This window comes from Cyprinus carpio, chromosome A19 (genome assembly GCF_018340385.1).
Source record: "Cyprinus carpio isolate SPL01 chromosome A19, ASM1834038v1, whole genome shotgun sequence".
Classification (NCBI taxonomy): domain Eukaryota; kingdom Metazoa; phylum Chordata; class Actinopteri; order Cypriniformes; family Cyprinidae; genus Cyprinus; species Cyprinus carpio.
In genome coordinates, this window is record NC_056590.1 from 1,947,136 (window position 1) to 2,019,224 (window position 72,089).

Here is a 72,089-nt window from a genome sequence, read left to right on the forward strand (position 1 = left end):
TGCTGGGATGGTACACCTTTGTACCTTATTTATCCCCAAAAGGAGCATTTTAATACCTTAAAGGTATACATTTATACATATTAGTACCTAAATGGGGTACTGCCTCAGTGACAGGGTTTGTACCTTTTCTTTCTGAGACGGTAGAGAGCACGTCAATACAAAAACAAAGCCAAAACCCAGGCATTTTAGTAAAATTAGGAAATCCCAGCCAGGACAAGTCTTAATTTAGTCTATTAACACACTAAGATTTTGTGGCCATCACTGTTGGGTTTATATGTTTCTGTAAATGCTGTGTGCAAGCCTGTAAAAACTATAATCCTGTTTTATTATTTCTTCTGCCTGTGGGCGGGCCAAAGAATCAAAGATCTAGAAGTTTGCACTGAACTGTGCTCATGTCAATTACGTCATATAAACCCAGACGAAGTTGCTCTGGCAGCTTAATAAATAAAAGCTGTTTTTGGAGGTTTGAGTTCTGAAACTTATAGACTTATGTCAAAATATGTTTTCTTGATTCATGACCCCTTGAAGTCGTTATTCAGTGAAAATCTTCCCTTCCGATGCAGCTCTCAAATATCATTAAAGTATCTTCAAATATAGCGCGATGAAATGTCATACATTTTGGACAACAGTCAGAACTTGACTTTTCAAGTAAGGGGCAATAAAAGATTTCCATGGGCATTTTAACCTTGTAATAACACTTTTTCTAATTATCTTATTAAATGTATCTGTTTTGTCTTTTATGTCAAATGTTTGAAGAATTAGCTTGCCATATTCTATCAACAAATTCAATGCTGTTTACACATGAGAAAATCAGGACTCCTGGTACTGCATCTGCATTTTGTTGTTTATGATCCGAGTATTTGTCATATTCACACTATAGTCATTATATATTTTGTTTATTGAGGGCAAAATTCAGTCGTTTTTAATCGAAACGCCTCTGATTGGCCGTTGCACTCATAAGCTCAACAGAAATATGTGATGGTTTTGATGCTCACACTATAGTCATTATATATTTTGTTTATTTGTGCAGGGGCAGTTTTAGCCCCTTATCTTGAATTTGGGGGTCATATTCACACTATAGTCATTATATATTTTGTTTATTTGTGCAGGGGCAGTTTTAGCCCCTTATCTTGAATTTGGGGGGATTTTTGTTCATTCGGCTGCATTTTGCCTATGAACATGTTGGCCAGTACCAAAAGATATTCTGCATAAAGAGCAAAACTGAACATCCTAACATGCAGATTTATAATAACTCATGTGTACATAAATAATGACAACATTTTCATTTTTGCCCGAACTTTTCCTTCAACACTTGGCATCCATGGATGTTCTGGAAGCGTCTACCAGCTGAGCTTTCTTGGGACTTCGAGAATGCTTTCTGTTGTTTCTTTGAGAGATACTCTTCCAGGTGGTCAAGGGAACACTGGGAACCTCCCTCTTTTTTGATGTGAGCTCTGCCTGAACCACTCCCCGGATCTGCTCTTTGTCTTCATCGGAGGAAGCGTCACTCTTAGAGCTCATCTCCACCACAGGGTCCGTGAACACTATCAGCTGATTTCTGCGATGAGGAACTTCACCTGCAGGACTCCCGTTGGCCCCTTTCTCCTTCGTCAGCACGGTGACGGTCATCTGGGCCACGCTGTGGTTCAGAGATGCGCTTCGGAGCAGCATATTGGAGCGTGGCTGCACCATCTGGATGCCGCCGATGGGAATGGTGAGGCTGAGGCTGGGAATCATCACCTGGGGCTGCGAGTGCAGGGGCAGGTGACTTAACACACGCTGGCCTTCCCTGGGCTGTGTGTTCCTGGAGAGACGCCCGTGTGCCGGAGACGCCCGTGTCATGCTGGTCCGTCTCTGAGGACTGTGTGTTTTCACCTTCGGAAGGAGCCAGAAAGACATTTATTTTAGTGAAATCACCAAGTTGTAGAGTGAGCATTACTGCAGTCATCTTTATTCTAGGCAAAGGACATTATTTCTAAACTGTGTGGTAAGTCTTGTTTTGCAGCTACAGCTAAAGATAGTCCTGGTTCATCCCAAATCTGTATTTCATACAGTAGATTGTAAACAGATGCCGTCATTTTTATGGGTCAGTATCTAAGCTTTGGCTTTAATTGTATGTAAAGACCTGTGGCCTGGCTTCTATTTCTAATAAAGGTGCGACTCAAAAATAACACACAGTGTGCTTTGGGAATCAGGATATTTGTTTTGGATGTTTATCTTGGATATATTTGTCTGTCTTGTTTTCAGAGTAATTACATTTTGTGCGCTATTAAAAATCATCTTTCTATAAGTGGACTTAAACAAACTCTCAAACAAAAAGCATCTACATATTTAGTTATCTAGACTAGAAACCCACAGTTTACTCACTACTGACACATGAGTGCGTGGTTGTTAAAAGAGATGGTTAGGGGTTACACGGTTCAGTCTGAGAGACTACTGTAAATATATAAATGCTTATCTTTTCTGTTCATCCCCAAAATTCTGTGGCATGTTTCTTAAAATAATGATCTGATCTTTTTGACATCAAAAACGTCTCTTGGATCACAGGATTCAGGGCTCTGTTTTTACTGCTAACTTAAACTATAACATTATTAAAATCATTTTTGCTAATTGAAATCAAATTAAAATTTTAGGTGATGTTAGATGAAAAACATTAAAAAAGAGGAATGTTGCCTTAGCAGCTAAATTAAATAAATATGTTCAATTACTAAAATTACTAAAACTAAAACTGAAATAAAATAAATTACATACACTAAAAGAACTAAAGATATTAAAAAGGAAACTGAAAATATATATATAAAAAAATACAAATTCTAAATAAATAATAAGAAAAAAAAATTAAAATTACTGCAATAAATAATACTGGTTATATATAAATAACACTATATATATATAATATATATACACACACACACACACACCGAACACACACACACACACACACACACACACACACACACCATATATATATATATATACATATATATATATATATATTTTTATATGCACTTTGTACCAACTAAAAATTACAATTTATTAAATTTATTAGTTTTTCTCACATTACATTTCTGGTTTGGTTCATTTTTTTCTGTAGCTATTGGCTTTTAATTTTGATTTAATATTAATATTTTACCAAAGACAAAAATATTTATACAAAATAAAGGATAATTTATTATAAGGACAATATATCAATATATTTTCTTTAGACTTCAGCCAAAATGTTCCTTAATGCAGGTCAATAAAATACTTTTTTTTTTAAGAATAATTTTACAATATGCTTTAATATGAAAGTAGAATTTTCACTTCAGATAAAATTAAAAACGTTTCGTTGGACAGCATTTAACTTAGTTTAATAACTGTAAATAAACCATTTAAAATGACCTTCATGCTTATTATAATGTCTTGTTAAAATATTCATCACATTTCCTGCTAAAATATAATGTACTAAAATAATAAAAACAAAAAAAAAGTGTTTTGCACAAAAACAATCCGTCATCAACAAAAAAAAACACTTACACCAAAAAAAAATACCACCCAAACAAAACTGATTATTTTTATTTTATTTTATTTATTTTTTCTGTGGGGAGTGTTATTTGCTTTTAGACAAACTGAACAAAACAGGTTTAAACTGGAAACCAGATTACCAATATAAAAATGCACTTTAAATAAATGACCCGGTCGTTTCACTTTTATATGTGCTGGTTTAAAGAGATACATGTCTCATTCAGTCTCTTATCAGTGTTTCATCATGGTTACATGGCGCAGAAACCATAAATAAGCCAGAAAAAAGAAAAATCCTGTGCCATTCAGTCAGACTCTCACCGGTTTGGTCTTGAGGTCTGGTCTGTTGGGAGAGGCTTTTGTTGAGTCTCTGGATCTTTCAGCTTGGCACTGAAGAGTCACACTGGCTCCGACGGTCAATGCAAGTGGACAGCTGGGAGACGAAGGTTGTATGGGGGACAGGGCTCTAATGGGGGACACATGTCTCTCTGGGAATGATGAGGCTGGGTGGTGTGAAGGAGACAAAGACGACAGACAGGACGATGGAGAGAGACTGAGTCTTGGAGAGGGACAGTGTAGAGGGGACAAGTCTCGTCCAGGAGACTGTGGTAAAGCGGGGGACATTTGCAGGCCAGGAGATAGGCTGCGGATGGGGGACGAGCACTTCCCGACAGCGGCTTCAAGGTGTGGAAGGGTTACGACAGACTTGGTGGTCTTAGGAGAGGAGGCTTCTCCATAGTGGCTCGGTTTCCGGGGGCTCATGCTGACAGGGGCTTTGGGATGCTGTTCCCAGCCTGGGTTTGACAGGCCTGAGACGTCACAGGAGCCAGGAACATCTCTGGAGAGAGACGGTGTCTTAGATGACGAGGAGGAGCACGAAGCTTCCTCGTCACCTTCATCATCATCATCGGGCTCGTCCACATCTGTCTCCTCTGCATCTGAGAACTGATGCTCCTCTATCGGCTCCGTCTCGAGGAAATGCTTATCACTGTCACCTACAGCACAAGACAGCATTCATTAGGCATGAATAATTATACAAAAATACATGCCCCCTGACCATATGAAAAAATACATATGCCACAGTAATCCATTGCATCCACGAATACTGCTATATGCAATTATTTGCAATTAATCTGATTCATAATATTACATATCTGACAGTGAAAGTTTTAATGCTTTCAATTAACAGAATAATGATATGATGAATAATGTGTCTGAAATCATGTACAGTACAGGTCAAAAGTTTGGAAACATTACTATTTTTAATGTTTTTGAAAGAAGTTTCTTCTGCTCATCAAGCCTGCATTTATTTGATCAAACATACAGAAAAAAAATGTAATATTGTGATATATTATTACAATTTAAAATAATTGTTTTTAAATTTATTATACTTTAAATTATCACTTATTTCTGTGAAGCAATGTGATTATAGCACAAGGATACATTCAATTGATCAAAAGTGTCATCATTTAAAATTTTACAAACAATTTCTATTTCAAATAAACGCAGCGTTTTACTTTCTATAAATTACAGCAAATCTTCTATTAAAAAAAATGTGAAAAAAATAAAATCTGCATACTACTAAGGTTTATATACATATTATTTTATATACATTTTATTTAAATTAAATGACAATTTTTAGCCTTTTTCCCAATCAAAAGTTCCTCAAAATTTTTTTTTTTTTTTTTTTTTTTCACCTCCTTCATCTGTTTCAAGCTCACACTGGACTGGTCCTGGAGCAGTTCCCTCTGGACACCTCTTCCCATGAGCCTTTGACTTCATATGTTTAGTCAGATGTTTCAACATAGGAAACAAAAAAAGAAAATTTAACTGTAGGAACAAAAAAAAAAAAATATGAACTGTATATTTATATCATATATATATCCCTATGAGATTATACAGGTGTAGACTTAACCATAATGAAATATATATATAATAAATAAATATATATATATATATATATATATATATATATATAAATTATCTGATGTCATAGATCTAGTGAATTCTAACATCTGTTATGCACCTCATAAAACCCTATTATAAACCCCTATCTTTCTTGTGTCTGACTAAAACAGAAAGGTAAAGCACATATTGATGTGTTTGTCCTTTTCGTAAACTAGTTTACCAATAATTACAAAGAACTGTGAAGAAACACATTAAATTAATTGTGAAATGTTGAAGTAAAAAGAGTGAAACAGTATTTTCTTGTCTCCAATAATCTTTGTTTTATTTAGAACTTAAATCATTTTTACAGTGTACTGCTAGTCACTAGTGGACAGTAACTAATTATGTTTACTTCGTTACTAGGGAGACTGAGGGCAATTGTAACCTTTTTTTTTCACATTTTCCATCATGACGCACAATCTACTTGAAATACACTAGTCATCTTTTGACAAGAAACAATTGCAGGTTCACCAGTTAATAATAAAATTGATATGTTTTCACTAATAAGGACAAAGACTATAATATTAAATTAAATGCACAAAGTCAGATTGTTACATGTGCCTCCTTGATGTTTGGGGGTAATTGTAAATCATATTTGTTTGCTAAAAGTAATTTTGTCATTTAGTTGTGAACTAACATATAAAGAAGGGCTTATAGATGTTTGTATTGACTTTGAATCTAATAAATAAATGTCTATTAATAATAATATTAAATATAGTATTATTATATTGGCAGATATGGACTAAAAGCCACAGATCTCCATTCCTGAGCTGTGCAGCATTCAGTACCTTTGGTTTTGAAGGCAAAGTTGCAGTGCTGGCAGACGTAGGGCCGAGCGTCCGTGTGCAGCCGTATGTGTTTGCGCAGCATGCTGGGTTTCTTACAGCGTATTCCACACTCTTCACATACATATCGCCCTCTCCCCCGGCCCCGGACATACACGTACTCCTCACTTGACCTGTACCTGGAAAACCCAACATAACAGCTGAAAGAGTAGTATGCTAGTATGTAGTTCCGAATTCAACAAATGTTTTTAATGTTTGGATGAACTAACCCTTTTTACTGGCTGAAATGAGTGCAACAAAAAAAAGTGAATCATATCAGTAATACTAGTCATATTTATTCAATGATAAACAAACAGAATGGAACAGAAAACAACACTTGTAGGTTGACATTGAAACTGGAAGTTCTCAACATCAACTCTAGGTTAATTAAAATAGCAGCGGAGCATAGCCTCTGGGCTGGAATACGTTTATAAAGAGGCCTATACATTGATCTCACAAATCTGTGTGGGAGATCTGATCTCCGATCTATAGCACCTGCACACTACACTTTTAAAGGTACTCTTAAACAGCTTGATATGTTTGGCACAGTCCCTCTTTCAGACACCACACGTGCATATATATCCATATACACCCCCTCCGCCTACCCACAGACACACACATGGGTAGTCTGGCTGGGTATCCACCCTGTTTGTGTCCAGTAAGTCCCAAAACGGGGCCTCCACTTGACCTCAAACAGAGCACCATTTATAATGTCAAGAACTAGGGCCCCCTCCCTTCACCACCACCCCCGGCTCAGACATGGGGTTCTTGCAATGCCGCTCTGTGCCCAGAGTCCACTTGTCTGTGCCAATCCAAACAGCTGAGAGTGTGGGGGGAACCCTGGACCCGACCCCATGCTCATAACCAATAACATGAGTACAAATCAAGAACTGTGTGCCAGCTTTCTTAAAAATAACAGCCATAATAGAGTTCAATTTTGGGCAGTTTAGTGTTTTAGTTTTAGGCCATGCTGCTGTTTAATTTGTGGTTGTATACAATATTTTCCCAAAGTAACAGACTACTGTTCTTCACACAGTAAAAATTTGATTAATGTGATCCAATAACAAATGTCATTCCAGACATAGACTATCTTTCATCAGGGCTGCATTTATTTGATCAAAAATGCAGTGAAAACAGTAATATTGTGAAATATTATTACAATTTACAGTAATGGTTTTCTATTTTATAGGGCTGCCCTTGACTAAAGATTTTTCTGGTCGACTAATAGTCGTTCATTTTAAGCATTAGTCGACTAATCGCACGTTCATTAATAAACCATTTAAATCATGATAATGAGCCTTTAATTGCCTACATTGCCTAATAAGCACCCAAGCTTGCCACTGCACAGTGGCAGAAGTAATGATAATATGAATGTGTCCGGGACAAACAGTAAGATTAAACTGCATTAACATTTTAATAATCTATTGATAAACTAGTGTTTTCAGCTTAAGAGATGAATTCGATGACACTGACTCGTCATCTCCTCAGCAGTGGATGTGCCTGCATGCAAGTTTCATACAGATTACATAATCTGAGAATATTTGTTTTCCATTTGAATTGGTTCATTTGAAATTAGACATTTCACTCTCTATAGATATATATTTTCATGTCTGTTAGGGAAGTATACACAGAGTTAATTTTGCGCTCAAGTTTACAGAGGCCGAGAAGGCAGAAAGCGCACCCTGTTTGCTTTCATTATTTTACAAAAGCACAATGTTTTGTTGTTATAGTGAGTGCACACAAATAAACAAAGAGGCTTTACAGATTCGAACGATGTATTACTTTTATCTGTATGACCAAAATGACAGAGTATTTTAAGAGCAAGTGACTGCACCGGCGCCTCAATCTGTCATGCTGTGAGCGCGCTAGTGTTCAGACACTTGAATAATGCACATTTTTCTAGGTCAACATTAGATTGAGCGGCCAATTTAAAGTTACTACTCCTTTTTTTAAGCCATATTTGAGGTTGATAAATTATAGGCGAGTGTTTGGATGTACTGTATTACCACAAAATCCAGCAGTTAACGATCTGTCCATGCACTTCCCATGGATTTTATTGATCTGCGACTAAGTGACTAATAGAATTTTGGTCGACCAAGCCTCTTTTTGTCGACTAAAGGTTAGTCAACTATTAGGGGCAGCCCTACTATTTTAATATATGTTCAAATGTAATTTATTGCTGTGATGCAAAGCTGAATTTTCAGCATCATTACTCCAGTCTTCAGTGTCACATGATCCTTCAGAAATCATTTTTTAATAAAACTCTGATAGTATTCGTCTGAAAGAAGAAAGTCATATACACCTAGAATGGCTTGAGGGTGAGTAAATCATTGGGTAATTTGTAATTTTTGGGTGAAATATGAGTTAAATGAGTTAAACCTCAGAGCTTCCATTTAAAGATTCACAAACCATCTTAACCACCTTCAGTCTTTTCATTCTGAAGGGACAGAATGTGTCCTAAACACTGTTTTAACGCTCCCCAGAGACCATACTTGCATGGTGGAAGAGCACAGCCAAATTATGAGTCAATTTTATGGCTGCTCTGAAGAGTATGTTGTGTGTTAAAACTGCCATAATTCCTCAGAAACACCGCAGATGGTTGTTTCTAGGAAGACGTGTGCCTGTAAACTGATCTCAGTCACGACAGACTGAGTTACAGACTACATAACCTTGAAGAATTACACTTCTTTCTTGTAGTAGTGTGTATGACTTCTTTTGTAGTTCATATAAGGCTTGAAGCAAGACTGATTCATAGTTTTAATTCACAGCTCAGATTATTTTATTATATATCCCTCTTTCATTAAAAACAACCACTTACTCTTCACATCTGAAGTCATAAGAGATACAAAATGTGCAGAGTGGTGGTAAGTGAGGACTGGAGTTGAGAACCACTGCTCTAATGAACAACTCTTAGATCCCTTTTAGCACAGAGTGTGCTTTGGTTTTTATGTGTATGCTAACGTATTTGAACTGAGCAAAATTAGTATGAACATAATCTATGCATGCAGCCAGAATTTTTCATGTGCCTTATTTTTTCTTTATTATTTTTATTTATTTTTGCAATAATTGTTCTTTCCACAAGGTGGCAACACTGTTGTTTCACAGTCGAAAAAGAATGGATGTGACGCAACAACAACAATTGACAACCATGTTGTCAAGCACTTGTGCGAGTTGGTTAAAAGATACCCGTATCTCTAGATTAAACCAGTACAAAAGCCTTTTTATCAGTCATAACTTCTATAGAGAAATAGTGCAGATATTGGTCAAGGATGAAACTTTCTAGTGTGCATGTGCTAAACACCAGTGTTTGCATACACTTTCAATTGAAGTATACTTTGAAGGGCTACAAGCCCATAGTATACATGATTTTTTACACATATGCTAGGATATGCATACAGTATGCAGATGACAAAAATTATTTAACGTGTACAGTATAGTAAAGTCATATTTTCTAACCACATGTATTCTGTAGCCTACGTGGTTTTACAAGCATCTGAACTATTCTTTGGGCTTTAGACTAGCGGTTCACAACTGGTGGCTCAACATCCGAAAATGGGTCCAAGGTCTGTTCTGACTGGATCATGAAATGCTAAATGCTATGCATCCGATTAAAATGTGAGTTTAATAGCAACAAGGGTTAAAATGGTTCAAGCCACAGTCATACTAGACTTTACCTTCAATTGTCTTTCATTCATACACACATGAGCATGGGAGAATGGATTCACAAGCTAATGCAGAGCTGCACAGTCTGCTTCAAACAAAACAATGTCATCTTTTGGTAAACTCTGACCTACAAATGGGTATGATGAGAAAAGCTGACCAAAGTAGAGTAGATGGTCTACACATTTCAAATTATCATTACATGTGAATTTTCAAGTATTAAAACCAGAAGCATAACATCATATCCTGTTCATTGCGGTGTGGTATATTCTAATGTATAATTCTAATATAATATAAATATATTTTTGATTTCTAATATTTATAAAGTCTAATATAACCATGGCTTTATACTAACCACAATTTTCTGTGCAGTGAATTATTGACATTTTACTTTTGTACTTCAAACAGTAATGGTACTGTTTGGTTACCACTTAGAATCTGGATATTGAAGTAAATCCAGTTGAAAACCACTGCCGTAAATCTCTTAGATATTGTTTTTTCATTCATATAAAAACACCTCAAAATGTGAGTTTACTGCATCTTGGCCATATCCATATGCCTGCAGCTCAATGACCAAAATCATTGATGCAGTATGGTGTAAATGGGACTCTGTGGGGTTCCACAGGAAGTGACCGCCAGGCTAGGTAGTTTCCTGGCTCGGGCTGTGTAACAGACGGTCCGTGTTGGCTCTGACAACCAACCGATCTCCTGCAGCGGGGCAAGAACAACACTGCTCAAAATACTGACAAACTGGTGACAGAAAGCCTCCATACTTACAACATGAGGAGGGTGTACAGTGCAGGAACTACGACAGAAGTAAAAGACTCTAGCTTTCAGATGGATGATGAGAACAGAAACACCACAGCTGCTGCATTTATGTCAGTATTAAAAGCCAGATTTGAATTAAAATTGACCTGGAATTGCCAGGTATCAAATTATATATATATATATATATATTCTCTAAATGAAATGGCATATCAATGGAAGCATGTTTACGCCACTGTATAAAAAACTAAATGAAATGGCATATCAATGGAAGCATGTTTACGCCACTGTATAAAAAATGTAAAAAGGATATTGCAACTTTTTATCCCATAATTCTGACTTTTTACTTGCAGTTGCGAGTTTACATTTCCCAAGTCTGCCTTAATTTCTCAGAACTGTGACTTTATTTCTCACAATTGCAAATTGGTATGTAGCAATTTCTTCTTTTTTTCTTGCAACTGGGAGTTTATATCTTGCAGTTCTGACTTTATAACTCACAATTTGCAAGAACAATTTTGCAAGAAAAAAAGGTTGCAATTCAGTGAATTGCAGGGAAATGGGTTTCCATATATATCAGTGTTGCCCTTGTTGTTTTCATGATGAATCGCAAATTAGTATGCAAATATTTCAGTGATATTATCACTTGGTTTCATTATGTATAGCCAAATTAGCCTAACTTTAGTATAAAATTTTACAAGTACAATGTTTACAAAAAGCAAAAGCAGACAGCACATAGATAGCATAAATAATAATTATCTACAAAAAAAACAAAGAATCGAATCTAGCTTAACTCAATACATAAAATAAAAAAAAAAAAAAATAAATAAAATTAAATAAACAAAATAAGTATTCTGCCTTGCAAACACTGTAGCTAAAATATACTGCAATCATATACGGCCACATCCACACGAAGCCAGAGCTTTCCCTATCCGATTGTACGGAGCCCCACACATGACATGCAGGAAAAAATAGTAGGCTAAATCGTGCGCATGATTTACTAATTCGTTCCCTCAATGTACTAAAACGTGCACATGATTACTATTGCATTACCTCGATTTACTATTTCGTTCACTCGATTTATAAATTGTGCACGCGATTTACTAATTTGTTCCCTCGATTTGCTAAACCGTGCGCACGATTTATAAAGTGAGTTATAAAGTCAGAACTAATGGGAACGAATTAGTAAATTGTGGGCACAATTTATTTATTTTTTCTTGCATGTCATGTGCGGGGCTCCGTACGATTGTTTTTTTTTCTTTGTTCTAAAAAAAACCTTCTGTAAACATGCCGTCGTCTCAAGAAATATCTGCATACCTGTACACACAAAACCATTGAAACCGACTTAAAACGATGTAGTATACATGCCAGACCAGTATGTGGTGCTGTAATTCTGCCACAGAGATACACTAAAAACGGAGAAGAAGATAAATGGAGTATACAAACATAAATGGATTTTGCTTTAGTAATTTTTGATTGTGCTTTAGTAAAGTTAATAGGCTCGGTAGCTTCTGCAGCACGGACACAATCATGTAGTCCGCCATTGTTGTTGTTGTTGCTGTTACGTGACGTAGTGGTGTCTGACTAGGGTCAAAATGTGGGGTGATGACATCATCGTTTCACAAAATATGTGGATTGGCTGTACACACAAATATGAAAGAGTGTCGTTTTCAGATTTATCCACTCTGGGACCCGGTTTTAAAAAATAGCGTCTGGAAAATAGTTCCGTCTGGAAGAAATGCAGATACGATACAAAATTTTTACATATACAGCTAAATGCATCTACGTATGGACGGGCTCTGCATCATCACACTTTTACACACTGCATTTGTACAAGTGTTATATATTAGTATGACTTACCCTCCTTCACAAATCTGAACCCGTGAGCTGTATTTGGAGGTAGATAGTTGATCCTCATTCTCCTCTGTTGTTTTCTTTTCAACCTCTTTCAACTCAGCTTGCTGGGCTTCTTTCAGTTCTGTGGGCTGGGTGGCATGTACCTACACTCGAGAGAGACATGGGCAAGTTCACCAACCCTATTCCGGGTGCCCAGGGAGATAGAGATGGGGGAAGTCTCATTCAACATTTTCCAGATAGCATTAGAACTGATTTACTTGTACTTTGTCATGTCAAGAGTAAGGTAAAAAAAAAAAGAACTACAAAAGACTAAAAGACTACTAAAAGACTACTAGTGTTTTGATTACTAAAACACTCATATACATTTTAAAATACTGAGCTAAACAAACACAAGCCCCCAAGTTAATAAAATGAATGTCATTTGAGAACATGGTAGCTGGTTGAACAACTTATGACCAGCTTTGAGCAGCTAGGAGCCTGCAATCATGTTCCAAAACACAGCTGCGAATGTAAGAATTTTCATGCACTGACTAGATAAATTCAAGAGCTGTTACATTTACCTCAGTCGTGTTAGGCTTTTGGGAGTCAGATATTTCTTGTTTCCTGTCAAGAGAGGGTGACGTGTCTGCCATGGTGTAGATGAGTGCTGCATGTCTCTGCCTGCAGTGCAACAGGCCTAGCATATCCTTGCTTGTCAGGCCAGGTGGGTATGGGTTGCGGGTACTTGTACACCATGAGGAATAGACTGAGTTTTGTTGTTCACTCTGTATGGATGGATTGGGCTTTATGTAGTTTAGATAGCACCAGCTAAAATTAACGTTAGTGTTAAGAGTAGGAAATGATGTTTCTTTGTGTTCTGTAAGGAAGATGTCACTTTGCTCACCAAGTCTTTCTTCTTTCTTGCATTCGATCAAAACTTTATCATTTCCACTTTCATATTCCTGACTGTCCATCTCCTCCTTCACTCGTTTTTGTTGTTGTTCACTTACTGGGCTGAGCTCCTCACTGCTTGTGGGGGACAGCACACGTTTGGTTGCACCAGCACTTACTGATTTAGATCCATCAGATATTGGTTGTTGGTCTATGATTTCAAACCTTGAGGCCACTGCAACTGAACTGACTCCAGAGCAGCAAGGATCCTGAGGACTTGTTTGTGAAACTGTAGTATAAATGGAGCCTGCATAATGTGGAAGATGTGAATTAAGTCGGACTGGAATTCTCTGGGTTGGTAAAGGTCTCATTAGTTCTGGGTTTGAAGTAACATCAAAACCAATATTCTGATGATGATAATGAGTGAGGTATGGTTGATTGACCCTTGTATCAGAATTCACCAATTCATTCTCCACTGGAATTTCAAGCTTGAGTCCTGTCGACATTGAAGAATAATGAGCTCTGGCAGCACCTGATGCACAAAGCAGACTTCCCAATGTTGAGGGCTGGTCAGTATGAAACTGTTGGGTATTCTCTGATAAAACATGCTGTGATTGCATGATCTGCTTCTCACCAAATGAGTGAATAGTATTGCTTAACATCACACGATGGGTGGTGTTTGGGCTGTAGGAGGTGTCTGGGCTATAGCTGGGTGATGTGTTTGTCCTTTTAGTTGGAGAACTGGTGTTGAAGACTTTAGAAGATTGGTCTTCTTCCTCGGGTTCCCTCACTGCACTATGCCTCATTAGAAGGCATTTCCGCCGTTCTCTCCATCCTGCAGGGGTTCGATCTGGAGACAAACTACTGTAGTCAAATGACTTGCTGCGAGTTTCCGTAATAAGGTTAGCATGTTGAGGAACATGGGGTGCCTGCTCAGATGCAGAGCGCCTCATTTCTCGGTGAGAATTTGTGGGAATTGTTAAAGTATGAGTGGCTCTTGATCTCCTAGTTGGTGTTGTATCTGCATCACCTTTGCAAGCCTCTTCAAATGATGTTGATCGACTGGAGGTATGAGACACACAACTGTCTTGACTTGGACTGTGAGGCAGGGACATTGATTCAAAGCTTGAGTCCCCTGATGACTGGGCAGCTTCTGCGAGACGAAGGCGTTTCTTTTTAGGCGGTAACTTCTCAATTGGAAGTTGGGCCAAAGTTGGACTTCTTTGGGGCCATTGAAACTCACTGACCTTTTCAATGTCCTTAATTTTAGGGACAGTTGGAGGGGGTGATACTGCCATGGTGTTGGTGTTTGAATCTTCAGTGACCAAGATTTCTGGCACTTGGACATTGTGTTGGCGTACAAGTTTACGGAAGGAAGGTTTAGTTGCCTGCATCTTTGATTGTGAGTAAGGAGAACAGTGAGAGACATCATGAGAGCGTGAGACCTCATCTGGTCCAGAGGTTTTTATAGCACTATCATGTTTCTCAAATGAACTAGTATGCTGTATGACAGATATTCCTTTCAAAGCAACATCTGTACCATGTTCTTGACCCAGTTCAATGGTCCCTTTAATAGGCTTCTCAAAAGATGGTGTAGATCCTTTCCGTGGTATATAAGAAACAGAGGGTAAAGAAGGATCTTCAAGTTCAATACTTTCTTCTTTCCTTCTTTTTCTAAAAGCTAAAGCACCAGGACGAGTTGTGTGTGTTCTTGTGGGCTCTTCCACTTGATAGACTTGACTTTCAATTTGTTGAGAAATGTGAACCGTGCAGCAGTGTTGTTCGTGTGTTTGATATCTCTCCCAGTCATTAAAAACTATACCACATGCATCACACTCAAATGTATCTTGTTTCTGGCTGGGATCTGGCACTGAGGGATGAAATGGTGATCTGGAATAGGATTGTTCCTCCATGGTAATTTCAGCACCAATGGGCAATTCAATGGCAGGCTGCCGTCTAAGCATACCATGACGCCGATTCTGAAGTGGCTGCTGGTCATCAAAGGATTGGCTAAGGCGAAGGCTACGAGAAGTTTCAGACACATCACTAACACCTGCATCTGAGGGCATAGAGTGACTTCTTAGAAGAGGAGCAGTGGTGGTTGGGTCAGCTTGTTGGATACTAAGAGAATGGTGATGAAATTTCTCACAAGGTACACCAAGAGTAATAGAACCACTGCTCTTCGCACTCAAATCTAATTCTTTTGGACTGTGAAGAAAGGGCTCTTTAGAAGAGGTTGGCTTCACTTCTGTGCTGCTTCTCCTAGAGAATGAGAACCTTCTGGGTTTGACACTGTCAATCTTACTGGTGTCTACCACAGCCTCATTAATGGTGATGAGTTTAGTTATGTGGTCAATAACTTGCTTTTTAGGCACAGTGAATGGAATTCTTTTCCCTTCTTGCCCAGCAGGATTGTCATGCTGTTCACAAGTAGTCCTTTGTAAATGACCAAGGCGACCAAACTTTCCAAGTATGACCTCTGCATAGCTTTTGGCACTTGTGTTTGGTGGACTATCTTGAGAGACTTCCGTGCTCTCAGATCGAGAGAAATAGCCAGACTCTGTGCTACCTTTGCTATTTAGTCCAAATGATGAGGATGCTTCATCAGATGATCCTATAGGTGTTCGTCTTCCTCTGCTAAGTCTCATTGCAAGTCTCTTTTTAACTGCATGGGAGTCTTCTGTACCTTGAAACTGTCCCTCAGAGCACTTTTCTGAGACATCTGACTTTTGAGTGGACATTCTTTGTTTTTCTAAAAAGGAAGATGGTTGGCTTTCTTCATCTGATTCTGTAAGTGGCTCCTCTGAACACCTTATACCTGGTCCATCCGTTTCTGCAGTGAGACCAGCTTTCACCCTATGAGTGTGGGACTTTCTGTGTTTATAAAGGTTACTTTTAGTCTTGAAGGAGAACCCACATGGTGCACAGGGGTAAGGTCTCTCTCCAGTGTGCGATCGAATATGTTTCTGAAGCACGCTGGGCTTTGCACAAGCACGACCACAGTATGAGCACACATATTTTCCAGGCTTTTGAGGTTTACGCTCACGTTTTTGTCTAGGTGTACCTTCCAGGGTCTCATCCATGGAACAGGATGGTATAGCTGATACTGCTGAGGATGAAGCTCCAGATGGCATTTCACTAGACTCCCTCATGCTAGAAACAAGACATCCAGAACTTCCAGATGCCCTCGGAGACATTCCCTCTTTAACAGTGTCTGTCTCCTGAGCAGGTTTCCTCTGTAATCTGAGGCGCTTTCTCTCAATATTAAGATGTTTTTGCTGTTTTGCATGTTGCTGCTGGTTGACAACCTTGTTCTGTTCATGATACTGCGGGACTAAATGTGGCTGGGGACTGTCCACTGAAGTCTCATTCTGCTTTTCTAAACCTCCAGATTGCTCCCCTGTGGTCAACTGGCTATGCAAGGCCTCCATAAAATGAGATGAAAGCTTGAGGTACTGTTTATTGCAGACTGTATGAATGACCAATTAATTTATGACCATTCAGAGCATCGCATAATACTTTGTTCCACATGACATATGCATGGATTGTACATATTTGTCACAATTGGAGCATTCTGTATACATTATTGCTTAATGTGAGAAGAACGTCTTCAAAAGGAATTATATGAAATACAACTACAATTTTCTTTTTTTTTCAGTTACAGGAAATTCTGCCTCTTCTGTTTCTTGTCTATTCTTGTCCTTGAAAATCCATGGCAAATATGTTTTTCCACAAATGCTCTCAAGTCCCAGTATTCTGCAGTTGCTTTATGATGATCCACTTCAGAGATTTAAATTCTGGGGAATATCAGAAGACAACAAAATTAATCACTGTCAATTCTATGTTACTACTAAACTAAAGCTAATAAAATACAATACAAACACACTTATATTTGTGTGTGTAGCAATGCTCAAAACCTTTAGGCCACACATACATATGTGAACATTAGAAAGATGTCATCTGTTAGTCAAAAAGATAGCAGTTATCGGAGTGAGTTTGTACCACGCATTTCCAGCAATACAGAAAGACGAGTATTATCACAGTTTGCTTGGTACTAAAGTACCAACACTTTTGACATCATTGAATCACTAAATTAACTACATCTAATACGATTGTAGCTAACCTTCTTCCTGTTCAGTTGTAACAGTTGTTCACTTTGACTGTTAAAAGAAAACTCATTAAAACATAAACTGTCTAACTGGACTAAAATAACATTACAAGACATTAGAGTTTCTATAAATGTCTGTGTATGTGCATATAAAAAGAAGTCTAAGTAGGATGTATTGAAACAAGCAGTGAAGACTATGGGCTTTTTGGTATTCTCACAATCTAAGACAGCACTGATGCTTGTGAAAATAAATTCTGACACTGCTTCACTAGAACACAGGGTCACAGGCAGTGGGCGGCCTGCCCACTCTGATGAATAGCGCACCCCCAACCCCAAGTTTATTAACCTATAAAAAAATTAATATTTGTTAAATAATTTTTGTATAATCTATTTTAACACAATTACAAAACTATTATAACATCTCAAATAACTAAAATAAATAAAATGTGTTTTTGCCTAATTCTTGATGAGTGTGATTGGTAGCTGTGTTAGGCAATTTGGTGTTATCCAGGCTGTCTCGTGCATGTCATGCCTGTCAATTTGTGTGTTTTCACCCATTCAGTTAGCCCGTAATTTGCAGCTGTGTGTTAGAACAAGAGCAGCAATGCATAATTCTGTAAAAAGGACTTTTAAAAACTTGCACTGATGAGGGAGAGAATCCATCCATCAGTCCGCAAGTAACTCTAAGACTTTTCAGTTCCAAACGCAGGCTGATCCGGTTCATTCTGTAAAGCGGGGAACACACTACTGTCAGGCCTATTATGAATGTAATTTGGGCTCAGGAAGTGTTTTCAGTCAGTGTTCAAAAGTCGTTTAGTGTGCGGTGTCTAAAGAATTTAAGGCCAGCTGTTGCCAGTCATCCTCACAAAGATTATTTTTATAAATTTTGTGACTGACGCTGGCAACTTAATATTTCCAAATATGTAGGTCTATTAATTTAAATAACGAATTAACAGAAAAAAACAAAACATTTCTGAATCAAATAATTTTATACACTTTAGTTATATATAATATATAGTAATAGGCTACATTTATGTAGAATGATGAAATGAAAATTCAAAATATACAAATAAAATTTTAAATGACTTCTGTTTCAGAATAAATAAAGCCGTATTTAATTTTCATCCTGAAAATTAAAACAAAGAAAAAACAAAGGTTTTGTATGTGGACAGGTTCTAGCTATTGTAATCTGCAACAGTATTTAGGGATTGGGGCTATTGTAAATTATTGTAGGTCATGTTTGTGATGGTGACAGAGAAGTTGTAGTTTTACTATGTGTGTCTTCCACTTTGTTCCGTTTTTTTTTTTTTTTTTTTTTTTTTTTTTTTTCAATATGATCAGTGAAAAGATTGAAATGATCTGAATACTGAGTCCGACTCCATCCATTAGTTGCCCGCTCACTTTTGCCCATGCCCGCCCAAAAATACAATTCTGCCTACGCCACTGCTAGAACACAATAAGGAATTAGGCATCCCACTCACTGACCAGCTGGTATTGGCACCCACGCTTTGCTTTAGGGGGCGGTTAGGTGTGGAACCACAGGAGATGCTGCTGGTACATATCAAAATCACTGCCAACTATACATTCCAGCAGAATTGTTGCGTGAATCCAACTCTAAGTGTTCACAGACTTCCAATTATAGTGAAAACAGAACATATTGATGAGTATATTATTAAAGTATGCTGCATTGTGCATACATATTAGTGTAGTGTAGAGAATCTGAAAGGTTACAATTACATTCAGTTAACCAAAATAATTGATTCAAAGAAAATTAAACAATACTCATTGAAACTCTAAACAAATCTTTCGTTTGTTTTTAACAAAAATGCACTGTGGTTTGAAGAACTCAAATCAAAAAGGTTGAAACAATAAGATCTGAACCTCGGTTTTAACCAAGAAAAAAAAAAAAAAAAGATAAAACTGCCTGCTTGTATTCACATGCCATTCTTTGGCTCGTGGTTTGTTATGTTTGATGAGGATATGTAGGTCGGACGGATAGTGTAGGAGGCCTAAAACATGGTGGTTGTCTGGACTTGGATGAGAGTCAAGTAAGCATTCATCTCTCTAGAACCACCTGTTCTGTCCTCCCACTCAAAAACACTGGCGACCTTGAATCACAGACTGCAGTGGCACATCATAATGACTCATTTTATCTCAAACACAGTTTATTACAGTTTCCCAATTCTGTATTCAAACTACACACATTGTTCTAGATTACGAGTCAGGATTAGAATTCAACTCGAAACACACAAGGATGTCTTTTGAGGTAAACTCATAAAGTCCCTGCAGGTAATCAACTCAACCCATGATGATATCCTACATCACAGACAAAACGAACATTTAAAGGGATTGTGCCAGCAACAGGGAAGAACCAAGGGCACTGATTTGTACTGACTTCATGAGAACATGAAAACATTCAATATGTGTCAAACAGAATCATCAAGCTGCACTGTACAAGATCACTGGGCACCTGTGAGCATTTGAAAATATTTCATAATGAGGTCAGTGACTAGTCTTACCACACCACAGCGTAACCCTGCCAGGCTCAGATGGTTTGAATCTGGGCATAAAGCTTTGTCCACTCCGCAAAACCAAAAACACACAAAACATAAGCTTTGCACCGTACTTAACCAAATCCAAAATATGTCGTTTAAATACATTTAAGAAAGCTCGCCAATTTTCCCTCTCGCTCACTAATGGGCACCCAGTGGTGGTTCCTATGGCAACGGCCCTAAACCATGCAATGGCAGATGGAAGCAAAGCTGGAGGGCTAAATTTATCTCCCAGCATCCTCCCTGACTACAGAGTGAGTGCCTGACAAGCCAAGGTGCCCCTCTTCTCTCCAAAAACCCTCACCTCTCCAGACAGGAGCTGATGGACGAGGAAAAACTATATCAGAATCTAGTATTTCTTTTCATTGTTTCATTTCAAAATAACATCAAGTAAAATCTTACAGTAAAGTCAGATATTTTCAAATTCAATGCAAGTTTGAATTAGCAAAGATGAATGCAGGACTTTTTTTTCAATTAAATCCAAATTAGCAGACCACAATTAGCAAAGCTCATGATAAATAAACCATTGTATGAAATACTTCTCAGAGACTTAAGTTAGAGATACAGACTATTTTAACCATTTGGTAAATTTCTGCAGCTGCTGCATGGTCATAACGAAATCTCTCGTATAACTTCACATTACATAAACATTACTCATGCAGACAGAGATAAACAACACAAAGCATCTCAGCTCTGCAGTCATTCTGCCGTGTGGCAGGCATTCCAGAAAAGCAGTCTTTTGCCTTTTCTATACATCTGTTATTTTCATTCGCTTCTGTACATATTAGCAAACCATCAACCCAATTCCAGTGACTTCATCTATACTGTTCATGTCCATTTCCCAGGATTTAAATTTCCCCTCCCTCCAGTGAAAGACCCCTAGGCCACCCCCAGCATCCATCCGCTCCGAGTCTCATTCATACGGCAGCAGCGTAGAGGAGGACACATACGCAGTACAGTCAGTCCATTCATCCTCTCTTTGCTTGCCTTCTGTACTGGCAGCCATTTGAAACACACACACACACACACACACACACAGTACACTACAGGCAGCACACTGCCTCCCAGACTCAATGTCAGCCGGTACACTGTACAACCAGACATATATAACTCTCACAATTCAGCATAACACGTAACACAAACCATACAGAGAGCTGAGCACCCTTTAAGACAAGCAGCATCATGATCCCGTAAATGTGAGCCCTGCAGAAGTGGTTGTGTGTGAAATCTGGTAATCAAGCAGATTAGACTGGTAATCATCAATGTCATTTACCTGGTAGCTGCAGGTCTCCTCTTCAGCCCTGCTAATATGTGAGAGCAGTCAGGCTTTGAGTGAAGGCTGAGAGCGTGTGAGTCATAGCAAGAGAGACGGCTAAATATATAAATGATCAACCTAAGAATAACCCGCCAAAGTTTACCCGCTAACCGTGAGGCGAAGGGGAGGTGAGATTGTGCTTCTTGCACGGTGGATGGACAGCAGAGATTTTCAAGAGTTGGAGGCACAGATGCCACTTACCAATGCCAAAATGTGTCATTTATTTTCAGGTAGGAGTGGGAAATCAAAACTGACCGCATTTACTTTAGGAACACATGCTCTTATTGAGAACTATTCATTAGTGCATTGATACATTAGATGTTATTTTTTAAAAACTTCTACCTTATTTTCTTTTTGAATATTTTGTTTCGCTCAGAAATGCATTGCATCACATGAGTAAAAAAAGAACAGCAATTCAGTGTAATGATATGTAATGCCATGAAAACATCCTTGTCAGAAGAAGATCAGGTTTGCTGAAGACGCGTATAAAATGTAATGAGAAAAAAGAGCTGAAACGGCTTAACAGTTGGGTTGTTACATTTCAGTTTACAAAAATACAATCAGATATTTGTTCAATGTTCTTACAGACTGCCAGTGAAGCATGACATCCAGTTGGGACCCACAATGATGTTTTTGTCTGGCAAACATCAAGAAGTCATTTCTTAATCATATGTTGATATTGTTTAGTAAAATATCTAAATGTTCGATATAAGAAACAATACCTTTTTTTTTTTCTTTTTCATTCATTTAGATCATCGTTGATCATGTTAATACTGCATGAAGAATGCTTTGTGATAATTTATACAAAATGTATGCTTAATTGTATAATGCAAATAAATGTGCACTTGTATTGTACTTCAACTTAAGAGCATATTTAAAAAAAAAAAAAACACTGCCATGTAAGTGTACTTAAAGCATTTTCTTGACTTTTTAACACTTAACTTTAAAAAGTGCACTTTGTAATACTGTCAAATTCAGTTTTACTTTCAAGTACCTTTTTAATAATTTTTTTGTAGTGCTTCAAAGTACACTTATTTTGAGCATACTAAAGCACATGTAAAGTACTTGATTATAAACTCTGGTGTGCTATTCAGTATTACATTTAAAGTTAATATATTTGAAAGGCGGTGAATTGTAGCTTCATCATTACAAATGTGTAAGTTTCAATAGAAATGACATTACAGGATATTTTTGTGTACTATAAATGGTTGTACACTTCAAACATATGTCAAAGACAAGAGAATTCATTACGAAATTGCATATGAAACTGTACTTAAGTCTTACTGAAGTGGGTTATTGAAATGCCGCTTTGGGTTTTCGTTTTCCAATGTGAGGGAAAAGACTTTAAGCAGACTTTCACATTCAGCTTTCTACTCTGCCCATCAGTCCTGAATCTGAACAAGATGGAAAGAATCAGGCCGTGGAAAAAAGGGGATCCAGTTAGAGAGTGGCTCTGGAGAACATCCACATGTTACTGCCCAAACTCACTGAAAACTCACTCCTCCGCTCCAGCTGAAATAAGACCAGGACTTCTGACATCATTACTCTTTTTTACTTATTTCCATTCATACAGTTTGAAGGAAGCTAAAGCCCAGTGTGCAATACTGAAGGAAACAGGCTGATGGGTGAGAAACAGGAAACTTGAAACACATTCTTGCTGAGAAGACCAGTTTAGACCACAATGAGTTTCAAAGGTGTTTTAGGGTGCTTTACTTGTCTAGCTGTTGTATGTTGATTTGAATTGACAAGTTTGAGTCAAGGTAACTGTGACGAGTGGAGCAGGGCCGAGAGCCGTGGGAACGGAGCGAGGCCGGTGGAGTGAAGGATGATGAGCGACACCTGCGTCACTCACCGGTCTCAAGTCCCACGGAGGACCTCCGGAAGGATAAAAGGAGGAGTGCGAATGTGAAAGACAAGAGAGGACCAGGCCTGGGTTTTATTTTGTGTTTTGTTTCTGTTTGTGCGCGACAGTCGTCCGCGAGGGGCTGTCGCGCTCTTTTGTGTTTATTTTATTATCAAAGTTTTTGTTTAAATGTTCACCGGTTCCCGCCTCCTTCTTCCGGACTTACGAATTGTTACATTGGTGCCGAAACCCGGGAGGAAGGAAGGACACACTGCCGGAGCTCCCTCACAGCTGTGGTGAATTCACGGTGCCATCGAGCATGGCGGAGCAGTCTGCCACCATGGACGCTCGAGGCGGTGGGCTGGAGTGAGGCCGGAGCCTGCTGCCATCCACCATGTTGGGGAGGAGCAGGGAACAGGGTACTCCTGCCGGCTGCCCAAACCTGGAGGAGCCGTCACCATCCACCAGGTGGGGGAGGAGTGTCGTGCTGTCCACCGAGGGCTTTCCAGTGCCACCGCCAGGCATCGCTGTAGAGTTTACCCAGCTGGTGGAGGGCCGAGTGGCAGTGTGTCTGGGAACCGGAACAAGATTTTTTTTCCCCCTTTCTCCCCTCTCTCATCTCTGTCTCTCCTCATCCTTCCGTCTCCTCTTCTCTCGCCTCGTCTGTCTGTCCTTACCCCCAGGTACGCTGTGATCGGCTCCCCACGGAGGGGGGATAAGGGGAGTAGAGCGCAGTCCCTGGAGTACCCCCCGCCCTGCGAGGTGCGATGGGGGTATGTTGCGAGTGGGGCGGGGCCGAGAGCCGTGGGAATGGAGCGAAGCCGGCGGAGTAAAAGTGATAATGAGCGACACCTGCGCCACTCACCGGTCTCGAGTCCCATGGAGGAGCTCCAGAAGGAGAAAAGGAGGAGTGACGGCAGTGCAAGATGAGAGTGGACCAGGCCTGGATTTTATTTTGTTTATTTTGTTATTAATGTTCGCCGGTTCCCGCCTCCTTCTTCCCAACTTACGAACTTACAGTAAGTTACAGTAGTTACACTTTGTTACAGTAACAGCTACAATTTTTCATAATGGGAATTTGTTTCATTAGCAGCAAAATACCAGTCAACTTTGTAATGTGAGAAAGTTTTTATGGCTTACAAGTAACAGCTGTTCACACAGAACACATTTTTTACCTTTAAAAATGTAAGACGCTGGACTACAGTCTCTTTAATAACAAGAGTCTCAAGATGTTTTTTTTAAAAATGCGCCACTCAGCCATGAGATGGAAAATTGATAGAACTGATTTACTGGTATTTCTCAAATAGCTCTGTTCACACATGATCTCTGATCCATAACTTACTAATAATTTTCCAAAAAGGGCTGTATGTTTGAAAACCCCTGATGTCCCTATACACTACTAAATAAAATATATGAGGGCTGTGCACCAGCTCTGTTCCAAAGCAAGGATATCAGCACAGCAGACAGACCCTGAGTTACTGTCATACATAACATTCAAACTGTCCTGGCCTGTCATGTCACATTAAGCTAGAACATCAGATGCTAGGTGAGACTCTGTCTTACCAGTGTACTCCAGGTGAGTCAGTCTAAAAATCCTGTTCTCTGTGCCAAAGGAGAAAACTCTCTGGGCTCAATGTCACCTGCAAAACAGAGAGAGACAATCAGTCACACAGTCTAAACCAATGCCTAAATACAAACCTCAACATAATGAATCTGCTGTTAAGATACTGATCTGCCTTTATATAAACCACCACCAAAAAAAAAAGTTTGGACACACCTGCTCGTTCTTAATTACTACCATTTCCCACATTACCATGTAAACTAAAAGTCAAAACTATGAATTAACACAAAGACATCTGTGCAGCACAGGACAATATTAATTAATAAGAAGCATGCATGAAAGAGACATGCTTCCACAATCCCAAATTCAGTTGTCTTTCACAGATTTATTAGTCTTACTAAGTACTCATGTAAACACAGTTGGTAATGACTTAAGTTAACTTAAGAAGTGTGTATCAGTATATTGGATCAGTGCATTAAGTCTTAAATTGACAGTAGCCTAACACACCTGCTGCTATATTAGGGCTGCAACAAACAATTATTTTGACAATTGATTAATCTAACGATTAGTAGAATTATTAATTGACTAATTGTCTATTATTTAACTGATTAATCAGTTAGCTTTGATCAATTATTCATTCAATTTGTTAAAATACTGAATTATACATATTCTATACAGTATATTTTAATATACATATAGAGCTGCTTTATTGTTGAAAATCAAACTGTAATTCTAACTTAAAGCTATTTTAACACTGCTATTTTTATTTTTAATACTGTAAAGCTGCTTGCTTTAAAGCTGTCTATTGCATAACATGTTAAGTATAAATAAACGTGACATGCCGTGACATGCCGTTACTGGAGTGCCGACTGCAGAGCATTTTTATTTATTTATTTTTTGTAGTTTTGTAAATCACTGTACTGGTATGGTTTGGTTTGCACTTCTTTGTAAGTGGGTCTTCTTTTATTGGACTGCAGCCCTGGAGAGCTGAATTACAGTCTTGTGCTACAGTGCCACACTGGACAGTAGAACTGCTTACTAAAAATGTAAAGCATTGTTTACTTAATTTGCATCTTTCTTATATTGTATTTGTCGTGTTGTTTGTAATTAATATCTTTCACTTTTAGAAAAAAAAAAAAAAAAACGGCACACTGGGGTGGTACCTTTTCAAAACATACTAATATGTACCATTAGGTACTAATATGTACACTGAGAAACTTATATGCACCTTTGAAGTACTAATACCCTTTATGGGTAAATAAGGTACAAAGGTGTACCTTTTCAAAAGGTACCGCCCCAGTGACAGCATTTATATTAAATTATCATATATGCTTGACAGTTGAAAATTAGTATCATTCTCTTGTCCAAGATAATGAAGAACACAAATTCAGTAAAATGTGTCAGACATTTTTACTGGTAATGTATGTCACAGCAGTGTAGTATTTTAAAGCATATGTGTGTTTGATTAAGCGTGTGAGAGAGTATGTGTGTGTGTGCCATGTATTCACAATAAATGAGGGTCATTCATTTCCCTTTGAGCATCCAGAGGGGCACCTGAGAGGGGTTAAAAAAAAACTACCACGTCTGGGGTGGGGGCCAGTCACACCCCTTGTCCATAAACCCACAGACATACACTTAAACATGGAAATATGTACACACACAAACAGCCCTAAACTGAGGTTACGATGGACTTCCCAGCATGTAACAAGAAAACCATAGACTGGGCCACAACTTCAAATAGAACTGCGCTCTGAAAAAAGTCAAGGACAGAAGCACACGCAGGGAACCCTTCACTTCAAATACATATCTGGAGCCACAACATACCTTCTGGTGAGGCTTTTCTGGAAGATGTGTTATTAACTGTAAAAACAACACTGTTTACACAGTATCTAACACTGCCAATATTTGTCAAATAGTAATAAAGTCTCAGAAAAGGTGGGCTCAGCATTTTATTGTCACTGCTGTTAAAATGCTGTCACAGCACAGGATCACACGTTTGGAACATGGCAGATTAAACCAAGATGGATCAAACCATCTGCATCCAACCAGAGAGTGCTGAAGAAAATTCATCGCATATGAGTCACCTTACTTCCAGTAAAGAGTCTCACTGAGCACCCTAACAGTCTCATTCCTGACTTACCACTCCATATTACTGTTTCTTGTGATGCTTACTGGAAAAGCCCTGATTATTTTACCAAAGGATGCTCAGCATCTTTATAGTGTATTAAGTTATAGCACCAAAGCTGACATGTAGGATGGAAGTCACTAAAATGTTTTTGAAAAAAGTAATAAAACACTTATAAAGGGTAGTTTACGGAAAGGTTTTGAAACAAAGAAGAAAAAAAAATACAGATGAGGAAAAGGGGCAGTCTAAAATCCAGACAAAAATCTAAAGAAAATCCATCCTCCACCCACAGCATACACAGACCATACATCGATCATACAATACCATATGATACCAGTTTCATACTATAGAGTACAATTCCCTAGACAAAGTGCAGCTCTCTTCACCAAACTTTCCTAATCTAGCTCTATCTGCTAGTACACACATAGACATCATGGACATGTGCGGATAACCTACAGATATTAAGTGCTGTCTTTAAAGCAACTGTTGCCTAACTGGTTGAAGTGAGATGAAAACACTTTATGCGATGTGATTCATAAAAACATAAAAGATAAGAGTGGGGTCTATAGGCAGCTGTTAATGCACTAGTTAACCACCATAGGGTAGTCATTATAAATTGTCTGAACGTGCTCACTGTATGTTACTTCAGATGGGGCGTTAAATGGATCTATGCTAATGGTGTAAGGCCGGATGCATTATCACTCAGTTAATTTTAAACAGGATGCAAAGCTTTGTGTCACACAGGCTCAACCTGAAATTTGGCAGTCACTGAAGCTGCTTGATGCACAAACCAGGCTCACTTGAATATGTACTTGTGGTGACATTTTAGCAAATTGCTTATTCAGTGTTTTGCAACACATTCAATGTGGAAAAAGCATTTTCAGTTTTATCCAAAACAGATCAATGTGAACCTGGCAATGTTTTATTACGTTGGCTGTTGTCCGGAAATGAAATGTCTGGTGGGTGTTGCTACAAGATTAATGCTCTTTTGTACCACATACACTTAAACATAAATCTAACCAACAATGTTAACAAAAACAAACACGAAATAAAAAATGGATTTGCTGTAGCAGCCATGACATTTTAGCTTGATGCCAGAAGTCTTTGACCTCTTCTATTGCAAGTGCAATGATGTACCAGGTGTGCTATCGAGCATGTTTACAGCACCAGAAAAGCCATACACACAGAGCTAGTTATGTGATGCAAATGTTAAAATATATTAGAACATGAAAATAAGTCTTTAATAATCAAGAATCTGCCCATAATCATAATTTGCAAGAAAAGTTGTTGGTGTTTTACTGTCACTAATGTTTATTTAGCCAGAAACTGCAGTGGATTGTAAGCATAGTTATGTTTTTTGAGTTTTCCAAAAATGAAGGTAAAGGAATGTTTTTACAATGAGCCTATACAACTAGTGTCCAACAATTTAAATTGAAACAAAGCATCTAGGAATCTATTCTCTGAAGAAAAAAAAAAAACATGTTCAATGTTTTTTGAGAGCAAAGAAAACAGTGAGGGAGTAGAGGGTTTTATTATGAAAGGGACTACGGTTCCACCCCATGAGAGCAGCCCAGGCAAACAGATCAGTTCTGATAGCAAGGTGATGTCATGCGGAGAGGGACCAGACACATGTTCTCTCATTTCACCAGCACTGAATCAAGAGACAGGCTATGGCACACTTCCAAATCCCTGCTGCCCTGAACTCTATAGCCTTCATAGTATGAGAGATAGATAGATTACGGTGGGTGATGGTGCTTCGAAATGTGCAGATAAGTACATTTATGAATAATATAATTGTTTGAACTTTTCTGTTTTAGAAATAACACACTATTGTTAATCCAACAAGCATGACTAATCATTTACTTATTTGAAAGTGAAAGTGAAGTGACATACAGCCAAGTATGGTGACCCATACTCAGAATTCGTGCTCTGCATTTAACCCATCCAAAGTGCACACACACACAGCAGTGAACACACACACACACACGGAGCAGTGGGCAGCCATTTATTCTGCGGCGCCCGGGGAGCAGTTGGGGGTTCAGTGCCTTGCTCAAGGGCACCTCAGTCGTGGTATTGCCGGCCCGAGACTCAAACCCACAACCTTAGGGTTAGGAGTCAAACTCTCTAACCAGTAGGCCACGACTTCCCCAGATTTTTAAGTATATAAGCAACCATAAGGCAAGGAAGAAGATGATTTCTGTTAATAAAAAATAAAGTAACACAATAGGAAAAGTGGGAGTGTGCTTTCTTTGCATTTCCTTCTGCCTAACTGGCTGTCCTGTCCACAGCAGAGAGAAAGTAAGAAGAAAAGGGAAGATAAATATACTGTGAAAGCTTGACGATTACATATTGTCAGGTCAAGCCCCCTGTACACTTGTCAGTGTTGCTCCAGGTTCCAAACATGATGTGCTTCAGCACTGTGGACAGGGGCAAAGAGGAGGTCATTTTGAATGAGGACCTCAGATCATCTTGATTCATCTTGCTTTACTCTTAGACAAACTTCTCCTACCACAACAATGTAAAAATAAGACAGATGAAAGAACTAATCCATCAGCAGTAGCTAGTTCAAAGTGGTCTGGACTAATATTCTCCATTAAATGCATGTTAAGGCAAAGGCAGGAAGGTGAAGAGAAACCCTGATAAGCCAACAGTGAGACATAGAAATAAAACACTTTGTAGATAAACTTCTAATCTAGTCTAGCAGATACATTTCTTCTTGAGGTACAATAGAACAGAATATTGTAAATGTAAACCTGTAAAACTTGAAAAGCGCACAACCATCTTTTCCCAAACTGTGGCCTATGGTCCTTCTCAGAGTTTATATTTTGGTGATGTAATGCCACATAGACTGTAGTAGAAGCCTGTTGTGAATCCAGTATCAGTGTTGGCTCAACAAATATCGCATCAAGGGCTCCAAAAAGTGGCTCAAGGATTCGCCTCTCTGCCGCCCCCACCACTTCTGGAGTACCCATGTGATGGTACCACAGGTTGATCGGCAAGGCCTTGCACAGACATTTTGAGGGGCACTGGGCGAAATCACTGGGGATGGGACAGTTATTGCTCAGCCGTATATACATGTATATCTATGCATGTATGTGTAATAGTATATTAGTCAAACAATCATTTTTTTGTCTTTAACATTTTTGTATTCAAGGAGATTTTTCGGTACTAAAGCTTTACTAAAATATTTACTCTAACACTGTGTATTCCCTACTTGTTGGGAACATTGTTTTCAACTTTATTTAAATACACAAACACTGTGTATTCCCTACCAAACAATAACATACTTTTCAAACATAATTACGTACTTGCATTAGATTATGTATTTGGATATATACAGTATTTAGACTTTGAAAGACTACATTTTGTAAAAGTTGACATTAAAGCTTGATTTTAAGTGTCAGTTTTGCACTATTATTGCAGTCAAATCTGGACACAGGGAATGCATTTTGTTAATCGTACTAACTACATATAATAACTTGATCAGTCACATGAAACTAATCAGAATAAATAATGACTAAAAAATAATAAATAATGACCATATGAACAGAGACGTGGTCTGTCTGTGAATCTTTGACGCCGTGACCATGCACATCTAGGTCTCATTCCGTACTGAAATATTTGGAGCACACTCGCAATTTATCCGCTCATGCGAGTGAATGTGAAAACAAAAGACCTCCATTACAATTACACAAATGAAATCCGAAAAAAAAAAATCAATCACAAAAAAAAAACAAAAAAAAAAAACAAAAAAATAAATAAAGAACCATAAATAAATATATATATATTAAATATATATAAATAATAAGAAAAGGTATTTTATTAAAATATTATTATATCGCTCCTCTCGACCACAGATGCAGATTTACAAGCCACTTTTCCCTGCGTTTTCAGTCAATTTCTTGCCTTTCCCTTGTGGTCCTATTGTGGTTTCTCAGTTTGATAGATTTAAGGAATCCATAAACAACACAAAATATGGGCATTTTGAGTTTCTGCTAGCGATTACTATATAGAAAAATCACTTCCTGCCCTCCAGCTTAATTTTGCACCAAAGCAATGACGTCATATGCAAACTCACCATTTAATTTGATTAAAAAAATATAAAATCATAAAAAAAAATCTACTGATAAAAACTCTCATTATATAATATACACACAGAAACCAAAAGGAGACTCAAGGTTCCAGGAAACTCGTCGAAATAAAATTTCAGTTTAACTTAAAGAAATTATGACAGAAATACATTACTATTGTACAGTAGAATGTACTTCTCAAAGTAATAATAATAATAGTAATAATAATAATAATAATAATTATTTAAACACAGAAACATAAAAGTATGCTGTTACATACGACGGCGTTTTAGTGCCACATTAAAAAAATTTAAAAAATCTAAAAAATACAAGATTAAAATATTAAAATTTCAATAATAAAATAAATAAAATAGAGATTAAGAGAATAAAAAGTCAAAATATTACGAGAATAAAGTCGAAATGTTTCAAGAATAAAGTCTAAATATTACGAGAATAAAGTTGAAATATTATGAGAATAAAGTCGAAATATTACGAGAATAAAGCCAAAATTTTTCGAGAATACAGTTGAAATATTACGAGAATAAAGTCGAAATGTAAATAGGCCTACTATTTAAGTTAAAATATTTTGAGAGTATATGCTAGCCTTTTGGGCATGCAAATGGCCCGGATTGGGAGCACCAGGAGATATCCCAAAGTATCATTTTTCAAAATGTGTGAGTTTTATAGCGAAATACAAACACTATGTTTATTACAATAATGTGTTTTTTCACGCTCTTTAATGTGGCATGACAGATCACTGTATTCGCCTCAGTTTAAGTGGCATGTGAGTCTTTCCAATTACAATAATGAGACATTTTTTTTCATTATAAATTAAGCTATGTTGTTTTTTCATGCCTTCTGATGTTCCTTCACTTTTTTATATCTTGCTACAAACTTGAAATAAAGAGGAAAAACACATTTATAATATGTATTTTGTGATAAAACAGATTTAGAAAGCTGAGCTGTGTTATGGCGTGGCGTGCTACAAATAATGAATGGAAGACGTTAAATATTTTGTCCAATCATTTACTGTATTATACCATGAATAAAACAGCCTGTGAATAGGCCTAGTCACTTACATGTTATAGCCTACAGGCTATCTCAGAAAATAAAACAATATAACTTATGTTAACGAGTTTGAGCCCAGTAAATAAATAAAAAAAATAAAATATAATATATATATATATTATATATATATATATATATATTAAAACAGAATATAACAGAAATATTTTACTATCACCCAATAGAATGTATTTCTCAAAGTAAAGTTAATTCTTAAAAAGAATTAAAGCAATACAATAAAAAAAAACAACAAAATAAAAAAAAATTATCAAAATAATTTTTAATTTTCTAAATTGGTTTGATTATTGATGGTAAAATTGTATTTGGCATTACAATAGTTTTATATTCTATGTTATCCTGTAAAATAAGCCACTATAAACCTATCTAAAGGTCCAGGCATGCAAAGAAAACAACATACTGTAATATACTGTTGAACCTCAAGAATCTTAAAAAATACAGTGATACAGATTTTTTGATCATTCTGCTAAGCATGAATATCAAATGTGTTTATTAACTTGCAAACTGCAAACTGCAAAACATGAGAAAACGTGGTGGCTGCTATGAGGGGTGACTGTCTTATTTTGAATAAAACAACTTTTCAATTATTACAAATTTAATTTTTTTTTTTTTTTTTTTAGTTTTTTAAATGACTTTAAAAAGTAAGGGCTTAACTGCAGGGTACAATGTGTTTTAAGAATGATGACCTTGATTACTCTTTCAGTTATCTATCAGAACTAGCCTTTGTTTCAGTTTTTTGACAGGACTACTGGTGACAAACTCCTAAATCTTTGATTTCATTTGATAGGTTAAAGGTTGACGAGGCAGTTGGTTATTTTTTCTTGTGCGGTGCATTGGAAAGAGGTGGGACTCCAGTCCAAGCCCCAGTTCTCCAGAGGAGCCACCTGACTGACAGCTACCGAAAGTGAGACATGAATATCAATATAGACTCCACTGGGATTTGCTGTTGGCTGTACACTAAAACCTTTGAAAAAATAGACAGCCTGTAGTGTTTCTATAATTCAGTGGTTTGAAATAACACATGTGCACTGCTAAGATTTGAGCTGTAGTTGCAGAGAACTTTACAGTACAGAGCAATCAACGCAACTAAGGATGAAAGTGCCAGTACTTCAGTACCAAGCTGATGCTAAATCACTGGTTGCACTGGTTGAACCGACACGCAAATCTTAAAAAAAAAAAAAAGTTTTACTTTGTTATTTTAAAAATATTTATTCAAATATTTTATGATTTAATTCATTATTAGCTTTTCATTAAATTCCTGAACTGAATTTAATAAAATTAACTGAATTTAAGAAAAATAATACAATTTATTTAATAAAACAATGCTTTAAAGGAAATTTGCTTGAAATTGTTATTATGATGAAGTAATTATTTTATATTTATTTGCATTCAAAGTGTGCCAAATTATGAATACATAGTTCAGTAAATATTTTAAGGCTAAAATTCACTTGTTTTAATTTGTTAATATTTACACTACATCTTTACTTTAAAAATGGAGTGTGTTCAATAGTGTACTTATTTTCCTTAGGGATTAAAATTGGTACCAAGAATAGTGAAATTTCACTGGTATCAGTGTTAACTGCTGACATTCTGGTGTCGTGGTAACCCTGAATTCAACACATTTGGCCAGCTGGGATTTACTGTAATCTCCTCAAGTTCAAAATTTTTACCGGAGTCCATAACAAAGCTAGCGCTTCATCATGGTGCACATCACCAAATATGAGTCATGTTGTCATCACTCTCATACACTTATCAAACGTCTCAAGCACTAAAGCAGATTTGGCCATCGCTTGGCTCTTGTCTGGATAGAATGGGTTTAATTCCTTCTGAACTGTGTCTGTATCAGGTATCAAGAAATCAAACTCCGTGTTGGCTCTGATGACACACCTTCAGAGTGCCATTTGGGCTCTGGGCCTATCAGTTTCACAATCAAGGCTTTATTCCTCTGGACTATAACGGCTGAGACTTTAAGTATGATTACAGAGGGATTGTCTTAAATAACCTCCGAGAGAAAAGGCACCGTGAGCTAAATCTTATGCTGGCAGAACACATTTAGCAAAGAGGAGAGCTGATTTACGAGAGTTACGGGAAGGACAGTTAAGCATCAGGTTTGAGTTTAAGGGAATACTTGGGATTATTTGAGGTAGCCATTAAGAGATATAAGAACTATCTTTATATTTGGTTACATAAGCAGATACCATTCGCTTTACACACAATTTAAGGCTGTCATTAAGAAACAAGTTTCGTTTCCACATCGTCCTCTATTACTGTAATTGCAGTTTAAAGTTTACCAGTCATTTATACACTTCTGGCATGACTCCAATGGCATTTTGCATGTTTGATTTGCGCTAAGAATTGCAGGCCAGCTGCTCAAAAGGAAGCAGCTCAGTGCTGTAGACAGAAAGTAGGCTGTGTGAGGTAAGATCCTGGTCATTCTTGAGCAACATTGCACTTATGCGCTCTTGGGATGGCTCTTAGAAAAAGAGGCGAGATAAATATGGGCACAGGCTTTCCTGAGAGCCACTGGGGAGATTCCTAGAGAAGTTATGGCCTGTCCAACACAGAGCAACCTGAAAAAAAATCAGACTGCCTTATCAGTATGTCAGCATGCCAGGCCATCAGAAACATGAGGAAAGGTGCCTCTGTGGGCCCTGCAGGGAAGAACTGATTCCATCAAAGCACATGCTGGTGGCTCCGTCGGGGGTACTGCGTTTGATTAATAACTGGAATTTATTGGATGATCCATGAATGATCCATTATTATTATATGCAATTAATTGCTCACATGATACATGAATACATGAATAATTGAGCAAAGAGGTTTATCTGTAGTGACAATGGCATATCTCAAACACTAATTTACTTTAGAAGGAATAGCTCACTCAAAATTGAAAATTCTGTCATCGTCAACTTTTGGAACACATTTCAAACATTTACATTATTTTTTTTTTTTTTTCTGCACAATGGAAGTCAGTTGGGTCAATGGTGTTTCAGACCCCACTAACTATAAAAAAGTCTCCCTGAACACTGTTAAAAAAAAACCCACAAATCCACACAAAATTACCAAAGTGAATATTTAAACGTCTCTCAAACACAAGAAGCTGAACAATTCCAGCCACAGTGCCAGACCGCATTTCCAAAAGCTCAGTGTTATGATACTCCTGCACACTGTACAGAATGGAAATGTCAGCTAACAACTGGGTCAAAATCAGTATGGTATCAGAAACACTGGTGTATTTTTCCTGAAACGCTCTCTGCCTGACAGCCCAGACATCTAGGTTTCTGGATGATGGGGAATATCAGTTTTACAGTAGGTATAAAATCTAAAAGAATGCTTTGATTTTTCAACAATCTCTTATTTGCTCATATTTTTATCATTTTTAATAATGTGCCTTTGGCTTATTCGGGCAGAATGTGACTGGAAATGACAAAAAGGTGGGCTATAATTAGGCCACATTAGCATAAATCACGTGAGCTATACGCTGGCGTCATCCATAGCGCGAGCGACGCGACAAAAACGCTCTCTTGTAATCAGGGAAGCGTACGCTATTTAGGGGGCGTTCACACAGAACGCTGTGTTCGGACACAACGAGACAGAGCGCAGGGTTCTCGATTCGTTTTAAAAGCTGAATTGTTCACATTGCACCTGGTCTAAAACGCGCAAAACGCGACGCAACGGCGCATGTGTACAGAGAATAAAAACTAGCGCTTTGTGAACGCTCCTTTAGCATCGTAGCGATTGTACTGTTAGGGCGCTCGAATTCTCATGCAATAAAGATAAACAGAATTGCTGTGGGAGCTTTCCATAATGCGATGCGCTCGCGCGTACTGCGCGGATGTCGACGTAACAAAGGCGATCAACAAACGACGCGATGGACCGCTTGGATGATTGACAGATCGTCATTATGAAGTGACATTTCGCATCTTTCTAAGATCGACAGAATCGCAGTGACCCCCGTTTAACCCGATCGCGCATTCTGCGATTATGTAACATTATTGATGATTCCATCGCGCTCTGGACAATGCCTGCAATACTCCACTACTTCACTTCAGCGACAAAACGGCACGTTATCCAGATCGCCGCTGACTAGGCACTATATCAGTTCTGGTATTCATATATTAAATGTTCATTCGTTCATGTAATCATGATTCCCAAATGGCTATTAATAAAAGATCAGCTGGGAAACACTTGACTGTATTCCAACTGAAGCCACTGACAATGCAACATATACCCACCCTGTGCCTACTGGCAGCTAAAGTGATGTTCCCAGCGAGCCCGGCACGGCGCATGTGGCTTCACTGTAAAAACACTAGGTTATGCACTAAACGTTGCTTTTGGCGTCACTGTAAAGATCAGGCGTGAACAGAAGTCTTTAAAGATGTTTGCACACCGCATGGGGCAGACTTGGTTTCTTCAGGTGTAACGCTCTGTTACTGTACCCTGCAGGACAGATCTGTGTGTACACAATGAAGCTCAGTGAAAGCGATGTCTGAAAAGACGTTTACCTGACAGCGTGGCCGTTCCCTCTCCATCTATTAGTCCGCGATGACTCGGGCACCCGGGTGCCTTGTGGCATTTAGCTCCAGAGAGGCAGGTCTGTGGGATGCTGGGACATGTATTTCCTCTCGTCCAGCGGCTGGCACTGACAGAGCTGCAGTCTCGCGCAGGACACGCTGCTTCGCTGAGCGCAAGCGCCGCGCGCCACGCTATCCCGCACGAGACCATTGAGCGGCCCCCGCGCCACGCCCCCTTCAGCGAGCTGTCACTGGCTTTACAGTCGGTCGTTTACAGTATGTGTTTCCATGCAGACCTGCAGTGGCCCCAAAACGTGTTTGGATGCTTAGATCAATGTTGAATGTTATTCATATTACATAATGGAATATAAAAGCAAGTGCTATGTGCAAAACATAAAAATAAAAATGCTGCTAACTAATTGGACTTTTCTGAGACATTTTTGACGTTCAATCAACTGGGTTTAGTGGATGAATGAAGTCAGTTCACCTTAGTTTCACTAGGTGTCTTATGTGTAGTTTATCACATTATATTTAAACATTATAATTCATTCTCACTCAAGTCTAACAACAGCAAAAAAGTACCTATACGTTTTGCTTCATTCTGGGCAGTATATATCTTTAAGTATAGGCATTTTTATGTTAATTTTAAATTAAACTGCTTATTGTCTGTTATATATTAGGTGTCATAGAAGGTCAGTATTTGAGAAATATATTTAAGTAAAAACAAAGTTTATCTGTATTTTTATGAGAATTCAGGGTTTGTTAAGTCCTAATGGAGGTAATTTAGCTTGTATTATTGTATTTGGAGGTCCAAGGCGTATATTTATTTTCACTAAAATGTGAAAAAATGTGATTACTGTCACTACTGTCACACACAATATCAAAAAGTTAAGAGCAGAGGAGCCCAGACCTTATATATATATATATATATATATATATATATATGTACAGATATATATATATATATATATATATATATATATATATATATATATATATTTAATTATTTTCTTTTTTTTTGAGGGCTGTGGTCCGACAGTTTCATTATATCCATGTATTATGTTCAAATGTACATTTCGAAGCAAAAATGAAATAAAAATGTTAAAACTAATAGATAAATTTAAAATTAAGCTATGCTTAAGTCCCTCCACAATAAAACCTTCATCAACAAAATAATCTTTATTTACTGAATTTTTTTTTTTTTTTTTTTTTGGACACTGTATTAATATTTAGTACAATAAATAAATTGCCTATCTACTATTTGCCACTGTTTACAGTTAATGAAAATTAACACACACTCACAATTAAAGTCAAGAAAAAAACAAAATGAAAAAAAATTTACAGTATTTTCATAAAATTAAAAAGTACAAAAAAAATGAATTAAAAGTATAGATTCAAATAAGTTTTAACCAGTCAGAGTTTGTGCAGAAGTTTCGATGAAACAGAAGAAGTGACTCAAAAATGGAGGAGGAAGAGCTAATTGATCATTTCCGGCAGAGTTTGTGCAGAAGTTTCGATGAAACAGAAGAAGTGACAGATCTTTTCTTCTGTATTGTGATGCACATCCAAGTGTAGTGATTTATAAGAAAACAAGGAAGAGCTAATTGTGGAGGGGCGGGGTTTAAACACAACAAATGACTGAAGAACTGCAGCATATGTCACCAGAGCGAAGTCTGATTGAGCTATGACATTTGAATTAACAATTAAGAGGTCAAATAGCTTTTTAAGTATACATATACATGGATGAATCATTCAATAAGTTCTATAAAATGCATTTACTAAATAGATATGGTGAATTTTGAGTTTGAGGTAATGACGAGTATATATATAGAGAACTCTGGCATATGTGACCAGAGAGGTCATGACTGAGTTACAAATTACAAATCCAAAAAAACAAAAAAAAAAAAAAAAACTCAATATTTTTTTATATATATATGTATAATATATATATATATATATATATATATATATATATATATATATATATATATATATATATATATATATATATATATATATAGGGGGACTTTTGATTTAAGGATGATTTTAAAAGAGAGCCTCCAAACAACATTTATAAAACAATTTTCATGATGAATGCTTTTTTTGCCTCTCCTCTGGTGTACAAACCAGGCTCAAAATGAGCTCCAGTGGACAACACAATGAGCACCATTAGGAGCAATTACTGTTGTTGTGGAGCAGGTGTAAACGGTTGCTGTTTTCCCACTACATAACCATGGCAGCCTCCCCACACACCACACTGGAGTCTCAGAGGAAGGCAGCTGAACCTTTAATTACCCTGACAGCGAACACGCAGATCCAAAGAGTGCAAGAGGGTCCCTAAACAGTGCATCATCCTCTATTTGAGTCAGTCCCTTAAGAGGGACTTTGATATTGTCAAAAGTCTGTTTGGGCCTTCAGTTTCCCGTGCCGATGTGGTGGCAGCCGTCGTACTCAAGCAGACAGACAGTCCCACTTTAGACTATGTTGTGGTGCAGTTAATGGTTATATAACAGAATTAGATTTGCCTACTGCTCCCTGGTGTGTGTGCTGCCGTGCTGACATAAAACCATCAGGAGTAGCGACGAGACAGACAGGGAGATACCCACAGTGGGACAGCAGCAGGTGGAAAGTGAGCGAGAGCACAATTAGTGAGGTCACCGCAAAGTGATGCGTAACGGGAAAAAGATTCCTTGTTGTTGCACCTCAGCCACGTCACACAATCAAGCTGTGCACTTCAGGATCACACCATTACATAACTTTGTAAGGTTTCACCAGATGCAAGTTGATTTTTTTTCTGTCGCTTATTGAATATATATATTATTACTATTTTTGAAATGTAATATCTTATATATATAAGATATTACATTTCAAAAATAGTAATAATAATAAAAGCACAAGTTACTCTGTCACATACTGTAACACACACAAACATGCATAACAATGACTGCAGAATGAACAGTTAACTCAGCTCATAAACATTCAGTGCAGTGGGCATATACACACAGGTGCATCTCAATAAATTAGAATGTTGTGGAAAAGTTAATTTATTTCAGTAATTCAACTCAAATTGTTAAACTTGTGTATTAAATAAATTCAGTTCACACAGACTGAAGTAGTTTAAGTCTTTGGTTCTTTTAATTGTGATGATTTTGGCTCACATTTAACAAAAACCCACCAATTCACAATCTCAACAAATTAGAATATGATGACATGCCAATCAGCTAATCAACTCAAAACACCTGCAAAGGTTTCCTGAGCCTTCACAGTTTGGTTCACTAGGTTACACAATCATGGGGAAGACTGCTGATCTGACAGTTGTCCAGAAGACAATCATTGTCTTCTGTCTTCCTTCACAAGGAGGATAAGCCACAAACATTCATTGCCAAAGAAGCTGGCTGTTCACAGAGTGCTGTATCCAAGCATGTTAACAGAAAGTTGAGTGGAAGGAAAAAGATGTACAACCAAACGAGAGAACCACAGCCTTATGAGGATTTTCAGGCAAAATCAATTCAAGAATTTGAGTGAACTTCACAAGGAATGGACTGAGGCTGGGGTCAAGACATCAAGAGCCACCACACACAGACGTGTCAAGGAATTTGGCTCCAATTTTCGTATTCCTCTTGTAGTCACTCCTGAATCACAGACAATGTCAGAAGCGTCTTACCTGGGCTAAGAAGAAGAAGAACTGGACTGTTTCCCAGTGGTCCAAAGTCCTCTTTTCAGATGAGAGCAAGAGAGTTGGTCCATTGTGTTTTTTGAAAACCAAAGTCACTGCACCCGTTTACCAATAAATTTTGGAGAACTTCATGCTTCCTTCTGCTGAGCAGCTTTTTGAAGATGCTGATTTCATTTTCCAGCAGGATTTGGCACCTGCCCACACTGCCAAAAGCACCAAAAGTTGGTTAAATGACCATGGTGTTGGTGTGCTTGACTGGCCAGCAAACTCACCAGACCTGAACCCCATAGAATCTATGGGGGTACTGTCAAGAGGAAAATGAGAAACAAGAGACCAAAAAAAATGCAGATGAGCTGAAGGCCACTGTCAAAGAAACCTGGACTTCCATACCAACCTCAGCAGTGCCACAAACTGATCACCTCCATGCCACGCCGAATTGAGGCAGTAATTAAAACAAAAGGAGCCCTTACCAAGTATTGAGTACATGTACAGTAAATGTACATACTTTCCAGAAGGCCAACAATTCACTAAAAATGTTTTTTATTATTATTATTATTTATTTGCTAATTATTAATTATTTGCTAGATGAAAATTGCAAGTCTGTTAGAAAATTAATTGCACAGTTCTCTTCATGATTTGAAGTATTATGTATATCTGTAGCATAAAGTGTAGATATCTCTTTAAGTTACCTTTCTCCAGTCTCGATTAAATGGGTTAGTTCAAATCTGTACCCATAGTGTATGAGCAATAGCAAGTGACTCTTGTCTTAAGATCCATTAACATGCTCTTTAGGCAAAGAGAATGTGCTTCTATAAGAACAACACTTCCACCTAGAAGAAACACCTTCCTGTATAGATTAAAGACCCATAACCCCTTGTGTTTGTATTATATTTTTTAATAATCAGTTTTACAAGCATGAATAAAAGTACAAATACGAAAGAACAGAACTATAAACTTTTGGTCAGGAGGAGCGTCATCTTAAAGCTCATAAAATAGTGCTTCAAAACTGAATGGATACAGCTCTATATAAACGCATCTTTCGCAAAATAAGCATTCTAGCAATCCAGTGAACATTCAACTTTGATTTGATCAAACGTAGTGTCATTTGTAACAAAACTGGACCCAAGACAAATATAAAAGACTATGAAATATCCAGAAATAGATGTTAAACAGTGTATATATATATATATATATGAATATATATATATATGTGTGTGTGTGTGTGTGTGTGTGTGTGTGTGTGTGTGAACTGAAGTATACATAAAATTTCAAAGAATTCCAGATCAAGCGTCCCATTTATGCAACATTACCTATATGAATAATCACCTAAGACAGGCTTTCTGAGGTGTACTCTGAGTAGATTTGAGGATATTTGTTGACAGTTTATGATTACATAACAATAACAAGTGTATGAAGAGTGTCATGAAGGTGTGCATAGCTCAAGAGCTCAGTGCATCTTAAAGGGATAGTTCACCAAAAAATTTAAATTTGATGTTTATCTGCTTACCCCCGGGGCATCCAAGATGTAGGTTACTTTGTTTCTTCAGTAGAACACAAACAAAGATTTTTAACTCGAACCATTGCAGTCTGTCAGTCTTATAATGTAAGTGGATGGGAATCACAGCTAAAACATACAATAAAACTTAAAAACATACACAAATTAACCAAATTAAACCCTGCAGCTCGTAACGATACATTAATGTGTAAAGACACAAAACGATCGGTCTGTGCAAGAAACTGAACAGTATTTATATCACTTTTTAACCTCCGATTCACACAATGTCCGAACTTTTAGATCTCTTGTTCTCAGCAGGTGTCTTCTTGCTTTATGGCAGATCGCAGACTTATAAGTGCATTACCGCCACCTATCTCACAAATGGACCATTGACACTATCTACAATCTCAATTAGGAGTGTCAATGGTCCACTCGACAGATAGGTGGCGGTAATGCACTTATAAGTCTGATTCCCATCCACTTCCATTATAAGACTGACAGACTGCAACAGTTTCATTTAAACATCTCTATTTGTGTTCTACTGAAGAAACAAAGTCACCTACATCTTGGATGCCCTGGGGGTAAGCAGATAAACATCAAATTTTCATCTCTGGGTGAACTATCCCTTTAAAGATTAGCAATAACTTCTGTAATGTACTGAATAAGTGACCTCTGCATGTGGTTTGGTATGAGGTGTATTGCTTCAGTACAAGGCCACTTTTTGAATCTTCTGAGTGTTTAGCTGAAGTCTCGGTCTCTCAGGATTAGCGGAGCCACCAGGGTCCAGAGGTACAGCGCCAGTCCCAGCCAACTCGAGCTGATCTTCACCCACACAGATGGCATGCTGGTTTTCATGGCTGCGTAGTCTGTTTCGGGTCTGAGAAGGAACATATATCAAATGAACATATACACAGAACTCCACAGCAGTATAAAGAGTGGAACAGCTGATGGCTGCTGCTGGAAAAGTGGGCGTCCGCAGCTGTATCAGGATGCTCTGTTAGACACTCACTGGTACCAGTTGGTCAGGTTCATCATGATGTAGAGGGAGGCCAGGAAGAGGGAGAAATGGAAGAAGGAGTAGCTGTATGTGACGCCGTCCTCTTCGTTATCCACAGCGCGCCTGACGCCGTCCTCAGAGACGCCCTCGCTGGCAGGCGCCAGCCCCTGAACTTCTTCTGTCTGCATCAGCTTATTCACCTGACTGTTGTTTGAGGAGCGAATGCTGGACGCAAACAGGTAAATTATAGCTCTCGTTATTACACATTTCTTCGCCTGTTGCTGGCAGTGGTAAGGATGATGGTAACCAGCTCACCTGGCATACAGTGTGCACAGGAGGAAGATGACCAGCCCCACAATGCTCTGGGCATCCCACCACTGTGTCTGGATGCCGGGGGCGCTGGTGGGAGTGACTGCTGTCGGCCCGCCGCTGACCAGACTCAACAGACTCGGGTTACACTTACGATCTATGCACAGAGAACGAGCCATGCATCATATGAGAAACAGGTCATTATGAGCATAAAAGAGCATACAGTGGGACACTCTATAATAGACAGTGACTGGCGCTCCACAGCAAAAAACTCTCCTTTAAAGTTTAATTGCATTATATCCTACAACATTCACAGAATTTCCATACAGCGCTCCACAGCAAAAAATGCTCCTTTAAAGTTTAATTGCATTATATCCTATTACATTTGGCCTGGAGGTTGCTGAGGTTTGCCTTTTCTTTTCTTGTTTTTTTCATTCAAGCAGCTCCATGTGTTTGTGTGTGTCTTTTTTCCCAGAATTCAATTATGTAAACAAACAAGTTGCATCTGGAATTTTTCCCACGTCTTTCCGAGAATTCCTTTGTTTTGGTGTAACTTTATCAAGCATGTGAATTCTCAGTTTTGGTAACAGAATGTAGTTTGAGACAACTATTCATTGCTTACAGATTATTACGAGGCTATCAGACAATGATATAACCTGTGTTAAAAAGAGTTTGGGGTCTATAACTTTTTATTTTTTTATTATTTAATCATTGAGGGTGCATTAAATTGATAAAAATGACTAAGGACATTTAAAATGTTACAAAAGATGTTTCAAATAAATGCTGTTCTTTTGAACAACAACAAAATCACAGTTTCTACACAAATATAAAGCTGCTCATCTGTTCCCTTTCGAGCACTCACACTACATTGTGAAGCAATCGCAGTAGGAACTCCTCCTCTTCTCCAAAATCTTGAAACCTACTAGGGTAACACCTGTTAAATAAACTGGCCAATTGTCACTAATTATGCAAATCACATGCAAAAACTGACAGGCAGTATATGATGTGGTGAGAACGACCACTGCCTCAGAATAGCCTCGAGCCCCTTTCACAGTGTTTTTCGCTTACGAGAGCCTGTTGACTCTGTGTCTGTGTACATTTTTATGTGCACTTTTGTTACGTTGCACGGCGCTACCTTGCTACTGTTGTTGTGTCAGCCCTGTATCCAGTGCAGCCGCTTGTTTATTTTGGCCAGATATGCTAATTTGGTATACCTCAGATGTTCATTGGTCTAGCATTGCTATTGGTTGGGAATTGTGTGTTGTTCTTGAATTGGTGTGGTCTCAGCCCTTGGTTGGGACTGATCTTCGCAGCTCTCACTGCGGGACTGTATACCGTTCCCACTGCCAACGCTTCACAATGTAGAGAGAACAACTGTCATAACCTCGGTTCCCTGAGAGCGGGAACGAGGAACTGTGAAGGTCGCCGTGATCGCTGATCGATCAGTAGTGCAAGCGTTCAGTCTTAGATTCTGAGGCAACTGTCTCTCTCACCGCATTATATACTGCCTGCAGGCTTGTCAGTTTTTGCATAATAAGCGACAATTGGCCAGTTTATTGTAATGGTGTTATCCTATACGTTTTCAGGATTTCAGAGAAGGGGAGGAGTTCCTACTGCGAATGCTTCACAATGTAGTGTGAACGCTCTCAGGGATCAGTAACCAGAGACCTTTTCAGCATTGATTTCTGAAGGATCACATGACACTGAAGATGAGTAATAAAGCTGAAAATTCTGTTTTGATCAAATAAATAAATTACATTTTACAATATATTACGACAGAATACAATTCTTTTAATTTGTAATAATATTTCACAATATTACTGTATTTTGATCAATTAAATGCAGCTTTGATGAGCATAAGAGACTTTTTTTTTTTAATGTTTTTCTTTTGAATGGAAATGTACATAAAAATGAAATGGGTGTTGTGAGATATATGTCACTTGTTTCTGTGTTGGCCTCCTAGACACTTTCTCTCTGTTTGTCAATCATTGTGCACATTCAGGTTCGCTGACATGCCTTTGAAGGGTGAGGTTTTGAAGTAAGCAAGATGGCAGAAACTGTCTTTGAATTTTTTTTAAAAAATCGGGCTACTCAGAATAGAGATGAAAAATGCCCCGTCCCACCCTACTGGACAGATGCCAAACATCACACCTATTTAAATATCACTTCATTAAACTCACAAATCTGCCATCATCATTGTTCTAGTTATAAAAGTTCACACCTAAATGTTTGTCTTTTTAACCCTGACTGCACTGTGTGTTAATCATCTTAACGTCAAATTCTTAAAAGTTGTCAACTTTTTATTGTCCATACAAGTTACTAAAAATAAGAGAGTGTTTTTCTGATGTCTCTTTCAGAGATGAGGGTCAACATATGAAATAAATTCTCATCTTTTAAAATCAAATCAGAAAGCTCAACAAAAACAAACAAAATAAAAGCATTAAAGAAGTTGATGTCATATGGATATGTGAGACTCACTGGGGTTGTTGCTCATGGCAGCCCATGTGAGATACATGGTGTAGAGAGAGATGAGAGACGCCTGGAGCAGACCAGAGTTCGGCTGAGCTTCCTGAAACACATTTACCAACAACGTAAATCATCCTGTCAGCTTATTTGAAGTGTGCAGGATGACATGAAACGTTCACATTCGGACAGACTTGTCTGTTTATCTTGTTTAAATCCATTCAGTGAGAAAAGCAAGAAAACAATCGGAGCAAATGAGTTTGGGAATGACCTGCACTTTTGGAAGAATGGCCACCACAGACACAATGATGCAGAAGATGAAGTTGAGGCTGATGAAGGCTTTGTGCTCGGCGCAGTCATCCGGCTGTGTGTAGAATATATAGAACAAAACCACAGCGGCAAAGGCACAGATATAGTGCACCAGTGTGAATGAGAGCAGGGCTGTGGAGAAAACACACATCCGTCAATATTCAAGTGGAAACAAACTGTGCAAAGGAATAGAATTGCAGCCAATCAGCTGATGTGTTATACACCATTATGATGAATTTGAATCAAAAAGAAACCAAGTGAGCAACAAAACATGCTTCGTGGACCCTTTTCAGATTTACAGGAATCTCAAAAGCAGAAGTCTTCACAGTTGGGTAAACTTCTATACCTCTATAGTCAACAAATTTTTTTTATTTTTTATTTTTCATTCCCATTTGCTCCAATATCAAAAAACAAAAACGGCTTGGGTATCTGACTTTACAAAAGTGGAAAAAATATCGAGAGCAAGGGTGCTTCTAGCTTTTCATCAGTACTGAGGCACAGGCAAAACAGAGTACAATCAAAAATAATAATAATAATAATTAGTGTGCCCATATTTGATACTCTTTTTATTAAACACTGTTTTGGATATAAATTGTCTTTATCTGTGGCACAGAGTCGTTCAAAAGCTGCTAAACTGCTGACAAATGACACACATTTGCAAAATTTGTTTCCTACAATGATTAGTAGGTAAATATCCACCTTACCCAGTGCTTCTAAAGTATCCCGTTACTATTGAGGTGTAAGAAACGGGTTAAAACTATCAAACTGTCCAGAATAATCAAACTGAATAGTGAACAATTTCAGAACTTTCTGCAAACCCGTTAAGATCCAGTTAGCTCAAATCTGGCATTGCTAGTTATGATTCAGAACAGCTGACAGAAAATCAACAACTCGGTTGCTGAAATATTATCATGAAAATGATTCTCAGGTTGATTTACATCAATCCCGCTGACACATTAGGATTTATTAGTAATATACTAAATAGATAACACTTTAATTTAAGCAGCATATGTTCACTATTAACTAAGAGTTCCCCCTTAATAATCTCCTAATTTGCTGCTTATTGATAGTAAGGTAAGTAAAGTAAGGTAGTTACATTTAGGTATGGTTCGAGTAAGGGATCTAGAATATGGTCATGTAGAATATGGCAATAATATGTGCTTTGCAAGTACTGATAAAGAGCCAATATGCTAGCAATATGCATGTTAATGAGCAACTAGTTCAGTGGTCGGCAACCTTTTGGGCATGAAGTGCCATTTTCAATTTTTCTGTTTAACCACTGCGTCTCGTTTTCCCGACTGCTCGTGAGCTAGTGATTATAACTCTGCGTGCCATTGGTTGCTGACCCCAGAACTAACTCATAGTGAGAACTGGTCCCTAATCTAAAGTGTAACCACTAAAAAAATTTAAAATGAAAATATTTAAAACTGTGGAAGATTTATAATGATAATAACTGTGGAAGTGACAGTCTGTAAAAAGGGTCCACTGCTTGTCAAAGCTGCAGCTGGTTAGAAGAGAATGTTATATTAAAATGGCAAAGAGCTTATAATACCAGTGATCTTTATCAGCTCAAAAGCTTGGTAACACAGAAACAATGTTGCTGGACATACCTGCATACCAGCATTTATTGTTCCCGCTCTCTGCCTTCTCCACCCACTTCTGGTTCCAGGTGTGAGCAAAATCCACCAGCAGAATGAGCTGGATCAGAATGAAGATGAAGGACCCCACCACGCCGAAGTAATACCACACTGCAGTGGACAAAATGTAGGCTAAGTTAGACATCCATTCCTGACCAATGAACTGGCTTGACTTCACCAGCTGTTCCCGATTTCTCATTTCATAAAGTCTGCACTCACAAAGAGCCATGTCTAGTCAAGGGAATCATTTAAAGCTGAGCATAACTAGAAAAAGATTAAACTGACTACAAATACAGCATGACTTTTTAACATCGTTAACATCATTTTATTTATTTTTTTAAGATTTAGGATTAGGATAAATCACCAGACTCAGACTCTTCAGGTATGGAAATTGCCCTTTTAATACTCCCTGAAATTTGGTTTTCAGTGACAGTGGGATTCCTGGTGTATGTATGGGATTATCAACATTTATGAACATGCAACCAGAAAAGTGCAGCGTCTGAGAAGCAGGTGGCCGTTCACCGTTGCCTGTGATGCATCAGGATGCATTAGTGTTTAATCTACAAATGTGAAATGTGGTCACATGGGAAAAAGGAGTAAACAGGGCCTACAAATATTGTTGATTGCTTGCATTCCCTTCTGGTTTTACACAAGAAACTGCTATTCCTCCTGAGAACAACAGAGCACTGAAAAACAACCTACACTCACAGATAAAAGGTACAAAAGCTGTCACTGGGGTGGTATCTTTTCAAAAGGTACTTTTAGGTACTAATATGTACACTTTAGGAACCAATTTGTACCTTTAAGGTACCAATATGGACTCTTTAGGTACACAGGTGTTTGAGAGAGCGTGAGTGTACATAGTTGTAAATGTCAATAAAGAGTGATTCATATTTAATATAGCCACACACTCAGTAGCCATTTATCATAACTTCTAAAGAGTGGATAAATATTTAGGAAGATGATTACAACAACAAATAATATGTAATTATTAAGCTATTATTAGTCCTTGCTGATCAGCTGATGTACCTGTGTTGAAAGCCCCATCTGGAATGAAGAAAGCTCCCACTGTAAGAGCGACCAGAATCAAGAACTTGAAGAACCAGAAACTGAAACACAGCATACACAGGCACTTTGGCATTGGGCTTTACGTAAGACTTTCCGGACTAAGTAAAACTATTGTGCAAAAATTTTCCATATTAAAAAAAAAAAAAAAAAAAAAAAAAAAAAAAAAAAACGCTTTCACCAGCAGAGGGCAGCACTGGTACAAACACTTTCTGAGAAGCCCCTGTCCATCACTACAGCCTGAACAGTGAAGAGTGTAAATATACCCGTTTTGAATGGCGGCTCGTGGATCCTTGCTGCTTCTCACACGGATCATGATGATGGAGAACAGGAAGAAGAAACAGGCCATGGCAAAGCACATCCTGTAGACCGACTTATAGCCAACAATGATCTCACAGTTCACCTTCCCTTCAAATCCAGGTATAGAAGAGCCTCCTTCACAAAAACCAGGGATCTGTTGATTCATTCAAGAAGAAGAAGAAGAATATAATATTTCCATCTCCCTTTACATCTTGATAGCATACTGTGACTGTTTATATGTTCAAACACAGAAACATTAAAACATTTGAACAAATTAAAATGTGAGATTATGAATGCATAAACCACTAAATAAACTTAAGCTTGCTGCGCTTTCATAAATCTACTAAAGCACAGCACAAATGAGAGAAGGCCAACAAACCAGCCAAACTATATATACACATATATATATATATTCTTATAAACTTGCTTTTAAAACATGTGTACAAATATAAAAATACAAAAATATTTTGGACCTGTAATGTGAAATCAGAATGTCAGAAATTCACTTACAGTTAGTTAGAAATAACTTAAAAATAGAAATAGTGCAGAAATAATTATTTACATTACCTGTCAAAATTTGTGATTTTTCTTTTTTTTATGTTTTTGAAACAAGTCTCGTGCTCACTAAATATGTTATTATTTGATCAGAAATACAGTAAAAACAGTAATAATTGAATATTATTACAATTTAAAATTACTGTTTTCTATTTTAATACTGTATATATTAAAATGTAATTATTCCTGTGATGCGCAGCTGTATTTTCAGCATCATTACTGCAGTCTTCAGTGTCACATGACCTTCAGAAATCATTCGAATTATTATCGATGCTGATAATAACTCAGTTTTTGCTGCTTTTGCTTTCTTCAGAATTAGTTTGATGAAAAGCATTTACTGCTCAAGAGAACATTTATTCGAAGTACAAGTATTTTTATAATACATTACATACAGTAAATGTCTTTACTGTCACTTTTGATCAATTTGCTGCGTTCTTGTTGAAAATTCAGCATTGCATCACAGGAATAAATCACATTTTAAAATATATATTCACATAGAAAACTGTAAAGATATTTTACATTATTACTGGCTTTACATTATCGTGATCAGATAAACTCCAGCCTTGGTAAACATGAGAGACTCCTTTCAAAAATATATCTCAATTATTCCAAATTTATGACCAGTAGTGCCAATATTTAGAAGATAAATATAGATATGCATTTATTTGTTTGTTTTGTTTATTTCTATGTTTGGTCTCAGATTAAAAAGTCCCCAAATTTAAGTTTTAAGAGGGCAAATATTTCCCTTTTTTAATCAAAATAAATGCATCAATCTGACTGGACTGGAACGCGAGATCAGGGGATCGGCCCGTGTACCTTCTTCAGCTGTGTCTCCATGCCGGGCAGGATCATGATGATGGACACTATGGTGCCCAGCAGCAGGAGGAAGGAGAAGGCCAGGCGGGTCACGGTGGAGTTGTATGTCGAAGGGCAACATCCTGATAAAAGACAGGGCGCAGAGCCACAGAGACAGGACGCCTGAAGAGATGGGAAGACAAGTCAAGTCACCTTCATCTCTACTGCGCTTTATACAACAGAGATGTGTCAAAGCAGCTTTACAGTGTCAAACACAAACAACTGGTCAAATACACACATTTCTCCGTGCTACAGGGAAAGCAACCTTTTATATAAGTAGCCTGGACCTGTATGCTAAACATTTATATTAAACAGCACTGGTGAACCAAACTCTGGCTTGGAGAGGAACTGCGCGTGATCCGCTCGTGCCGAAACTTATATAAAAAGTGTACTTTGTGTACAAATATAACATTACTGAGAGCAAACAAAGTACAGAAGCATAAAGAAATGCCGTCATTGAGTGTTTTTTATTTTTTTCCCAAAACTATAGATAGTTTACGCAATAAACTAAAAGAGGAAACAAGCTCTAAAACTCGTCTATGAGCGAGTTTTTGTAAAAATTCTCTGAAAAATTTACCATACTAACTATTACAACATAAAGAAACAAAACATAAATATAATAAATTGATTTGAGTCAAAGGGGTATTTTAGACTTACGCAGCTCGCCAGCGAGCACAAGGCCATACACGCACCCATGATGACGGAGAAGACACCGAAACTAAAGCAGAAACACGGAAGTCAATCTTTCCACCTCTCTCGACTTTCTTAGGAAAGGAAACTCTGAAGAGTGAGTGAGCAATGATTGGCTGGGAGACGCACCGCTGGACTGGTGGACCAATCAGACGGCGTTACAGAATCATCGCTGAAGGAACAAACCAATCAGAAGACAGGATTTGAAAAAAAAATATGCATTACATTCATATTCATGTTCTTGTTAAAGCAATCTATGAGGCCAGTAATAATCTATGACTAGATGGCGCCAAATCTCATAATATGATGTAAAGGTCTTGTGATTGCAATACAATATAAACTTAAAAACAAACCTTCATGTATTGAGAGGGAAGGAAAGTATACCCTTAAAAACAGTGCATTTACTGTTAAACTGTAACATACCTACATCTGAGTTCAGCATGTACTGGATTTAACATTTATTTGTTATAGTACAAAATGTATACTTAAATCGCTTAAAATATGAAATAATTTATTCCCGTGATTAAAGATGCATTTTTTAGCATCATTACTTCAGTCTTTAGTGTCACATGATCCTACAGAAATCAATATATTATTAAAATTAACGTTGAAAACATTTGTGCCGCTTCATATTTTTGCAGAAACCATGATATACTACTACCATTCAAATGTATGTGTGTTCAATCGAGATGAATGCTATTATTCAGAAAATATGCATTAAAATTTATCAATAGTGATAGTAAAACATGTATAATGTTATAAAAGATTGTATTTCAAATAAATGTTGTTCTTTTGGTACTTTCTATTTTTTTTTTAAAGAATCCTGAACAAATGTTTAAATATTAAGCAGCAAAAACTGCTTTTAACACTGATAATAATAAAAAAAAAACAATTATTAATAGCTGAGCACCAATAATAATCGAACAGCAAATCAGCATATTAGAATGATTTCTGAAGATCATGCCACAATCCAGGTTTGCATTACAGGAATAAATTACATTTTAACAATATATTCTAATAGAATTTCAAATTGTAATAATATTTCAAAATATTACTGTTTTTACTGTATTTTTCAAATAAATGCAGCCTTCGTGAGCGTAAACGACTTCATTAAAAACATTTTAAAAATCATAATGTTTCCAAACATTTGTACTGTACAAGTAGACTACTGTAAATGTATATTGAATCATACAGTGGAATAACTAAAGCATCCCTAGGACATAAGCATTTCCTCTGAATTATTGATTTATTTGTTTGTTTGCTTGTTTGTTTGTTTGTTTGTTTGTTTGTTTGTTTGTTTGTTTGTTTGTTTGAAGAGATCACTTAATAAAATCATACTTTTCAGCCAGTGTGAGAGATGCGGAGTGTCATTTTCACATGCTGTCATTTCTGATCTTATTTCTAAGATTTGGATCTTATTTAAGAAAAGTGTTTGATACAGGTGTGTCATTTAAACTCATACTAAAGATCACTAGGTAAGTCTCAAACTTAAGCCCTGTTCAGACTGGAATAAGTTTTACATTGAGAGGTGGGGTAAAGTAATTTTTTACCAGAGCTTCTCAGTAATTTTAGACCTGTCCGAACATGCCATCTTGCATTATTTACAAACTATTTTCCTGTTTGCCACTGTGAAGCTGCTTTGACACAATCAGTATTGTATAAAGTGCTTTATAAATAAAGCTGACTTGACTTGACAATGTCAGAAAACATTATAGGGTTTTACCTTCTGTAAAAAAAAAGGTCCAGAGAAATGACCTCAGGTAATGCTAATCCCATGCAAATAGACCAGCTGTAAATATGTAGGGAAATATTCCTCTTTCAAGCGTAGAGCATTCAGTTGGATTCTGGGTGGTGGCACAAGTCTGTGGCAAACCACAAGTGTTATCAGCATACGACAACGCATACCAGCCAGATCAAAAAGAAGGTTTTTGAACTGGAAGTCTTATTAGGGTTGTTTCTTGTTCTATACAGTATGTGTTTGACACTAGGTGGCGTTTTGATAAGGTCATTTACATTTTAGATGACTACTCTTTAACTGTAAAGGCTGGAATCATTGTTATTTTTCCTCTGACTTCTTCAGTCAATCACCATAAAATATATCAGATTTCATTTCCATTTATAAAATTCTGATATTTAGAATTTTCGTAAAAATCCAATTTTTAAAGAATAGCTTTTTTTATTTAGGCTACCATTACACATATTTAAGATATATCCATTATTATGAGCGCTGCCTTGAGTCTGAGGATCCCCCCCGCTCACCACCAGAGGGCCTGAGTATTAGGCAGTATTAGGCAGTGGAAGAGTTAAGGCAAGGATCTGTTTACAGCTTTTAATACAATATACAAGATGAAGATAATGCAGGAAAAAAAGCCAAACCAGCCACAATGACTGACAAACTGCATTGTAAAAAATGATTGTGATTTTAACAGTGAGAGACTGTAAAAAAATGCTACAGTAAAAATCTGTTGTACAATATAGTGAAAAAACGTAAATTGAAACTCCCAGAATTGCCTGCATGAAACTTTATATTTTATGTTTTGAACTATGTTATGAACTGTTTATTCTTCTCAGTTGTGTACATTAGGGTTTTATCTGGCATCTAATGTTGTTAAATGAATGTTTATTGCATTATTTCAGTATCGTGTCACCATGATGGGGTTTAGTGTTTGTGTGAATGACACTGTGTGGGGCTCTATATATAAATATTGCCCTCCTCAGCTCATAGAAAAGCTATTTGTGATTAGCTTTAATTCACCATGTGACTTTCTCATCACCACCTGTTTTTTTGGTGGTTATCAGTGTATTACAATGGTTCAAAACAGATATTAGTACTTCAATAGGTTGGTATATTAACATTACATCAGTTAATGAAATATGTTTTTGTTGTTGTTGTTGTTGTTGTGTTTGTTTGTTTTTTTTATTATTATTGTGAATTTAATTTAAGTATGTAAAACCTACAAACACGATTCCAAAAAAGATGGGACACTGTACAAATTGTGAATAAAAACAGAATGCAATGATGTGGAAGTTTCAAATTTCAATATTTTATTCAGAATACAACAATACGTCCCCTCTTCTTTTTATAACAGTCTGCAAACGTCTGGGGACTGAGGAGACAAGTTGCTCAAGTTCAGGAATAGAAATGTTGTCCTATTGTTGTCTAATACAGGCTTGTTGCTCAACTGTCTTAGGTCTTCTTTGTTGCATCTTCCTCTTTATGATGCGCCAAATGTTTTCTATGGGGGAAAGATCTGGACTGCAGGCTGGCCATTTCAGTACCCGGATCCTTCTTCTACGCAGCCATGATGTTGTAATTGAATGCAGTATGTGGTCTGGCATTGTCATGTTGGAAAATGCAAGGTATTCCCTGAAGAGAGACGACGTCTGGATGGGAGCATATGTTATTCTAGAACTTGGATATACCTTTCAGCATTGATGGTGCCTTTCCAGATGTGTAAGCTGCCCATGCCACACGCACTCATGCAACCCCCATACCATCAGAGATGCAGGCTTCTGAACTGAGCGCTGATAACAACTTGGGTTGTCCTTGTCCTCTTTAGTCTGGATGACATGGTGTCCCAGTTTTCCAAAAAGAACTTCAAATTTTGATTCGTCTGACCACAGAACAGTTTCCCACTTTGCCACAGTCCATTTTAAATGAGCCTTGGCCCTGAGAAAATCCCTGCGATTCTGGATCATGTTAATGGCTTCTTTTTTGACCTATAGAGATTTAGCCGGCAACGGTGAATGGCACGGTGGATTGTGTTCATAGACAATGTTTTCTGGAAGTATTCCTGAGGCCATGTTGTGATTTCCATTACAGTAGCATTCCTGTATGTGATGCAGTGCCATCTAAGGGCCCGAAGATCACGGCCATCCAGTATGGTTTTCCGGCCTTGACCCTTACGCACAGAGATTGTTCCAGATTCTCTGAATCTTTGGATGATATGGGGTGAATGAGGACACGACTCGAGGATGAAGGGTAAGTTCCACGAAGGGTGGATTTATTGTGGCGGGGTGAATGAGGACACGACTCGAGGATGAAGGGTAAGTTCCCCGAAGGGTGGATTTTATTAGAGGTCCGGGTAGTGAAATGGCGTTGGCGTGAGGTGGCTTGGTGCTCGGTGCTCGGCTTCCTCATAAAAGGGGTGCGCTGGTGCAGTGTGGGTCCGTGCTTTCCCGTGGGTGTTGGGGCTGGCGGTCACACGCTGCTCTCTGCGGGCACAACGAAAGAAAGGGTTAGCCGAGTCTTGCGGAGACATCTCTCACCTCTGTGTTCGCTTGCCGGGTTTAAGTGAGCAGCGCTTGATGGGGCGCAGGTGTGGCCGCTCAGCCCGTGATGAGCAGGTGCAGGTGTGCCTGCTCAGTTTCCAGGGCGACGCTGATGAGAGCTCGGGACACGCGTCACACTCCCCCCCCCTAAGCGTCGTCCTGTTCCTATGGAGAAGCGGGGAGATCGGGGGAGGGTGGGGAGTGGAAGCTGACAGACCTGCGAAAGCTGACCATAGCCGGGAGAGTCCGTCAGCGTTGGCGTTGGCCGTCCCCGCTCGGTGTTGTACGGTGAAGTTGAAGTCCTGGAGCGCGAGGAACCACCGTGTCACCCTGGCATTCGTCTCCTTGGCTCGGGCCATCCACTGTAGGGGAGCGTGATCTGTTACCAGGGTGAAGTGGCGGCCGAGGAGGTAATACCTGAGCTCCAGGACTGCCCACTTGACGGCCAACGCTTCCCTCTCTACCGTGGCGTATCGTTGTTCCGCAGGGGTCAGCTTTCGGCTTATGAACATCACCGGGTGTTCCTCACCGTCGTGGCCCTGCGATAGGACGGCTCCCAACCCGGTGTCGGATGCATCCGTCTGCAGCAGGAAGGGGCAGTTGAAGTCGGGGGCTCGGAGGACTGGTTCCGTCGTGAGGGCCGCCTTTATCCGGTGGAACGCCGCTTCCGTCTCGGGGGTCCACGGGACCTTCTCCGGCTGCCCCTTCCTGGTCAGGTCTGTCAGGGGAGCAGCTAAGGAGGAGAAGTTAGGGATAAAGCAGCGGTAGTACCCCCGCCAACCCCCAAAAGGCCCGTACCTGTGTCTTGGAGGTGGGCCGCGGCGCAGAGAGGATAGCTGCCACCTTCTTCTCTTGGGGTTTAATGAGGCCGCGGCCCACCTGGTACCCCAAGTACTTCGCCTCGGCGAGGGCCAGATGACACTTCTGGGGGTTGGCGGTCAGGCCAGTCCTGCGTAGTTCCGTTAGCACCCTCCGCAGCCGCTCTAGATGGTCCTCCCAAGTCTCCAAATGAATGACGACATCATCGAGGTAGGCCGCCGCATATGCCTGATGCGGCCGAAGGAGGACGTCCATCAAGCGTTGGAAGGTGGCCGGGGCCCCGTGTAGGCCGAAGGGAAGGACCCGGTACTGCCAGTGGCCACTTGGGGTAGAGAAGGCCGTCTTGGGTTTGGTCTGCTCCGTTAAGGGGACCTGCCAGTAGCCCTTGGTAAGGTCGAGAGTGGAGATGAACCGAGCCCTTCCCAAACGGTCCAACAACTCGTCCACACGGGGCATTGGGTACCCGTCAAATTCGGAGACTTCGTTTAGGCGGCGGAAGTCGTTACAGAAGCGGAGGGTGCCGTCGGGCTTCGGAACCATGACGATGGGGCTGGACCATGGGCTGCGCGATGGTTCAATTACCCCTAACCTCAGCATCTCCTTACCTCGTTCCTCGATGGCGTGTCGCCGAGCCTCCGGGACACGGTAGGGCCGCTGCCGGACGATGGTCCCCGGTGGTGTGCGGACGTCATGTTCTACGACATGGGTCCGCCCAAGCTGGGGGGAGAACACATCCAGAACCTGACTGACCAGGTGTTGCAGCTCCGACTTCTGGGCGGCGGAGAGTTGGTGATCCATACTCGAGCTGGTGTAGGCCGAGAGCTGGGGCCCGGTCCCGACCCAGCGCTTCAGCAGATTGACATGGTAAAGCTGATCCTCCTTCCTTTTCCCTGGTTGCCGTACACGGTACGTGACGGGACCGACCTTCTCCGTGACTGTGTAGGGCCCTTGCCAGGTGGCCAAGAACTTACAGGCGGCCGTGGGAACCAGCACCAGGACATGGTCTCCTCGCTGGAACTCCCATGGTTGGGCCGCCCGGTTTTGTAATGCCGTTGCTGCGCGCCTGTTGTGCCTTGACGAGGTGCTCCCGGACGATGGGCATGACTCTGTCGATCCGCTCCCTCATCTCACGCACATGTTCGATGGTGGTCCGGTGTACCGCCGTTTGTTGTTCCCAGGCCTCTCGGGCCACATCGAGCAGACCGCGGGGTCCTCGGCCGAAGAGCAGCTCGAACGGGGTAAAGCCAGTGGAGGCCTGAGGGATCTCCCGAATCCCGAAGAGCACGTAGGGGAGCATCTGGTCCCAGTCCCGCTTATCTTCGGCCGCCACTCGGCGCAACATCTGTTTGAGGGTCTGGTTAAAGCGCTCGACGAGCCCGTCGGTCTGGGGGTGGTACACCGTGGTGCGGAGCTGTCGGATCTTCAGGAGGTTACAGAGACTTCGGCCATCATCCGGGACATGAACGGGGTACCCTGGTCAGTCAGTATTTGGGAGGGGATGCCAACCCGGCTGAAGAGGAGGAACAGCTCCTGGGCTATGGCCTTCGTGGTGGCTTTACGGAGGGGAATGGCCTCAGGGTAGCGGGTGGCATAAACCACGATGACGAGGATGTGTTCATGCCCCCGGGCGGACTTCGGCAGCGGCCCCACCAAATCCATCCCAATCCGCTCGAAGGGCACCTCTATGATGGGCACCGGAATCAGCGGGCTGGGGGGAGGGATCCGAGGCGACGTCCGTTGGCACATTGGGCAGGCCTGGCAGAACCGTCGGACTTCGGCCTCTAGGCCCGGCCAGTGGAATCGGTCGCGGAGGCGCTGGATCGTGTTTTGGGCCCCCAGGTGGCCTGCCATCAGATGGGCATGGGCGATCTCGATTATTGCCTCCGTTTTTGCTGTGCGGGACCACCAGCAGGGTTTTTTCCTCCCCCCTCCGCTGGGCGACACAGTAAAGCAGGCCAATGTCCACGATAAAGTGGGGCGTTGGGTGGGGTGCCGCCTGAAGTTCCTTTCCCTCCGCAACCCTCACCCGAGCCCAACAGTGCTTGAGGCGATCGTCCTCGTGCTGCTCCTTGGAGAAACCCCCGGCCCCAGTCACCTGTTGGAACAAATCAAAGTAGAGGTTATGAGAGGGACGGGGTGACTCACCACCCCTGGAGCTGTCGGAGGCCAGCAGCACGGGACGTCGTCGGGCTTTCCTGCCGGGCTTCCGGGTTGGGCGGTTCCCGGCAAGGCTGGCAGGCTGAGTGACGGCGGCGAGTAGGCGGTCGAACCCTGGCCAGTCCCTTCCAAGGAGGACCGGCACTGGCAGATCCCTGACGAGCCCGACGTCTACTGGCCAGGCACCGGTTGGCGCAGCGATGGTAACCCGCCGCGCTGGCACTTCTCGGGTGTCGCCGTGCACACAGGTAATGGGGAGTCTAGTCTTGGCTTCGGCCCCCGGGGGTAGGATCGACGTTTTGACCAGGCTGACCGCACTGCCAGAGTCCAGAAGAGCGAGGAACGGGCGGCCGTTTATTTTCACCTCCGCCCGCGGCGCGCGTTCTCTGTGTGCACGGCGCAGCCTGCCAGCCAAGTTCGTCCTGGGGAGCGGGGTGCTTCCGTGGGCATGGGCTCATCCTGTGGGCCAGGAACCGCCGGCCTGCTCACCGGTCGCTGGGTGCCCTCCGGCGCGCGCCGCTCCTGGACCACCCTTCGGGGAAACGGCGGCACTCTCTCCCCTACCTCCCGGTGTTGGGTGGCCTCCGTGCTGGGCCAGACGGGAGAGGCTAGCGGCTTGAGCCCGGGCCGGCTGCCGCGGGTCGACTGACGTAGCGGGCGGGAAGGGCCCGCAGGAGTCTTGAGCCCAACGCGCTCCGCTACCTGGTGTACGGTGGGACCCCGGGCCAGAACCAGTGCTGGGCCAGACGGGAGAGGCTAGCGTTGAACTCGGCCGGCTGCCGCGGGTCGAAGGTCCACTCGTTGAATAGCTGGGCAGCGCTGATCGGAGACAGCCCCATTCGGCCCAGGATCTCCTTCCGTAAGACCTCATAGGAGGTGCTTTGTTCCGGGGGAAGCGCGAAGTACGCTCGCTGAGCCTCTCCCGTGAGCAGTGGGGCCACGATGCGGGCCCATTCCTCCTCGGGCCACGCCTCCCACGTGGCCACGGTCTCAAACATCTGGAGATACATCGTTACGTCATCGTGTGTTGTCATCCTGGGTAGTAGCTGCGTTGCCTGGACACGGGGGTCAGGTAGCGGAGTTCGCGGGGCTGTGGCGAGACGGAGCGCGGCCAGCTCACGTTCGGTTTCCCCCTGCCGGGAGGCCATGTGCTCCATGATTTGCTGCTGGCGGATGCTCACCTCGGTGAGGTGCTTCAACAGCTCTTCCATCGTTGGGGGAGGAGCGCCACCTGGGGAACCAGAGAAAATACGTGAGGCAAGGAGCGTGGAAAAAAAAACAAAACCAACAATCCAAACCAGTCCAGTCGTCGAACGCCGTGTGAGGAGGGGTCGTCGGTGTCCTCTTCACTGTCCTGCCCGCATTCTCCACCAGTGTGGCGGGGTGAAGGAGGACACGACTCGAGGATGAAGGGTAAGTTCCCCGAAGGGTGGATTTTATTAGAGGTCCGGGTAGTGAAATGGCGTTGGCGTGAGGTGGCTTGGTGCTCGGTGCTCGGCTTCCTCGTAAAAGGGGTGCGCTGGTGCAGTGTGGGTCCGTGCTTTCCCGTGGGTGTTGGGGGCTGGTGGTCACACGCTGCTCCCTGCAGGCACAATGAAAGAAAGGGTTAGCCGAGTCTTGCGGAGACATCTCTCACCTCTGTGTTCGCTTGCCGGGTTTATGAGAGCAGCGTTTGATGGGGCGCAGGTGTGGCCGCTCAGCCCGTGATGAGCAGGTGCAGGTGTGCCTGCTCAGCTTCCAGGGCGACGCTGATGAGAGCATGTTGCTACCTTTTTTTTATGGTGAAGTTCTGGAAACCACAGCTGCCGGTATTTTACCGTAAATGTCACAGATTTTCAGATAGAGAGAGAGAGAATCATGTTACTTTTTTTCCTTATAAATATCAGCAACTGCACTAAATTGCAAGATTTTGCTCAGTCATGGCATCTGAATAAAACTGAGGTGTTTTTTTTCCTCACATTTGAGCACAGTGAGCTCCATATTATCACATTTCAAACTAAATGGCATAAATGTTTGATGTATCATTGTTTATAAAACCTTTAATGGTTATAAACCGTTCCATTTTAAAATGAGATTTTTCTGATTATTATTTCATGTTTCAGACTTTACAGGGTTAATTACAATAGGTTTACAATCTGTCAAATACATTTATAGCACTATTATTTTGACCAGTCTATTTTTCCTTTCCTGCAGCGTCATCTAGTGAAAAGATGGAACCGTGGAATTCTTCACTATCACCTTTCTCTTGATGTAAAAAGTAGCTCTGGTCTTTGGCGTTTGCTAATCTTCTTTAAATTGCATCCACCAGAGGGCAGTCAAGTCAGTCAAACACTTGCTGGTTGAACTGGGGCAAAAACCTTACAACCCATTTAACTATAAAATAAGTTACAATGCTAAAGTAAAACTGACTGCCAATTTCTCCAAAATGTTTGTAATATAGGTAAAAAATAAATAGAAATGATTAATTAAATCCAGCTTCCCCAGGAAATGCTGATCTTTCATATCCTGATTAATCCGATTAATAGCTCTGCTCATCTGAGACAGCAATCTGACTCTTCATCCATATTCCCATATTGATCTTTAAAGAAAACTGGCACAATAAATTCCACCGTTATTTGATTTTGAATATATACCTACAGATTTAACCGCTTTGTAACGTGACCTGCCATGTTTCCTTGCTGATTTTTTCTAAATGTTCTAGAATAGCTGAAGCGACATGTCTTTTTATTAATGCAATGACATTTGCATTGATTCACTAAGCAGGGACATTAATCCAAACTGACTAAAAAAGAGAGGAGTAGTACAGCACAAGCGCTTCAACTTGAGGAAAAATAAAATCAGAAGTGCAATTGTCCAATTTATTGTCATAATAAAGAATACTCTCAGGTTAGAGGAATATTACATTCATACAATCCCAGTTCTGTCAAGGCCGACGGCTGATACTTTAGAGATTTTAAATAGCTGTAATTTAAGTTTTCACTCAGCCTTGTTCTTCAGAGAAATGCAGTGTAGAGCTGTCCAGGGTGCTGAAACTGAAAACCACTGTACTTCATGTTCTGTCTCTGATATCACCAATAGCTAATATTTAGTTAAGTTTTCACTCAGTCTTGTTCTTCTGCAGATCTGAAAATATGGTGAGAAATACAGGAGTGGCAAAAGAAACTGGGAACTGTATTGCTCCAGTAACTCCAGTTTCTGACGGTGAGTCAGAGGACGAGTCTCATCCTTCACTGTCATGACTCAAGACGAGATCGCTGAAATCTGATCCTAGATGTGACTGGCCGATCAACTGTTTCACACTTGCTTTCCAAGTATTGATTATCCACTGATTCCCTAAGGTCTTTGAGAAAGAACTGAAATGACATCGTTCCCTTTGGGATATGACCCTGATTCTCAATAGTTTGGTCCAAGCTTTCCATGCATATAATTGCAAATGCTGCCATTTTTTTTTTTTTTTTTTTTGTTAATGTTCTTAGGAAAAAGAGGCTACAATTTGCACGAGCTCACCAAAATTGGACAGTTGAAGACTGGAAAAATGTTGCCTGGTCTGATGAGCCTCGATTTCTGTTAAGACAATCAGATGGTAGAGTCAGAACTTGGCGTAAACAGAATGAGAACATGGATCCATCATGCCTTGTTACCACTGTGCAGGCTGGTGGTGGTGGTGTAATGTAATGGTGTGGGGGATGTTTTCTTGGCACACTTTAGGCCCATTAGTGCCAATTGGGCATCATTTAAAATGCCACGGCCTACCTGAGCATTGTTTCTGACCATGTCCATCCCTTTATGACCACCATGTACCCATCCTCTGATGGCTACTTCCAGCAGGATAATGCACCATTTCACAAAGCTCGAATCATTTCAAATTGGTTTTCTTGAAACATGACAATGAGTTCCGCATCATGGATGTGCAGCCGACAAAATGTCAATTCAACCCAATAGAGCATCTTTGGGATGTGGTGGAAACGGGAGCTTTGTGCCCTGGATGTGCATCCCACAAATCTCCATCAACTGCAAATATGCTATCCTATCAATATGGGCCAACATTTTGCTAAAGAATGCTTTTCAGCACCTTGTTGAATCAATGCCACGTAGAATTAAGGCAGTTATGAAGGCGAAAGGGGGTCAAACACAGTATTAGTATGCTGTTCCTAATAATCCTTTAGGTGAGTGTATATATGTACAATCCACATTTCATGTGTGTTGAGGAGAGAAAGAGGTGCAGTTTGAAGGGTGTTTCAAGCACGTGTCACAATCCTTTGTCCTCAGGCACCTCTACTTGACATGGGTCACCTCCAGAAAACCCCTCTGGGGCAGAAACTGAGTCAAGGCCATTGGTTACTAAGGAGATCTCCATAGAAATAATTCAGTCGTTTATGGTCTATTCCTGAGGGAAGCATAAATGCAGCCAGCTGCTTTGTCATCTGTATACATGCCGTATGTAGCCTTTTGGAAAATGCAACAATATACATATACTGTAGCATGTTTACTTAATTACATATGATAAAACTCAAACATAAAATTAGTAGAAAGACAATATGGGTATTTTGAATGTTATAAATTTCAATAAATTTACACACACACAAACCACACACACACACACACCACACCTCTATATATATATATATATAGATAATATAAAATTTAGGGTTCTATGACAAGACCATGATGTTCGCACTATTACAACATCCTGACATACTTATGTCATTTTTAGGCTTTCACTGTATGCATATATGTGAATAACGCTAATGCAGGCCATTATGTTGTGTCACTGAGTTTATTCATGTTCTCAGTGAGAGTTTTGGAAAAATGCGCTGCTGTCTTTACCAGATGAAGTAGGACAACATAAAGAGACTAAATTGATTTGAGTCAAAGGGGTATTTTAGACTTACGCAGCTCGCCAGCGAGCACAAGGCCATACACGCACCCATGATGACCGGAGAAGACACCGAAACTAAAGCAGAACCACGGAAGTCAATTCTTTTCAACCTCTCTAGACTTTCTTAGGAAAGGAAAAAACTCTGAAAGTGGAAGTGAGCAATTGATTGGCTGGGAGGACGCCAACGCTGGCCGGTGTTTTGACCAATCAGACGGCGTTACAGAATCCTCGCTGAAGGAACAAACCAATCAGAAGACAGGGTTTGAAAAAAAATATGCATTACATTCATATTCATATTCTTGTTAAAGCGATCTATTGGAGGCCAGTATAATCTCTGACCTAGATGGCGGCTAAATCTATAATATGATGTAAAGGTCTTGTGATTGCAATACAATATAAACTTAAAAAACCAAACCTTCATGTATTGAGAGGGGAGAGGAAAGTACACCCTTAAAAAACAGTGCATTTACTGTTAAACTGTAACATACACTACATCTGAGTTCAGGCATGTACTGGATTTAACATTTATTTGTTATAGTACAAAATGTATTCTTAACTCGCTTAAAATATGAAATAATTTATTCCCGTGATTAAAAGAATGCATTTTTTTTAGCATCATTACTTCAGTTCTTTAGTGTCACATGATCCTACAGAAATCAATATATTATTAAAATTAACGTTGAAAACATTTGTGCCGCTTCATATTTTTGCAGAAACCATGATATACTACTACCATTCAAATGTATGTGTGTTCAATCGAGATGAATGCTATTATTCAGAAAATATGCATTAAATTTATCAATAGTGATAGTAAAACATGTATAATGTTATAAAAGATTGTATTTCAAATAAATGTTGTTCTTTTGGTACTTTCTATTTTTTTTTTAAAGAATCCTGAACAAATGTTTAAAATATTAAGCAGCAAAAAAACTGGTTTTAACCACTGATAATAATAATAAAAAAAAAACAATTATTAATAGCTGAGCACCAATAATAATCGAACAGCAAATCAGCATATTAGAATGATTTCTGAAGATCATGCCACAATCCAGGTTTGCATTACAGGAATAAATTACATTTTAACAATATATTCTAATAGAATTTCAAATTGTAATAATATTTCAAAATATTACTGTTTTTACTGTATTTTTCAAATAAATGCAGCCTTCGTGAGCGGGTAAGCGACTTCATTAAAAAACATTTTAAAAATCATAATGTTTCCAAACCTTTGTACTGTACAAGTAGACTACTGTACATTTTTTATGAATCATACAGTGGAATAAATTATTGACATCCCTAGGACATAAGCATTTCCTCTGAATTATTGATTTATTTGTTTGTTTGCTTGTTTGTTTGTTTCGTTCGTTCGTTCGTTCCGTTCGTTCGTTTGTTTGTTTGTTTGTTTGTTTGTTTGTTTGTTTGTTTGTTTGAAGAGATCACTTAATAAAACCATACTTTTCAGCCAGTGTGAGAGATGCGGAGTGTCATTTTCACATGCTGTCATTTCTGATCTTATTTCTAAGATTTGGATCTTATTAAGAAAAAATGTGTGTGATACAGGTGTGTCATTTAAACTTATACTAAAGATCACTAGGTAAGTCTCAAACTTAAGCCCTGTTCATCACTGGAATAAGTTTTACATTGAGAGGTGGGGTAAAGTAATTTTTTACCAGAGCTTCTCAGTAATTTTAGACCTGTCCGAACATGCCATCTTGCATTATTTACAAACTATTCCCCTTTTCCACACTGAAAATCCTCTTACACAAAAACTATTGTATAAAGTGCTTTATAAATAAAGCTGACTTGACTTGACAATGTCAGAAAACATTATAGGGTTTTACTACCTTCTGTAAAAAAAAAGGTCCAGAGAAATGTAATGCTAATCCCATGCAAATAGACCAGCTGTAAATATGTAGGGAAATATTCCTCTTTTGTCATTTCCTCTGTTGGATTCTGGGTGGTGGCACAAGTCCGTGGCAAACCACAAGTGTTATCAGCATACGAAAACACACAACACACATAAAAAAAAAAATTTTTTAAAACTGAAAACTCATAAGGTTGTTTCTTGTTCTATACAGTATGTGTTTGACACTAGGTGGCGTTTTGATAAGGCCATTTACATTTTAGATGACTACTCTTTAACTGTAAAGGCTGGAATCATTGTTATTTTTCCTCTGACTTCTTCAGTCAATCACCATAAAAATATATCAGATTTCATTTCCATTTATAAAATCTCTGATATTTAGAATTTTCGTAAAAATCCAATTTTTAAAGAATAGCTTTTTTTATTTAGGCTACCATTACACATATTTAAGATATATCCATTATTATGAGCGCTGCCTCTAAGACTCCCCCCGCTCACCACCCGAGGGCCTGAGTATTAGGCAGTTTACACTCTGAACTACATTTCCCATAACCCCATACCTGGACTAATTATTACCCCATGGTGTCAATTCCTTTTTGTCATTAATCACTTACCCCCATGTCGTTCCAAACCCGTAAAAGCTTTGTTCGTCTTCGGAAAACAATTTAAGATATTTTGGATGAAAACCGGGAGGCTTGTGACTGTCCCATTGACTGCCAAGTAACTAACACTGTCAAGGTCCAGAAAAGTATAAAAAACATCGTCAAAATAGTCCATCTGCCGTCAGTGGTTCCTTCTGAATTTTATAAAACTACGAGAATACTTTTTGTACGCAAAGAAAACAAAAATAAAGATTTTATTCAACAATTCGTCTCGTACATGTCAACCTAACGCCATTTTGTAGAATATCCACTGAACGTAAACAGCGTATGCTGTTCTGTGTCAGCCGCACCACACGGATATGTTTTCTACATTTATTTACGCTTTGATTTGAACTAAAAAACAGCAGGAGGAGACGAACCGTCATTAGATCCATCAGCTTTGGGTCAGTTATTTTGTCACCCTGCATAAGAGTTAAGGCAAGGATCTGTTTGCAGCTTTTAATAAATATACAAGATGAAGATAATGCAGGAAAAAAGGCCAAACCAGCCACAATGACTGACAAACTGCATTGTAAAAAATGATTGTGATTTTAACAGTGAGAGACTGTAAAAATGCTACAGTAAAAATCTGTTGTACAATATAGTGAAAAAACGTAAATTGAAACTCCCAGAATTGCCTGCATGAAACTTTATATTTTATGTTTTGAAACTATGTTATGAAACTGTTTATTCTTCTCAGTTGTGTACATTAGGGTTTTATATCTGGCATCTAATGTTGTTAAATGAATGTTTATTGCATTATTTCAGTATCGTGTCACCATGATGGGGTTTAGTGTTTGTGTGAATGACACTGTGTGGGGCTTCTATATATAAATATTGCCCTCCTCAGCTCATAGAAAAGCTATTTGTGATTAGCTTTAATTCACCATGTGACTTTCTCATCACCACCTTTTTTTTGGTGGTTGTCAGTGTATTACAGTGGTTCAAAACAGATATTAGTAATTCAATAGGTTGGTATATTAACATTACATCAGTTAATGAAATATGTTTTTGTTGTTGTTGTTTGTTTTTTTTATTATTATTGTGAATTTAATTTAAGTATGTAAAACCTACAAACACGATTCCAAAAAAGTTGGGACACTGTACAAATTGTGAATAAAAACAGAATGCAATGATGTGGAAGTTTCAAATTCAATATTTTATTCAGAATACAACAATACATCCCCTCTTCTTTTATAACAGTCTGCAAACGTCTGGGGACTGACGGGACTGCTTGCTCAAGTTCAGGAGTAGAAATGTTGTCCCATTCTTGTCTAATACAGGCTTCTAGTTGCTCAACTGTCTTAGGTCTTCTTTGTTGCATCTTCCTCTTTATGATGCACCAAATGTTTTCTACGGGTGCAAGATCTGGACTGCAGGCTGGCCATTTCAGTACCCGGATCCTTCTTCTACGCAGCCATGATGTTGTAATTGATGCAGTATGTGGTCTGGCATTGACATGTTGGAAAATGCAAGGTATTCCCTGAAAGAGACGACGTCTGGATGGGAGCATATGTTGTTCTAGAATTTGGATATACCTTTCAGCATTGATGGTGCCTTTCCAGATGTGTAAGCTGCCCATGCCACACGCACTCATGCAACCCTATACCATCAGAGATGCAGGCTTCTGAACTGAGCGCTGATAACAACTTGGGTTGCCCTTGTCCTCTTTAGTCCGGATGACATGGTGTCCCAGTTTTCCAAAAAGAACTTCAAATTTTGATTCGTCTGACCACAGAACAGTTTTCCACTTTGCCACAGTCCATTTTAAATTAGCCTTGGCCCAGAGAAAACGCCTACGCTTCTGGATCATGTTTAGATATGGCTTCTTTTTTGACCTATAGAGTTTTAGCCGGCAACGGCGAATGGCACGGTGGATTGTGTTCACTGACAATGTTTTCTGGAAGTATTCCTGAGCCCATGTTGTGATTTCCATTATAGTAGCATTCCTGTATGTGATGCAGTGCCTTCTAAGGGCCCGAAGATCACGGCCTTGACCCTTACGCACAGAGATTATTCCAGATTCTCTGAATCTTTGGATGATATTATGCACTGTAGATGATGATAACTTCAAACTCTTTGCTATTTTTTCTCTGAGAAACTCCTTTCTGATATTGCGCCACTATTTTTCGCCGCAGCATTGGGGGAATTGGTGATCCTCTGCCCATCTTGACTTCTGAGAGACACTGCCACTCTGAGAGGCTCTTTTATACCCAATCAGTGTTTCCAATTGACCTAATAAGTTGCAAATTGGTCCTCCAGCTGTTCCGTATATGTACATTTAACTTTTCCGGTCTCTTATTGCTACCCGTCCCCAAACTTTTTTGGAATGTGTAGCTCTCATGAAATCCAAAATGAGACAATATTTGTCATGACAATTCAAAATGTCTCACTTTCAACATTTGATATGTTATCTGTATTCTATTGTGAATAAAATATAAGTTTATAAGATTTGTAAATTATTCCATTCCTTTTTTACTCACAAATTGTACAGTGTCCCAACTTTTTTGGAATCAGGTTTGTAAATGTTGCTACCATATTTTTTATGGTGAAGTTCTGGAAACCACAGCTGCCGGTATTTTACCGTAAATGTCACAGATTTTCAGAGAGAGAGAGAATCATGTTAGTTTTTTTCCTTATAAATATCAGCAACTGGACTAAATTGCAAGATTTTGCTCAGTCATGGCATCTGAATAAAACTGAGGTGTTTTTTTTCCTCACATTGAGCACAGTGAGCTCCATATTATCACATTTCAAACTAAATGCCATAAATGTTTGATGTATCATTGTTTATAAAACCTTTAATGGTTATAAACTGTTCCATTTTAAAATGAGATTTTTCTGATTATTATTTCATGTTTCAGACTTTATAGGGTTAATTACAACAGGTTTACAATCTGTCAAATACATTTATAGCACTATTATTTTGACCAGTCTATTTTTCCTTTCCTGCAGCGTCATCTAGTGAAAAAGATGGAACCGTGGAATTCTTCACTATCACCTTTCTCTTGATGTAAAAGGTTACTCTGGTCTTTGGCGTTTGCTAATCTTCTTTAAATTGCATCCACCAGAGGGCAGTCAAGTCAGTCAAACACTTGCTGGTTGAACTGGGGCAAAAACCTTACAACAGATTTAACTATAAAATAAGATACAGTGCTAAAGTAAAACTGACTGCCAATTTCTCCGAAATGTTTGTAATATAGCTAAAAAATAAATAGAAATGATTAATTAAATCCAGCTTCCCCAGGAAATGCTGATCTTTCATATCCTGATTAATCCGATTAATAGCTCTGCTCATCTGAGACAGCAATCTGACTCTTCATCCATATTCCCATATTGATCTTTAAAGAAAACTGGCACAATAAATTCCACCGTTATTTGATTTTGAATATATACCTACAGATTTAACCCTTTGTAACGTGACCTGCCATGTTCTCCTTGCTGATTTTTCTAAATGTTCTAGAATAGCTGAAGCGACATGTCTTTTTATTAATGCAATGACATTTGCATTGATTCACTCAGCAGGGACATTAATCCAAACTGACTAAAAAGAGAGGAGTAGTACAGCACAAGCGCTTCAACTTGAGGAAAAATAAAATCAGAAGTGCAATTGTCCAATTTATTGTCATAATAAAAAAACACTCTCAGGTTAGAGGAATATTACATTCATACAATCCCAGTTCTGTCAAGGCCGACGGCTGATACTTTAGAGATTTTAAATAGCTGTAATACACAAGACCCTGACAGTATGCTTCAGAGAAATGCAGTGTAGAGCTGTCCAGGGTGCTGAAACTGAAAACCACTGTACTTCATGTTCTGTCTCTGATATCACCAATAGCTAATATTTAGTTAAGTTTTCACTCAGTCTTGTTCTTCTGCAGATCTGAAAATAGGTGAGAAATACAGGAGTGGCAAAAGAAACTGTTGAACTGTATTGCTCCAGTACTCCAGTTTCTGACGGTGAGTCAGAGGACGAGTCTCATCCTTCACTGTCATGACTCACAGACGAGATCGCTGAAATCTGATCCTAGATGTGACTGGCCGATCCACTGTTTCACACTTGCTTTCCAAGTATTGATTATCCACTGATTCCCTAAGGTCTTTGAGAAAGAACTGAACTGACATCGTTCCCTTTGGGATATGACCCTGATTCTCAATAGTTTGGTCCAAGCTTTCCATGCATATAATTGCAAATGCTGCCATTGTTTTTTTTTTTTTTTTGTTAATGTTCTTAGGAAAAAGAGGCTACAATTTGCACGAGCTCACCAAAATTGGACAGTTGAAGACTGGAAAAATGTTGCCTGGTCTGATGAGCCTCGATTTCTGTTAAGACATTCAGACGGTAGAGTCAGAATTTGGCGTAAACAGAATGAGAACATGGATCCATCATGCCTTGTTACCACTGTGAAGGCTGGTGGTGGTGGTGTAATGGTGTGGGGGATGTTTTCTTGGCACACATTAGGCCCCTTAGTGCCAATTGGGCATCGTTTAAATGCCACGGCCTACCCGAGCATTGTTTCTGACCATGTCCATCCCTTTATGACCACCATGTACCCATCCTCTGATGGCTACTTCCAGCAGGATAATGCACCATGTCACAAAGCTCGAATCATTTCAAATTGGTTTCTTGAACATGACAATGAGTTCACTGTACTAAAATGGCCCCCACAGTCACCAGATCTCAACCCAATAGAACATCTTTGGGATGTGGTGGAACGGGAGCTTCGTGCCCTGGATGTGCATCCCACAAATCTCCATCAACTGCAAGATGCTATCCTATCAATATGGGCCAACATTTCTAAAGAATGCTTTCAGCACCTTGTTGAATCAATGCCACGTAGAATTAAGGCAGTTCTGAAGGCGTAAGGGGGTCAAACACAGTATTAGTATGCTGTTCCTAATAATCCTTTAGGTGAGTGTATATATGTACAATCCACATTTCATTGTGTGTTGAGGAGAGAAAGAGGTGCAGTTTGAAGGGTGTTTCAAGCACGTGTCACATCCTTTGTCCTCAGGCACCTCTACTTGACATGGGTCACCTCCAGAAAACCCCTCTGGGGCAGAAACTGAGTCAAGGCCATTGGTTACTAAGGAGATCTCCATAGAAATCATTCAGTCTTTATGGTCTTCCTGAGGGAAGCATAAATGCAGCCAGCTGCTTTGTCATCTGTATACATGCCGTATGTAGCCTTTTGGAAAATGCAACAATATACATATACTGTAGCATGTTTACTTAATTACATATGATAAAACTCAAACATAAAATTAGTAGAAAGACAATATGGGTATTTGAATGTTATAAATTCAATAAATTTACACACACACAAACACACACACACACACACACACCTATATATATATATATATATATATATATAATTAGGGGTTCTATGACAAGAATGATGTTCTACTATACAACATCCTGACATACTATGTCATTTTAGGCTTTCACTTTATTTCTATTATATTTGAATAACGCTTAATGCAGGCATTATGTTGTCACATGAGTTTATTCATGTCTCAGTGAGTGTCTGGTTATTTTTAACATATTGCATTGTGGGATACAATGCTAATATTCTAAATCAGTATTTGGGGTACATAATTGTTAGGTACAAATATAAGGTACTTAATTTAGCTTTTAAGGGGTAAGTAAGGTACAAAGGTATCTTTTTTTTCTGAGAGTGTAGGAATACTCAAGTAACCTAATACATTTACTAAAACAAAGCACTCTGGAACACTCTTTCCCATAATGCATTGTTCTTGACCTTCAACCTTATGGTGACAAAATAACATGTTTGTTTGTTTGTTTTTCTTATTTTTCTTTTTTTTTTCTCCTTTTTTGACGTAAAGTTAATGCATTTACACAAAATTTGATTAAAAGAAGAAGAAAAAAGATACATGAATGAAACGTAACTTAAAGGGTTACTCCACCCCAAAATGAAAATGTTGTCATTAATCACTTACCCCCATGTCGTTCCAAACCCTTAAAAGCTCTGTTCATCTTCAGAACACAATTTAAGATATTTTGGATGAAAACCGGGAGGCCTGTGACTGTCCCATAGACTGCCAAATAAATAACAGTGTCAAGGTCCAGAAAAGTATGAAACGCATCCTCAGAATACTCCATCTGTCATCAGTGATTCAACTGTAACATTATGAAGCGACGAGAATACTTTTTGTACACGAAGAAAACAAAAATAATGACTTTATTCAACAATTCCTCTCCTCTGTGTCTCTCCAAATCAATTTGGCCATTTTGGCAATTCTGAGCAGTACGCAGGCGGTTTATGCTCTTTTTTACGTGTATTTATGCTTTGGTTTGAAAGAAAACAGAGCATTAGCGCAGTGTGGCTGACACAGAAGAGCGTAAGCCGCCTGCGTACTGCTCAGAATTGCCAAAATGGCAAAATTGATTTTGAGAGACACAGAGGAGAGGAATTGTTGAATAAAGTCATTATTTTTGTTTTCTTTGTGTACAAAAAGTATTCCCGTCGCTTCATATAACCCAGATTGC

General features: G+C 39.2%; 2 protein-coding genes across 2 annotated transcripts; both read right to left on the reverse strand.

Moving 5' to 3' along the window:
• Window positions 1–1,070: 1,070 nt before the first annotated feature.
• Window positions 1,071–36,773, reverse strand: LOC109112076 (transcription factor HIVEP3-like). The gene is made up of 8 exons (XM_042776042.1): window positions 36,584–36,773; window positions 24,803–24,879; window positions 13,112–17,218; window positions 12,555–12,694; window positions 6,234–6,412; window positions 5,199–5,297; window positions 3,823–4,496; window positions 1,071–1,875 (listed from the first exon to the last, which is right to left on the reverse strand). Exons 3-8 carry the CDS (start codon window positions 16,850–16,852, stop codon window positions 1,306–1,308), a joined length of 5,403 nt encoding a protein of 1,800 aa, XP_042631976.1. The 5' UTR covers window positions 16,853–17,218; window positions 24,803–24,879; window positions 36,584–36,773; the 3' UTR covers window positions 1,071–1,305.
• Window positions 36,774–42,372: 5,599 nt separating this feature from the next.
• Window positions 42,373–51,039, reverse strand: serinc2 (serine incorporator 2). The gene is made up of 10 exons (XM_042776043.1): window positions 50,911–51,039; window positions 50,215–50,376; window positions 48,810–48,997; window positions 48,508–48,587; window positions 47,452–47,589; window positions 45,804–45,973; window positions 45,548–45,638; window positions 43,076–43,226; window positions 42,773–42,985; window positions 42,373–42,640 (listed from the first exon to the last, which is right to left on the reverse strand). The coding sequence occupies exons 1-10, from the start codon at window positions 50,947–50,949 to the stop codon at window positions 42,502–42,504; spliced, it is 1,371 nt and encodes a 456-aa protein (XP_042631977.1). The 5' UTR covers window positions 50,950–51,039; the 3' UTR covers window positions 42,373–42,501.
• Between the last annotated feature and the right edge of the window lie 21,050 nt (window positions 51,040–72,089).

What these genes read in the sequence shown, in the direction of transcription:
- serinc2 (XM_042776043.1), bottom strand. Translation starts at nt 50,949, where the DNA reads ATGGGTGCGTGTATGGCCTTGTGCTCGCTGGCGAGCTGC. An exon ending in TGTGCTCGCTGGCGAGCTGC is followed by an intron (nt 50,377 to 50,910) that starts GTAAGTCTAAAA and finishes CCATCTCTTCAG; the next exon opens with GCGTCCTGTCTCTGTGGCTC. An exon ending in AGATGGGGCTTTCAACACAG is followed by an intron (nt 47,590 to 48,507) that starts GTACATCAGCTG and finishes TGTCCACTGCAG; the next exon opens with TGTGGTATTACTTCGGCGTG.
- LOC109112076 (XM_042776042.1), bottom strand. Translation starts at nt 16,852, where the DNA reads ATGGAGGCCTTGCATAGCCAGTTGACCACAGGGGAGCAATCTGGAGGT. An exon ending in GTTCAGATTTGTGAAGGAGG is followed by an intron (nt 6,413 to 12,554) that starts GTAAGTCATACT and finishes TGGGTTTTCCAG; the next exon opens with GTACAGGTCAAGTGAGGAGT. An exon ending in GCTTGAAACAGATGAAGGAG is followed by an intron (nt 4,497 to 5,198) that starts GTGAAAAAAAAA and finishes CTTGTGCTGTAG; the next exon opens with GTGACAGTGATAAGCATTTC.